Source organism: Halichoerus grypus, chromosome 3, assembly GCF_964656455.1.
Source record: "Halichoerus grypus chromosome 3, mHalGry1.hap1.1, whole genome shotgun sequence".
NCBI lineage: Eukaryota > Metazoa > Chordata > Mammalia > Carnivora > Phocidae > Halichoerus > Halichoerus grypus.
Window position 1 is genome coordinate 120022161 of NC_135714.1, and position 71903 is coordinate 120094063.

General features: G+C 39.7%; 2 protein-coding genes across 5 annotated transcripts; one reads left to right on the top strand and one right to left on the bottom strand.

Annotated features, from left to right (window-relative positions):
* Nucleotides 1–3645: 3645 nt before the first annotated feature.
* ELMOD2 (ELMO domain containing 2) lies at nucleotides 3646–38396 on the top strand. Of its 3 annotated transcripts, XR_013446473.1 has the most exons (10): nucleotides 3646–3764; nucleotides 4909–5060; nucleotides 6983–7011; nucleotides 22960–23057; nucleotides 23297–23426; nucleotides 25863–25996; nucleotides 28247–28315; nucleotides 29088–29221; nucleotides 34802–35234; nucleotides 37733–38396. XR_013446473.1 is itself a non-coding variant. In XM_036078932.2 (9 exons), the coding sequence occupies exons 2-9, from the start codon at nucleotides 4919–4921 to the stop codon at nucleotides 34945–34947; spliced, it is 882 nt and encodes a 293-aa protein (XP_035934825.1). In that variant the 5' UTR covers nucleotides 3646–3764; nucleotides 4909–4918; the 3' UTR covers nucleotides 34948–38396. The 3 variants fall into 3 exon arrangements, 2 of the variants coding, with proteins under 2 accessions (XP_035934825.1, XP_035934827.1); XM_036078932.2 differs by having other exon boundaries at nucleotides 34802–38396; XM_036078934.2 differs by lacking the exon at nucleotides 3646–3764 and adding an exon at nucleotides 3979–4429 and having other exon boundaries at nucleotides 34802–38396.
* On the bottom strand, nucleotides 30172–51416 carry UCP1 (uncoupling protein 1). Of its 2 annotated transcripts, none has more exons than XM_036078936.2 (6): nucleotides 50999–51416; nucleotides 50156–50354; nucleotides 47098–47298; nucleotides 46897–46998; nucleotides 45938–46118; nucleotides 30172–30945 (listed from the first exon to the last, which is right to left on the bottom strand). In XM_036078936.2, exons 1-6 carry the CDS (start codon nucleotides 51122–51124, stop codon nucleotides 30939–30941), a joined length of 816 nt encoding a protein of 271 aa, XP_035934829.2. In that variant the 5' UTR covers nucleotides 51125–51416; the 3' UTR covers nucleotides 30172–30938. The 2 variants fall into 2 exon arrangements, with proteins under 2 accessions (XP_035934829.2, XP_035934828.2); XM_036078935.2 differs by lacking the exon at nucleotides 30172–30945 and adding an exon at nucleotides 41738–42318.
* Nucleotides 51417–71903: the final 20487 nt, after the last annotated feature.

The window sequence follows — 71903 nt, forward strand, 5'->3', positions numbered from 1 at the left end:
GATGGTAATCATGTCTGAACTCAATTTCACCAACTGTGGCAGTGAGTTGGAGAGGTCAGATATCTTGGGGAAGGACCATGAACAAATATTACATTCATTCTCATGTACAAGAAAATTGTGCTTGACTTCTGAGAGTGGGATCAAGAAGACAGCATTAGCTGAAATGATCACAAAAAATCCCAGTCCCAGTTGGCATATTGAACCTCTTACAGTTTTTACAATGCCTGGCATAACAGACACTTGTTTAAATCATGGAAACTACCTTGTTTAAATCATAATAGTTAACATGTTATTTTCAAGAGCCTCTTTTTTTTTTTTGTCCTGGGCCACAGAGGATTAGTAACAAGCATTAGTGGAGATTAGCTCTTATGCTCCCATTGTTTCCTTAATGAAAGGTGAGATTTTCTGTGTCCTTCCAGAATCTGACACTGCCTGATATTTACTACAAAGGAAGGTTTGGGCAATTCTCAGGTCTTCCGTTTTGCGTGTCGAATTAAAGCTACACAAAGGGCAGACTTCTCTGTCTCTTAAAAACATTTGGCTGTAAGCTGGTATGATAAGGACCATCATCACATCCATTCTAATTATATATTCAGGTAAAGTCAAGAACTGGATAGTTCTTTCTTTCTTATTTCTTCATCTTCAGCTTCATGGTGATTCTGATGTAACCTACCCTCACATTTTCATATGCTCCAAACTTTAATTTTCGTACCTTAATATTGTCCTTCCATTCTCTTGCTGGTACATTTTGCATCATCATTCAATAATCCCCAAAAGGTATTTCACGACCCTCTGCCACTCAAAATTAATTTCATCAAACAATCTTGGACCTCCTACCTGGAGACAAATGAAGATTTCTTGACCCTCAAGTTAATCGTCCTTTTCTCCCACACCTTAATGGATGAATTAAAATCACCAGTCTGTGCTAAACACTCTTCACTTCCCTATTTCCTTTTAGCATCATTGGCTTTAAACTCCCCCAGGCTGGGATAATTGGAACAGATCTGATAGGTTAGCTTAGGTGAGGTGGATGTAGGAGCCGGAGTAGGTTTCCCTCCTCTCAATTATTGCTACCAAACCCTTCGTAGGTCGTCCAATTTCCTGCTTCTCTCTTCCCTCTCACCCTCCCTTCTTTTTTTAAACAATCATACAAATCATTTAACCTGATTCAATGTTTATTTCCTTTGTCCTGGTTACCATTTTCACCCCAGTCCATTAGCTTAATTCTGAATAGTTTAAACTTTCTTTTCATTGGTAAAGCTCGGTACTGGTAGCTATGAGAAACAATCTGGCGTTCTGTATATTTCCTCTTCTCCCACTAAAAGAAGCATATGGGGAACCATATACATATGAGGGGGTCCCTCTAATTACAGTGTATAGCATTTAAAATAGTTTTAGAGAAGTGCAGTACAAATCATTATACAACCAATCAGGGTTGCCACTGTCCTTAATATTTTTTTGTTCTTAATATTTTTAATGCTTCCACAGAGATAATCCATTTCACTGTTAGTGAAGGGAGTATACAATTTTCCTTCTCACTGTAAATTTGCTGCATTCCAGACCTCACACACTCCATAAGGGGGCATTGATATTTGATTCCTCTGTGGATCAAATGCTGAACACTGCAATGAGCTGTTGATTAACGGTCATGCCAAACAACCTTTCCATTAAGCAATTTCTAAAATCAACAGTGCTTGACTGTTTAGTCTGAGAATCTAAGAAAACAGGGATTCCTTAGTACTACTCAAAAATATAACCAAACACCATTACACCATAGCCTTTGTTTTCCATGTAGGTGATTTGATAGCGCCAGGTAGAAGCACACAGATTAGTTCAGAGACTTAAGTAGGGTCCCATCTTCTCCTTGAAGCCAGAATGCTAATCCCGAAGTTAACCATCATTTAGCCGGCCACATGGAAGAAGAAAACCAAAGAGAATAAGAGAGAAAGAGAGAAGGACAATCTTCCCTGAGAGACAAGAAGGGCTTAATATATCTGCCAGTTACATGCAAATGAATTAGTGGAAAATAGAAGAGGCAATCATATGCACATGACATTTTAATGTACAATGACCTTGCTTCCAATAAATGCATTTCAATCAACTTTTCAGGTTCTGACAAAACAGGTTACCATTACTTTCTCTTGGAGAAAAACATGGATAGAAGTGGCCCAACAGGCAGCATGGAGACAAGGAGAGAGTTCCTCTTTATACTCCCTACTCTCAGCATAGCAAATTTAAAACATAAAAGGATTATATAATTGTACTACAGGATTATCTCACTTTCAATTATACAAAGATCTTGTGTAATAATTGAAAGACCCTTGAAATAGAAGTTTGTTTCTACTTCTTAATTTGTCAAATTGGCTGTGTACTTTGCCTTTCTGAGTCTTTTCATGAACAATAAAAAATATTCAATGAGGGGCGCCTGGGTGGCTCAGTCATTAAGCTTCAGCCTTCGGCTCAGGTCATGATCCCAGGGTCCTGGGATCGAGTCCCACATCGGGCTCCCTGCTCAGCGGGAAGCCTGCTTCTCCCTCTCCCACTCCCCTTGCTTGTGTTCCCTCTCTCGCTGTGTCTGTCTCTGTCAAATAAATAAATAAAATCTTTAAAAAAATATATTCAATGAGATGATCTTTATGTTCCCTTCAAGATCTGAGATTCTCTGATTTTATTATTATAGTACATGTCCAGTTTTCATTACCAAGTTGAATGTTGGTTGCTTCTATGGAGCTTCACATGTCTAATGCTTTAATTAGCACCTTTTGAAAAAATGTTGAAGTGTGGAAAAGTTGTATTGCTGCTGCAATGTGTGTTAGCAAGGGGATGCAGGGATTATACAAATGCACACTTGCATAAAATATTCCTGGAGGTATAAATAAGAAACTAATACTGGTTGCTTTTGAGAAAAGGGGCTGAGGGATCAGGAGCTGTGGGCGGGTAGGGGTGAGTTATTTCTCAATGGAAGTTGTCCTTTGTACTTATATTCTACTCTCCCCTTGTTCTTTTCTCCTCCAGCCACACCGGCCTTCTTGCTCTTTCTCCCATTTATGAAGTATCCTCCTTTGCACTTGCGGTTCTAGTGCCTGGAATGCTCTTCCTCCAGATACTCTTAGGTTTAGGACAAAGTCCCAACTTCTTTACTCAACATATAGAGCTCTCCTTTTTTTGCCATGTACTAGCCATGGGCAAGTCATGAAATGTAAATCCCATTTCCTCATCCATAAAGTAGGGCTATTAATAATTACTTCGCAGAATTAAGATTAAATGTAGGTGAAAGTGCTTTTGCAACCTTGGTGCTATGAAAGTTACCGAAAGTACGCTGTTTCTCCCGTGAGTTCTCGGAGTTTAGGAGTAGTACACAGTTTCAATCAGCGCAAATGACCTGAGGTTTAAGGCGAGAAATACGCCCAGAGCGGCACTTCTGAGCGACCGACCTTTGGCGCTGGGCGTGCCTCCAGGTAGCCGTTGCCACGGAAACCGTTGGGCGTCCTTAGAACCCGAGCACGCGCGCCAGCGACTCAGCGCTACCTCCTTCTAGCGTTAGCAATTGGTGGAGCTCGGGCCAATCGGAGTGGCGGGAGGGGCGGGGCGGGGGGCGGGCAGTGTCCCCGGGAAGGCGTTCCCGCGGCCTCCCTCCCCGACTTCCGGGTCGCGGTGCTTGCAGGGAGTGCTGCGCGAGTAGCGTCGTTTCCGTTGCCGGCTGTTTGCAGTTGGGGAAACCGAGGCAACTCCAGCTTCCCCCCTAGTTCTTCCGCTCCTGTGAGGTGGCTGCTGTTTCTTTTCCTCTCGCCCCGCGCTGCTTTGGTGCGGCTGCGCTGAGGGCGCGCGGGCTGGTTGAGCCCCTCGGTGTCCTAAGGAAAACCGTGGGGTGCCCAGGCCGGCGGGGCTTTGTGCGAGCCGTACTTTCCCACCCGCGGGCAGCGCGCGACTTGGGCTCGGCCGGGCTCCGGAAGGGGGGCTCCGCGCAGCGACTCCCCGACGTCTGGGGAGCTCAGGCGCCTCGAGGCTTGCGTTCCCTGCGCTTGGCAGTTCTTGCTTCTTTTGTCCCATCGAGCGCGGACTAGATGGATTCATTTTTAAAGTCGCAGTTCTGCCGATCTCTGACGATGGGCGTTGCTTCTGCACCGACCTGCGGGGATTTCAAATTTGACAGTCCCTCAGGCCGTAGTCTAGAGATGATGTATCTATGGGAATGTTGAAGGCAGAAAGGAGATAAAGCATTTTTATTTTAAAATAACTTCTCACTTGTATTCCCCCCAGCCCCCCTCATTTAGGAGTTCAAGATTTTTCTAATGGCATAAAGATTCAGTTTTGTCGAGGGTGTAGCTTATTACTCTTCTTAGTATTTCTGCCCTTCACCTCTTGAATGGAAAATCAGTTTTTAGCCAGGGTGTGATCTACTCTGTGTTCAACTTTTATACTTCAATTTGTAAGCCATATGTCATGTTTTTATTTGCTGGAATCTCCTGACTGTGGGACAGATGTAACTGGAATTATACATAGGGGTTAAAAGAGCTCTTCATTATACAAACCGTTCAGATGTATGGCATATTTGATTTCATTGTTGCTAAGTTGGGTCTCTTTTGTTCTTAAACTGTTGAGCCCCATTCTCAAAGATGAGAACATAGGGAACTGAGAAGTTGAATCTAAGTAGGTAGTTTGATTTTTACAGTTAATTCCTAAAAAGTGGTAAATTGACCATTTGACCATCCATTATTTAACTGATCTAAATGGTATTTATTACATCTGTCATTGTTTTCTTACACGCCTAAATACTACTACAAAATAGACCCAGTGGAATAACATGGTAGATATAATTTGGGATTTGATAAGTCGAAATAACTATTTTTTTCCCATTTTTAAATCTAATTTAAGGTCATTAAATCTGTCATATATTTCCTTCTCCAGGAAAAAAAAAATGTTTATTTCTTTGTGGGAGTTCTTCTATGGGCACTTTTTTCGATTTTGGATGAAATGGCTCTTACGACAGATGACTGGAAAATGTGAATTGCAGCGAATTTTTGATACCTATGTAGGTGCACAAAGGACACACAGGATAGGTAATGTTATTTGAAAAAGAATAAATCAATTTTAACTCTGAATGAATGTTTTTTCTCAATATTGATAGTGACAGATGTACTCATTGTGTATCCTGATCCAGAAACTTAAATTTAGTTTTTTAATCTTTGAAATCCAGCTTTAAATGATTCCAGCTCTAAAACTATGATTTTATAGAAAAAAGAATCATTATAATTTAGTTCCACATCTGTGCAAAGAATGATCTTCTGTGGCTCCTGAAATTCATCAGTTGTACCTTAGATTATAGTTACAACCTATTTTTCAGAGAAAAATCTCTATACTTCTCTGTCCTTTGAAATTTTCACTTAAATGATGGGGAAGAGTATCTGAATCTAGATCAATTTTTATAGTCAGCACTTTCATCAGTCTGTTAGTCTCGTATGTAACTCATGAAAGAACAGTAATAGGTATGTAGTGATCCCTGGGAAAGATTATTACATCAGAGTCTGCACTGTCCAGTGTTGTAGCCAGTAGCCACATGTGGCTACTGAGCCCTTGAAATGTGATTAGTCTGAATTGAGATGTGCCGAAATATAAAATGTACCCTGGGTTTCCAAGACTTTATATGAAAAAGGAATATAGAAATACCTCATTAATAATTGTTTATATTCATTATATGTTGATAATATTTTTGATGTATTGGGTTAAAATATATAAATTTTATGTGTTTCTTTTATTCTAATGTGGCTACTAGAAAATTTTAAAGTACACACGTTCACATTTTGGCTTGCATTATATTTCTTTTGAACAGTAGTGTTCTTTTACCTTCTAAATTTCATCAGCTTTCTGTGCTTAATTGAAAATATTGCTTTAAATTAGAACACAGAGGAGTGAGAAATATGGTTGAGGTAATTACTCTTTGACCAGAGTAAGGAAGACCAGGGATTGGCTACAGTTCACGTTCACTGTGTTAAATGGAAAATCATGACTTAACTAAATCCTCCTTTGTGTTGAGCAAGTGTACTTCAGCTAAGTGAGATCTGGGGAGTGGGTGTTGGTATCCAAGGCAACATGGGAAGAATGAGAGATATAAGGAGGGAGTAAGCCTCGGGGCAGCTGGATGATTGAAGTTTAATTACTTCCCTAGTTTTTTTTTCACAGCTTTGTGGCTGACTTCAATTACTGCCTGCTCTTTTGATTTGCCCTTTTGGCTGCTCTAAGAACAAAGTACCTCTTGATAAGAAATCTTAGAAGTAATGGTTTATGTTTTGTACTATGGGGGAAGAACATATTAAGGCATTAATTTGTGGCAAAACCATTTTTCTTGAATTTCTCAAATTGCTGAGAATAAAGAGACTTAGTAAATGTGCCAGAAAAAAATGTTTAAATAGTCTCGTAAAAATGTTCTAGTCATTCTTGAAACAGAAGACAAGAATGGAGAAACTGCTTTTCTCTTTGTCTGGTTAGAAGATAGTTGGTCTTATAATCTAAGTCATTACGTTTTTGCCCCTTTGTTGTATGATTCAGTCACTGGCTCCTCAAATCTAAATGCTTACTCCGTAAGGCCAACGAATGAAGAAAATGTAGTAGATAGCACTTTCCTTGTATGTTCTTTAGATGAGTTTCTGGAACTTAAGCTATTGTGAGGCAGCCATGAATGAATATGCAGTGGTTAGTAGACACTTGGGGGTTTGCACAGAAACATGACCCTGGGGAAATTAGGATGGTCTCACCTCTTTGGCTCAGGGGTGTTGCATCAGGTTGAGGATCTTGGAATCATATCTAGTTCTCTATACTGTGAGGATAACATTTAAAAATGTTTGCTGTGTTATACATGTAGAAATTATATCTTCTAGAACTAATAACTTATTATTGGCTTGATATTTATATTATTTGTTTATGGAATAACTCACAAACAACATTTAAGTGGTAACATTCTTTTTTCTTTTTTTCTTTACTTCAGAAAATTCCTTGACATACTCCAAGAATAAGGTAGGATTATATCAAGGTGGTAATTCTAGAAAACTTAACCTGGAGATACTTTTTCTTTAAAAGAATGCCTCAGTTTTAGAATTAATTATTTTTAATGTTCTACTAGAAGAATCTTTGCTGTAGAGTATTAACGTGAAATGTCCCACTTTAAAAGTATTATTTTTGAAACATTTTCTGTGTGTGTGTTAGTGTGCTACTCGTGCACAAAGAAGGTATTTGAATAATTTGTCCTTAGCTGAGGTTTTGTTTTTTTATTTTGCCTCAAAACTTGATGGCCTTTGGGAAAGCAGGTTCTTAAGGGAAAAACCTCATAAACTGTGTTCTTCAGATAGATTCTTATGTGAGAGAAAAGCAATTTTGGATAGTTACTAAAAAAACAAACAAACCCTGAATCACAAGCCTTTTGATCCAAAATAAGTCATACCTCATGCTATTTGTTAGCTTTTGCTGTGTAACAAACTTATAAAATCTCAGGGGCATATATAAGAAGACATTGTTTATTTCTTGCCTATGGTCTTTGAGCCAACTGGAGAGATTCTTCTTCAAGTTGGTCCCAAGTTCAGGTCTGTTCCAGTTGTGTCATTATGGAACCCAGGTTGAAAAGGTAGTGGGTACTTGGAGAATGTTCTACAGTAGATCATTGAATGTCCAAGCACACAGACATATTTTTTAAGTTTCCTCCTGTTATGTCCATTAACATCCCATTAGCTAAAGTAAGTTCCATAGCCAGCCCAAGTCAAGGAGTAGAGAAATATACTGTGCCCACTACAAAGCCATGGTAAGCACGTGAGTATATAATTTAATTATAGGGGAGTGAAAAATTGGAACCAATGATTCAATCTGTTACATCTATAGTAGTTCACAATTTTCTCTCTCTCTGTGTATATATAGATTATTTGGTATGGCAAAGGTAGAGTATGGGTCATCCAGGTCATTGTTTAAAATCCCATAGTAGATTACAGCCAGCATTAAACAAAACAAAAGAAATAGAATAGAAAATAATCAGATAACACTGGTTATAATAAGGTTAAATATTGTTTTATGAAGTTTTAATTTTAGTTATCTGTGTGTGCATCTATTTATATTTTAGATATCCATAGGTATGTTTGTACTTGGTCATGATGTACAATGTGGGTAAAAAATAGAATCAAAAACTGTTGATTTGCTATTGTCTAGTGATACTGATAGGAGTTACTAATTCATGCAAAGTGGGCATTATTGAATGTTGCAAGCATATCAGTTATATTCTGGGGAGTGACCAATAAAATAAGTGCCTTATTGATTTAGGTAAGTCTTTTTTTATGAATGGTCAAGGTAAGAATAACTCATATACATGAGTATATATTGGGGGAGCAGGAGTCTGGAATCCTTTTGTTCAGAATCCTAGAGAGTGATTAATATTCTTGTTTTTTTTTTCTTAATAAGAATGTAGGGATCTAAAAAGTTAATAAGTTGCTGGTTCTAAAAATTTATTCACCCATATAGTTCCTTCCATTAATTGAAACTTAGGATGCAGTGTCACCAAGTAACAATATCATAAATTGTGGAAGAACCTCTAGAGAAGTTCTGAAACTAGCAGCTCAGTATCACAGCTATCTGTGTAACTGTTGTTACTGCAACTGATTGTAACAACAGTTTTGGTCACAGATTTTACTAATGGGATTTTATGTGTGGTATAATTATGCCAAACTTAAGTGGGACCATACATAAGATGTTGCTTTTTAAGAACTCCAGTGCCTTGGTCGAAATCCTTGACCAAAGATTTGAATGGTGCTATATGTTCAATATTCCACAGGGTCTTTGGGATACACAAAAGAAATAAAGAGCAGTGCTGAATGTAATTATGAATAGGCATTTAGAGAAGGTATAGATAAACTTTATTGGGAACTTTAAGGTCGAGGTAATGAGTTAAAGAAAAATACAGTGTTTATTTTTTTTTTATCTGATTTACTGACTACAAAAGCCCACTTGAAAAGTAAACATTAAAATTGTATTGTTAACAATTTTATTGGGATGCCTGGGTGGCTCAGTCGGTTAAGCATCTGCCTTCAGCTCAGGTCATGATCCCAGGGTCCTGGGATCAAGTCCCTCATCGGGCTCCCTGCTCACTGGGGAGTCTGCTTCTCCCTCTCCCTCTGCTGCTCTCCCTACTTGTGAGCTCTCTCTCTCTCTGACAAATAAATAAAATCTTTTTTTTTTTTCCAATTTATTTTTATTTTTATTTTTTTTAATTTTTTATTGTTATGTTAATCCCCATACATTACATCATTAGTTTTGGATATAGTGTTCCATGATTCATTGTTTGTGCATAACACCCAGTGCTCCATGCAGAACGTGCCCTCCTCAATACCCATCACCAGGCTAACCCATCCTCCCACCCCCCTCCCCTCCAGAACCCCCAGTTTGTTTTACAGAGTCCATCGTCTCTCATGGTTCGTCTACCCCTCCGATTTCCTCCCCTTCATTCTTCCCCTCTTGCTACATTCTTCTTTTTCTTTTTTTCTTTCTTAACATATATTGCATTATTTGTTTCAGAGGTACAGATCTGAGATTCAACAGTCTTGCACAATTCACAGCGCTTACCAGAGCACATACCCTCCCCAGTGTCCATCACCCAGTCACCCCATCCCTCCCACCCCACCCCCCACTCCAGCAACCCTCAGTTTGTTTCCTGAGATTAAGAATTCCTCATATCAGTGAGGTCATATGATACATGTCTTTCTCTGTTTGACTTATTTCGCTCAGCATAATACCCTCCAGTTCCATCCATGTCGTTGCAAATGGCAAGATCTCATCCCTTTTGATGGCTGCATAATATTCCATTGTGTATATATACCACATCTTCTTTATCCATTCATCTGTTGATGGACATCTTGGCTCTTTCCACAGTTTGGCTATTGTGGACATTGCTGCTATAAACATCGGGGTGCACGTACCCTTTCGGATCCCTACTTTTGTATCTTTGGGGTAAATACCCAGTAGTGCAATTGCTGGATCATATGGTAGCTCTATTTTCAACTCTTTGAGGAACCTCCATACTGTTTTCCAGAGTGGCTGCACCAGCTTGCATTCCCACCAACAGTGTAGGAGGGTTCCCCTTTCTCCGCGTCCCCGCCAACATCTGTCATTTCCTGACTTGTTAATTTTAGCCATTCTGACTGGTGTGAGGTGGTATCTCATTGAGGTTTTGATTTGGATTTCCCTGATGCCGAGTGATATTGAGCACTTTTTCATGTGTCCGTTGGCCATTTGGATGTCTTCTTTGGAAAAATATCTGTTCATGTCTTCTGCCCATTTCTTGATTGGATTCTTTGTTCTTTTGGTGTTGAGTTTGATGAGTTCTTTATAGATTTTGGATACTAGCCCTTTATCTGATGTGTCATTTGCAAATACCTTCTCCCATTCTGTCAGTTGTCTTTTGGTTTTGTTGACTGTTTCCTTTGCTTTGCAAAAGCTTTTTATCTTGATGAAGTCCCAATAGTTCATTTTTGCCCTTGCTTCCCTTGCCTTTGGCGATGTTTCTAGGAAGAAGTTGCTACGGCTGAGGTCGAAGAGGTTGCTGCCTGTGTTCTCCTTTAGGATTTTGATGGACTCCTGTCTTACATTGAGGTCTTTCAACCATTTGGAGTCTATTTTTGTGTGTGGTGTAAGGAAATGGTCCAGTTTCATTCTTCTGCATGTGGCTGTCCAATTTTCCCAACACCATTTGTTGAAGAGACTGTCTTTTTTCCATTGGACATTCTTTCCTGCTTTGTCAAAGATTAGTTGACCATATAGTTGAGGGTCCATTTCTGGGCTCTCTATTCTGTTCCATTGATCTATGTGCCTGTTTTTGTGCCAGTACCATACTGTCTTGATGATGACAGCTTTGTAGTAGAGCTGGAAGTCCGGAATTGTGATGCCGCCAGCTTTGCTTTTCTTTTTCAACATTCCTCTGGCTATGCGGGGTCTTTTCTGGTTCCATACAAATTTTAGGATTATTTGTTCCATTTCTTTGAAAAAAGTGGATGGTATTTTGATGGGGATTGCATTGAATGTTTAGATTGCTCTAGGTAGCATTGACATCTTCACAATATTTGTTCTTCCAATCCATGAGCATGGAACGTTTTTCCATTTCTTTGTGTCTTCCTCAATTTCTTTCATGAGTATTTTATAGTTTTCTGAGTACAGATCCTTTGCCTCTTTGGTTAGATTTATTCCTAGGTATCTTATGGTTTTGGGTGCAATTGTAAATGGGATCGACTCCTTAATTTCTCTTTCTTCTGACTTGTTGTTGGTGTATAGGAATGCCACTGACTTCTGTGCATTGATTTTATATCCTGCCACTTGACTGAATTCCTGTATGAGTTCTAGCAGTTTTGGGGTGGAGTCTTTGGGATTTTCCACATAAAGTATCATATCATCTGCAAAGAGTGAGAGTTTGACTTCTTCTTTGCCGATTTGGATGCCTTTTATTTCTTTTTGTTGTCTGATTGCTGTGGCTAGGACTTCCAATACTATGTTGAATAGCAGTGGTGATAGTGGACATCCCTGCCGCGTTCCTGACCTTAGGGGGAAAGCTCTCAGTTTTTCCCCATTGAGAATGATATTCGCTGTAGGTTTTTCATAGATGGCTTTTATGATATTGAGGTATGTACCCTCTCTGCCTATACTCTGAAGAGTTTTGATCAAGAAAGGATGCTGTACTTTGTCAAATGCTTTTTCTGCATCTATTGAGAGGATCATATGATTCTTGTTCTTTCTTTTGTTAATGTATTGTATCACGTTGATTGATTTGCGGATGTTGAACCAACCTTGCAGCCCAGGGATAAATCCCACTTGGTCGTGGTGAATAATCCTTTTAATGTACTGTTGGATCCTATTGGCTAGTATTTTGGTGAGAATTTTTGCATCCATGTTCATCAAGGATATTGGTCTGTAATTCTCCTTTTTGATGGGGTCTTTGTCTGGTTTGGGGATCAAGGTAATGCTGGCCTCATAAAATGAGTTTGGGAGTTTTCCTTCCATTTCTATTTTTTGGAACAGTTTCAGAAGAATAGGTATTAATTCTTCTTGAAATGTTTGGTAGAATTCCCCTGGGAAGCCATCTGGCCCTGGGCTTTTGTGTTTTGGGAGATTTTTGATGACTGCTTCAATTTCCTTAGTGGTTATAGGTCTGTTCAGGTTTTCTATTTCTTCCTGGTTCAGTTTTGGTAGTTGATAACATCTCTAGGAATGCATCCATTTCTTCCAGGTTATCTAATTTGCTGGCATAGAGTTGCTCATAATATGTTCTTATAATTGTTTGTATTTCTTTGGTGTTGGTTGTGATCTCTCCTCTTTCATTCATGATTTTGTTGATTTGGGTCATTTCTCTTTTCTTTTTGGTAAGTCTGGCCAGGGGTTTATCAATCTTGTTAATTCTTTCAAAGAACCAGCTCCTAGTTTCATTGATCTGTTCTTCTGTTCTTTTGGTTTCTATTTCATTGATTTCTACTCTGATCTTTATTATTTCTCTTCTCCTGCTGGGTTTAGGCTTTATTTGCTGTTCTTTCTCCAGCTCCTTTAGGTGTAGGGTTAGGTTGTGTACTTGAGACCTTTCTTGTTTCTTGAGAAAGGCTTGTATTGCTATATACTTCCCTCTTAGGACTGCCTTTGCTGCATCCCAAAGATTTTGAATAGTTGTGTTTTCATTTTCATTGGTTTCCATGAATTTTTTTAATTCTTCTTTAATTTCCTGGTTGACCCATTCATTCTTTAGTAGGATGCTCTTTAGCCTCCATGTATTTGAGTTCTTTCCGACTTTCCTCTTGTGATTGAGTTCTAGTTTCAAAGCATTGTGGTCTGAAAATATGCAGGGGATGATCCCAATCTTTTGGTACCGGTTGAGACCTGATTTATGACCTAGGATGTGATCTATTCTGGAGAATGTTCCATGGGCACTAGAGAAGAATGTGTATTCCATTGCTTTGGGATGGAATGTTCTGAATATGTCTGTGAAGTCCATTTGGTCCAGTGTGTCATTTAAAGTCTTTATTTCCTTGTTGATCTTTTGCTTAGACGATCTGTCCATTTCAGTGAGGGGGGTGTTAAAGTCCCCCACTATTATTGTATTGTTGTCGATGTGTTTCTTTGCTTTTGTTATTAATTGCCTTATATAATTGGCTGCTCCCATGTTAGGGGCATAGATATTTACAATTGTTAGATCTTCTTGTTGAATAGACCCTTTAAGTAGGATATAGTGTCCTTCCTCATCTCTTATTACAGTCTTTGGTTTAAAATCTAATTTGTCTGATATAAGGATTGCCACCCCAGCTTTCTTTTGGTGTCCATTAGCATGGTAAATGGTTTTCCACCCCCTCACTTTAAATCTGGGGGTGTCTTTGGTTCTAAAATGAGTCTCTTGCAGACAGCATATCGATGGGTCTTGTTTTTTTAATCCAATCTGATAGCCTGTGTCTTTTGATTGGGGCATTTAGCCCATTTACATTCAGGGTAACTATTGAAAGATAGGAATTTAGTGCCATTGTATTGCCTGTAAGGTGACTGTTACTGTATATTGTTTGTGTTCCTTTCTGGTCTATGTTGCTTTTAGGCTCTCTCTTTGCTTAGAGGACCCCTTTCAAGATTTCTTGTAGGGCTGGTTTTGTGTTTGCAAATTCCTTTAGTTTTTGTTTGTCCTGGAAGCTTTTTATCTCTCCTTCAATTTTCAAAGACAGCCTAGCTGGATATAGTATTCTTGGCTGCATATTTTTCTCATTTAGTGCTCTGAATATGTCCTGCCAGTCCTTTCTGGCCTGCCAGGTCTCTGTGGATAAGTCTGTTGCCAATCTAATGTTTCTACCATTGTAGGTTACATATCTCTTCTCCCTAGCTGCTTTCAGGATTTTCTCTTTGTCTCTGAGACTCGTAAGTTTTACTATTAGATGTTGGGTGTTGACCTATTTTTATTGATTTTGAGAGGGGTTCTCTGTGCTTTCTGGATTTTGATGCCTGTTTCCATCCCCAAATTAGGGAAGTTCTCTGCTATAATTTGCTCCATTATACCTTCTGCCCCTCTCTCTCTTTCTTCTTCTTCTGGGATCCCAATTATTCTAATGTTGTTTCGTCTTATGGTATCATTTATCTCTCGAATTCTGCCCTCGTGATCCAGTAGTTGTTTATCTCTCTTTTTCTCAGCTTCTTTATTTTCCATCATTTGGTCTTCTATCTCACTGATTCTCTCTTCTGCCTCATTTATCCTAGCAGTTAGCGCCCCCATATTTGATTGCACCTCATTAATAGCCTTTTTGATTTCTACTTGGTTAGATTTTAGTTCTTTTACTTCTCCAGAAAGGGTTTCTCTAATAACTTCCATGCTTTTTTCAAGCCCAGCTAGTATCTTTCAAGTGATGATTCTGAACTCTAGATCTGACATCATACTAATGTCCGTATTGAGTAGGTCCCTGGCAGTCGGTACTACCTCTTGTTCTTTTTGTTGAGGTGATTTTTTCCGTCTTGTCATTTTGTGCAGAGGGGAATAGATTAATGAGAGAACAAAATGCTAGCAGGGTAACAACGTCCCCAGAAAATATACTCTAAACAAATCAGAAAAGACCTGAAGCAGTGGGAAAAGAAAGGGAAAGAGAGAAAAAAGAAAAAGAAAAAAAAAAAGAAAAAGATAAAGATAAAAACAAACAAAAACAACAAAACAAAACAAAACAAAAACAGAATGTGATCAAATATGATCAGGCTGGTTTATAGATCAGTGCCACACACTAGATTTTGGGTGTATTTTGGTCTGTTAAAAGAAAGTGCCTCCCAAAATTTTAAAGAAAGAAAAACTTATATATGTACAAAAATAAGGGTTGATATGATGAAGGAATGGAATATGACTAAAGATGGAAATTATAAAAAAATTTATAAAAGGAATTGATAAGTTGTTTGAAAAAAGAAAGAAGAGGATTTTAAAAAAAAAAAAAAGGGAGAGAACATGATCAGGCAGGGGAGTAGGAAAAAACCATACACTAGAGATTTAGAGTATATTTTGATCTGTTAGAAGAAACTATCTCAAAATTTTAAAGAGAGAACAACTTATATATATATGCCAAAAAATACGGGTAACTACTATGAAGGGATAGAATATGACTCTAAAAATGAAAAATAAAAATGTTTTTTAAAAAAGGGATTGAGGGCGCCTGGGTGGCTCAGTCGGTTAAGCGACTGCCTTCGGCTCAGGTCATGATCCCAGGGTCCTGGGATCGAGTCCCACATCAGGCTCCCTGCTCCACGGGGAGCCTGCTTCTCCCTCTCCCCCTCCCCCTGCTTGTGTTCCCTCTCTCGCTGTGTCTCTCTCTGTCAAATAAATAAAAAAAAAAAAAAAAATCTTTATAAAAAAGGGATTGATAAGATGTTGGTTGAAAATGGGAAAAAGAAAAATTCAAAAAAAAAAAAAAAGAAAAAAAGACAGTTAAAAAAAATAATTAACTTTGAAAGACTAAAGAATCATGGTAAAAAAGCCATGGATTCTATGTGCATTATTCCCCTAGCGCTGGAGTTCTGCCGTTCTCATTGATTGGTAAATTTGGTCTTGGCTGGCTGTTCTTGCTGATCTTCTGGGGGAGGGGCCTGTTGCCGTGGTTTCCAAAGGTCTTTGCTGGAGGCAGAATCACCCCACCCTTGCCGGTCTGAGCTAAGTAATCTGCTCAGGTTTGCTCTCGGGAGCTTTTGTTCCCTGCAAGCTTTCCGTACAGCTTTGGAGGACGAGAGTGAAAATGGTGGCCTCCCAGTCTCTGCCCTGGAGGAGCCGAGAACTCGGGGCCCCGCCCCTCAGTGAGCCCCCAGAGAAAAGCAGTCAGTCACTCCCGTCTCCCCGGTCTCCGGCCGCACTCCGTGCTCACCCGGCCTGTGACCACGCGTTTCTATCTCTGGCACTCAACCCCGTGTGGAGTCTCCAAACCCAGCAGATCGCTGCGGTGCGCTCCCGCGCCTCTCCTCCCGGGGGAGGAAGGGGAGTCTCCCCGGATCTGCCGCTTGTTGGGTCCCTGCTGGAGGAGCAGTGGCCCGACTGTGCCGCGGATCACGGTTTATGGCAACCCCGAGCTGAGAGCCCGCGCCTCGGCTCGGTCTCTGCAGCCGGCTTCCCCGCTCCAATACCTGGGAGCTCTGCCGCACTCAGGCAGCCCCAGTCTTTCTGTGACCCCAAGGGTCCTGAGACCACTCTGTCCCCCGCTTAGCCACCGGAGTGACGTCCCTCAGCGGAGCCGACTTCTAAAAGTTCCGACTTTGTGCTCCACGGCTCTATCACTTGCCAGAAGCGGCCGACGGAGGCCCCTCCCCCGCCGTCTATCCTCCCGAAAATCGCCTCAGATTCACTTCTCCGCACGTCCTACCTTCCAGAAAGTGGTCGCTTTTCTGTTCAGAGAGTTGTTGCTATTCTTTTCTTCGATCTCCTGTTGAGTTTGTAGGTGTTCAGAATGGTTTGATCCCTATCCAGCTGAATTCCTGAGAGGAGACGAAATCCAGGTCTCCTACTCCTCCGCCATCTTGCTCCGCCCCCTCTAAAATCTTTAAAAACAAACGAAAAACCAACAATTTTATTATTAAAAGTATAGATTGCTAATAATGTTATGTAGGGCATACTGAAAAAAAGGATAGTCAACAAATGGGTAGTTCCTTACTGAATTAAATCACAGAAGCTTTGTTTTCTTGAAGTTTTAGATCTAAGGTAAACTTGTCAATAAACAAATGGAGGAAGCCTCATCAATTTAAACATACCATTTCTGGTATGTGTTGTATCTCACTTGTATATTTCCAGTTACTTTGTAGAGTAAAATCAAATTCTGATTTTGTGATATTTCTATTAATCTGATCTACTTTTTTATTGGTATGAGAAAAGTCTAGGTTCAAATCCTGATTTTATCACTTGCTAATAGTTTGACTTTTGTGCAGGTTACTTATTTTCTCATCATAAAAGGAGGTGTTAATAGCCACATGATTGTTTTAGGATTATAGATATTAATATGAAAGCAGTCTAAAAGAATGCCTAGTACATGATAGGTTATGCAACAAATAGTAGTTGTTAGTAATATTAATGATGATGGGATTAAACCAATATATTCTACAAGATTTTTAGAAGTTTAAAATATTCATGAACACTTCTTAGGTATTTAAATACTTAACATTACTGATAATTGCTGTGAATAATAGTGATTTTAATCTATTAAGGCCGATTCCTTAAGGCAGTGATAGTATGATCCTACTGGGTTGTGAACTATTTCATAGTGGAAATTCTTTGATTGTTAAAAATTGAGTCTCGTTTACTTGTATTTTAGGCTAAGGGCTACTTATTAATCTATATTAAGGGTTACTAAACTTTAGGATTTATAAATGAAAATGAAAACCGTATTAGAATTTGAGCAGTCGAATTCAGTATTGTGCTAACAAGTCTGGCTGCTGTGCAGTGTATGGTAATGTTGCAAAGCTCCACATCCTAACGCATATACAGGTATTTGAAACTGAGGGAAAGAACACTTTGTCAATCTAATAGTGTTTTTGACTGGCTGTGCTTTTCAATTGCAGCTGCTGTCTTAGCTTTTAAATAATAACATTCTAGCTGTTGAATAATAAATTAGTTTTATGGCATCAGTTTAGTTGTCTGTGGGTCGATGGTATGGCATAGTGATGTACATTTGCATTTTTTTTGTCTTTAATTTTGCAAAAGCTAGACTTTGTAAGTACCTAACCTTTAAGTATATAACCACATAGGCGTTGTGGTTCACAAATGAAACATTCATACTCTGTATGTATAATCTCCGCAAATTTACTTGCTTAGTGAAACCCACTGTTGACATTTACTGCCTAGGAATATGTGTTAATCATGTAATTTGTAACCTATTCTCAAGGTAGGTGTGAAAAAAAAAGACTATTTTACTTTTATGTTCACCAAGTGTTGTTTTATAATAAAATACATAAGCACATATAATTTTTTTACAAAGTATATGATAAGTGATTCATATTTGTTGTTCTCTTATTCTTTATTATCACCTGCGTTTTCTTTAGTAAAAAGTAAATGACATTGGGAAAATAGTCTTTGGGTGCATACATGGTTTGAGATTAAAAAAGAAAGTAGAATTGCTGACTTTAGAAACTCTCTAAGTACTATATATTCCGGTATTGAATATACCTTCGAAATGAACTTAGAAAATGCTGTAATGGTTTATATTTATCCTCCATCCAGGCTGCTATTTTATTTTTGATGAGGAAACAAAGACCTAACAAAAAGTTAGAGAATAAGCCAGAGATTGACAGATGGATAAAAAAGTAAGACCCAATTAACTGAATGTTGTTTCAAAAAATATACTCTAAACATAAAGATACAAACAAATAGAAAGCAAAAGGATACACCATGCAAACAATTAAGAATAAAAAAGCTGTTGTGTCTTTGTTTCAGAAAACATAAACTTGGAATATTATCAGTGACTGAATTTTTTTTATAATGATAAAAGGGTTTATTTATCAAGAAAATATAACAATATTAAAAGTATATGCACTTATTAACAAAGCTGCCAAATACTTGAAGCAAAAATTGACTCAACTAAAGAGAGAAATATATGAATCCCCCGTTGTAGTTGAAAATTTTAATACACTTCTCTCAATAATTGAAGACCAAAAAAATCAGAAGGGATGTATACCATTTGAACAATACTTTTACAATACTTTTACAAACAATACTTTGAACAATACTTTGTCTTGACCCAAATGACATTTATAGAATGCTACCCCCAACAAAAGCAATATGCACATTCTCAAGTACACGTGGAACATTCATATAGGTATGTCAATATATGGGTCTTTAAGTCTCAAATTTCAAAAGTTTGAACTTACACAGAGTATGTTCTCTGTCCCCCACAGTACTAACTTAGAAATAAGAAAAATGTGACATCTAGAAAATCCCCAAATATCTGGAAATTAAAAATTTAACTCATGGATCAGAAAAGAACTCACAAGGGAAATTTAAAAAAAAATTGATTGATGTCTAAGGCCTCAAATCAATGATTTGTGTTTACACTTTAAACCAGAAAAGAGCAAATTAAACCCTAAGTAAGTAAAAGAAAGGATATAATAAAAAGATAAATTAGCAAAATGGTAAACAGACAAAAATAGGAAATAACAAACTCAAAAGTTGATTCTTTGAAAAGATTTGATTCTTAGTGATATTAATAACCCCCTAGCAACACTGATCGAGAAAGAGAAAACCCAAATTACCAATATCAGGAATGAGAGAGGAGGTGTCAGACCACAATCATTAAAAGTATTAGGGGATACTATGAATAATTTTATGCCAATAAGTTCTGTAGCCTAGATGAAAGGGACAAAGTCCTTGAAAAATACAATTTATCAAAACAAAATGAAATTTAAAAATATAAATAGCCATATACCTAATAAATGGAATTTATAATTAAAAAATTTTGCACCAAAAACCCTTCTTTACTAGTGAACTCTTAATCAAACATTAAGAAGAAATAATACCACTATTACATAAACTCCTAGAACATCAAGTAGAAAAAACACATTTTGTGAAACCAGTATAACCCACTAAAACCAGACAAGGACAGTATAATAAATGAAAATTATAAATCATCCTTCATGAACACAGATGCAAAGATTCTTCATTAGCAAATTGATCTCAGTAATCTATAAAAAGGTTAATACATCACGATTGAGTCTTCAAAGTCAATGAATGTAACTCACCACATTAACAAAGTAAATGAGAAGAATAAGATCATTGCAATAGATACTGATGAAAAACTATTTTGACAGAACTCAGTACCCATTCATGATTAAAAACTCAGCTAGGAATAGAAGGAATTTCTTCATCCTAATAAAGGCCATCGGTGGAAAACATGCAGCTAACATGATATATAATACTGAAATATTGAATGCTCCCACATTGAATTGGGAACAAAGCAAAGATGGTTGCTCTCTGATTTTTTTTTTTCAGCATTGTGCTGGAGGTCCTAGGTAGTCCAACAAGGAAAAGAAATCTAAAATACAATGACTGAAAAGAAAGAAAACTGTTCGTTAACAGATGACACAGTTTGTGAGTGCAGAGAACCCTAAGAATTCTACAAAAGCTACTAGCATTATTTTATTTTATTTTTTTTTAAAAGATTTTATTTATTTGACAGAGAGAGACACAGCAAGAGAGGGAACACAAGCAGGGGGAGTGGCAGAGGGAGAAGCAGGCTTCCCGTGGAGCAGGGAGCCTGGTGTGGGGCTCGATCCCAGGACCCTGGGATCATGACCTGAGCCGAAGGCAGCCGCTTAACTGACTGAGCCACCCAGGCGCCCCTAGCATTATTAATATATGAATTTAGCGATGTCTCAGGACATGGCATGCTTCTGTAAGTTAGCAACAAGCTTTTAGAAAACAAGATAAAAGAACAATACCACTTATAGTAGCATTCAGAAACATAAAATATTCAATGATTAATGAAAGCCACACAGGACTTCTACACTAAAACTCCTTTTCCTAAGTAAAAAATGGAAAGATACAGGTGGTATTCATCAATAGGAAGACTCAGTATTGTTAAGATATTAATTCCCGAATTAACCTATGGATTCAATGCAATTCCAGTCAAAATCCCAGCAAGCTATTTTTGAAGAAAGTGAGAAGATCATTCTAAAGTTTATATAGAAATGTAATGTACCTAGTATAGCCCAAGTAATCTATTAAGAGAACAAAGTTGGGGCACCTGGGTGACTCAGTAGGTGAAGCATCTGCCTTCGGCTCAGGTAATGATCCCAGAATCCTGGGATCGAGTCCCACATCAGGCTCCCTGCTCAGCGGGGAGTTGGCGTATACCTCTGCCTGCTGCTCTGCCTCCCCACCCCCACCCCGCTTATGCTTTCTCTTGCATGCTCTCTCTCTCTCAAATAAATAAAATCTTAAAAATAAAAAAATAAAGAGTGATAAGAGTAGTGTCTATAGGAAAAGTATTTGCTGAGAGACTAGACATTATTTCTTTTTTCTTTTTTTTTTAAGATTTTATTTATTTATTTGACATAGACACAGCAAGAGAGGGAACACAAGCAGGGGGAGTGGGAGAGGGAGAAGCAGGCTTCCCGCCGAGCAGGGAGCCCGATGTGGGGCTTGATCCCAGGACCCTGGGATCATGACCTGAGCCGAAGGCAGACGCTTAATGACTGAGCCACCCAGGCGCCCCTAGACATTATTTCTAATGTGAACTCTGTCTCTAAGTTTATTTGGCCTTGAGCTAGTTCATTCAATCAGTTATTCATTCATTCATAATATAAGAGTATGTAAGAGAGACAAAGCCTGGTGTCGAGTCTGTAAAAGTAAGCATACAGTATCCTAAGTGCTCTCTCACTGAGTATGAGCATAAAAGGGAGTAGCCAACTCCGTGGCTGAGGAAGGCTTCACAAAAGGAGGTGATATTTGACTAGGTTTTTCATGTTTCAGGAAGCAAAAGGTTTGTCTATGGTAAAGGTACCCCTTTCATTAGCGCTGGGTTTTAAGGTTCAAGACCTTTCCTGTAGCCATATTACCTCAGGATTGGACCAATTAGACCTTGTTGACCATATGTGTATCCTTACCAACTGTTAGTCCTTGATCATTTTCCTTCTCACTTTTTCATTTACTTTGAGGAGTCTTCTTTTTGTTTCCTTCCTTTTCTTCCTTCTTTTAAATAATCGTATGCATTGCTGTATGCGTCTTTTACTGAAACAGTTGCCTTTCTTAAGGTTTTTATCTGTTAAATATCTCCGTTTAACAGTTATTTGTCAATTATCTTCTTTTTTAAAATTTTATTATGTTATGTTAGTCACCATACAATACATCATTGGTTTTTGATGTGGTGATCCACGATCCATTGTTTTCGTATAACACCCAGTGCTCCATGCAGTACTTGCCCTCCTTAATACCCATCACCGGGCTAACCAATCCCCCCCCCCTCCCCTCTAAAACCCTGTTTCTCAGAGTCCATAGTCTCTCATGGTTCATCTCTCAATTATCTTTTACACGCAGGATATGAAAAGATGAACTAGATACAATCTCTGTGCTCAAAGAATTTTCCACTTAATATATAAAAGTAACTAATTTAGAAAGTAGAAAGCATCATAAAATGGTTATAGATAAATTACTATGGGGATTCCAAGAGAGGAGAGGTTAATTCCACTTGAATAGAATCAGGGAAAGCTTCTTGGACCTGGTATGTGAGCTAGCTTAAAAATGGGCAGCATTGATATGTTTAGTGATTGGGAAGGAACATTCCAGAAGAAAGGCCCAAGAGATGCAGAGGCATAACTTCAGGTATGATGAGAATATTTTGCCTGGGGCTATAAGAGATACCAGAGAGGATTTTGTTGGTAGTCTACAGAGGGATCAGAGTTAAAGAAACTTTTTAAGGGTAAAAAAAAGTCCTGAACTTGCTTGTTTGTTGAAAGAAGGATCCAGTGGACATTTATAGGGCATATAATGTAAGAAATCTGTTTTATATGAATAGAAAAAAGACTAAGGATATCGGTTACCAGTGACTGTCTCTGGTGGTGGCAAATAATTACAAGAATATTTGAGTTCTCTTCTTTTTGCTCTTCTGCATTTAAAAGGTTTTTTGACTTCTGCACTAAAATTTTTGTACACATATATGTAATTTAAAAATTTTATAAAAAGTATCTGCTTCACACGCCCACTATGGTGGGAGCTCATATGTTAAGAACTTATCAGTTGAGACCCTGCTGATTCTCAGTTGAGGAAGTCTTCTTCACATCATGCTGCTTCTCTTTTATGTATTTATGTACGCATGCATGTATGTAGGTATGTATGTATGATTTTAGCCCTGGTGAAACAAATTTGGTTTCATTTTGCATTTTAATATATGCATTGTATGTTGACTAAATACCCAAAACTTAGTGTTCTGTTTCAGCTCTAAGAGATTTTCCTCATTCTGTTTTCTTTCACATAAATAGGTTTTACAGAAAGCGACTCTTGTTGTCCAGAGTGAAGTGGACAAATGTGTGGAAGATATAATGAAGGAAAAGAATATTAACCCTGAGAAGGATGCCAGGTATGTTGTTTTCATGGTCTACTTTTATTGTGAGGTGTGGAGATCACACACAGTTAATTGTAAAACATTGGAGCTGAAGGGGTTTTAGAGCTCATCCAGTTCAGCCCTCTCACTTCTCTAAGATGAGGAATTGAGGAAATGCTTTCTCGATAGACAGAAAAAACGCAAGCTATGAAAGGCATTACTTTATTGTGATAAGAAGGTATGATTTTTAGAAATAATAACTTTCTCGTTTTCAGTTTTAAAATCTGTATGAAGGCGTGCTTACTGCAGATATCTGGTTATAAACAGCTCTATTTGGATGTAGAAAGTGTGAGGAAAAGGCCATATGATTCTGATAACCTCCAACATGAAAAGCTGCTTCTCAAGGTAAATTTTTGTTTTCTGTATTTGAGCTAGTAAAGTCTGTGTGCAAATTCTAGAGGCTTGTACAGTCATCCAGTTTCTTTGCCCCTTATTGTTGGTGAAAGATGTACCTATTTTTGTAATTTTCTGATAAGCCTCATTGAAATATATTCACATAAATTTTATTTTAATGCCTTTAATTCTGAAATAAATTATAAACTTATTAATAGAGGGATCTTTTCAACTAATGAGTCCACAAGCTTCAGACATTCCCCCTACTTCTTATATGAATCGCTCGTATAAGTTAGGCATTTTTTTCAGCTTACTTTCAAATTGTAAACCTGACTGTCCCCTTTTCATATTATTATGTCAAATATTTTGGGATTTACAGAATGTGAATTGCCAAATAATGCCACCATACATTGAAAATTAAGAAAGTAATGAAATTTACTTTGAATTTTCCTAATTCTTATTTATAAAGTATAAATACATAAGGCCAGTGAGAGGCCAAAAGTAGAGATTATTAAACCCGGAGTAAGCTTTCCAGATCATCTAGTCTGCCACCTTCATTTTAGTTTTAGGGATGAGGATTCTAAGGCCCAGAGGAGATGAAGTAATTTGCTTTTGGGCCAATTTCATTTTTAAATGGTTAAAGTCAAAGAACATAGCACATTGTACTTGGAGTTAGGAGTTTGTTATATCTAAAAATGCTGTGGAAAGAGACATCGATAATATCTAAGTAGCAGATAATACCTATGTAACAGATAATATTTAAGTAAACAGACAAGTTTTAAAAAAAAAACACCTTTTTTTCTGAGAAAGTATATACGCTTCACCTACTTTTAAAATTAAAAATAAAACTTGATTTTGTAAAATGAGGATAATGAAAAAACGTACCTCAAAGGGCTGTTGGTGTAGACTGAACCTTTGTATTTAAAAGGTTTTAGAATGGTGCCTGGCACTCACTGGGGGTTGGCCACCATTTATATCTTCATTGTTATCATTATTCCCATAACTCCTGACCCTTTCTACACATTACCTTCCCTTTAGAAGGGGTAAGATACACATCCTAGCATTTTAGTCAAGGGAATTTTTATCTTGTTGATTCATTATGAGACTCAGTTTTAAAGGCAGAGAGCCAGTTGCCGACGGTGAATCACTCAGCCACTGCATATACTCTGCAGTCTCCGTGGGTAAAGGGCTAAGTAGGTACATGTTTCTTTAAGTGTAGTTTAAGGACCACCTTCACTACAGTTAACCAGTGTCTTAATACTTAGAATTTAAGGTTCCACTTTGGCCCCATGAAATCAGAATCTCCATGGGTAGAACCCAGAAATTTGATATTTATGCATATTAAATTTGACTATTACTGGTTTTATTGTGTCTCTCCCCACATCACTGAGGCTTTATCACTGGCAAAATCAAACCCCTTGCTGAACCCATGGAGAGACACTGATGTGTTAGTAAAAAGAGAAGGGACCAGATAAAAACCCAATCTAATGGTTGGATTAGCTTCAGGGCCAGAGTCCTGACCCTGTCTTAAAGTAAGGTCACAAGTCTTCACATTTTATTTTAGGTGACAGGATACTCCTTTCATTAGGAGTCCTTTACTCAACAATGCCTGAAATGGTAGTGAAATGGAAAAAAACATGCAAGTATTTCTGTTCTGCAAATATTTACAAACTTTTTAAACAACTTTTGTAAGTCTGCTTTGTTTGATGACTTGTGGTGTTGAATTTAGAAAATGATTAAATTTTTTAAACTTTGTTTTGCGTTGGTTAGTTTGTTGCTAATATTTGATTGCTGTTCTTAAGTGCCCAGTCTTAAGGAACATATTTACTTAAAACCAAGCCATATTATTTTTTTCTTTTAAAATTATGAAAATTTGTAAAATATGATCGTATGGATTGAAATGCTGTCAGTCTTATTTCTCCATGATTCCCTCCGTTTCCCTTCTTCTGTTTAGGGACCGATCACCCACCATTAGAGTGGAGCCTATTTAAGTATGTAGTGTTTGAGCGAAGGACCAAGTACCTAACACTGTTTTGTTTTGTTTTTTTTTCTTAAGGAGGCAGTTTACCAGTCCTGGTATATATATATATATGTATATGTATATATATATATATATATGTGTGTGTGTGTGTGTGTGTGTGTGTATGTATATATATATATTACTTTAGTAAATAAAGATATCTCATTGTTTTAGATTTCTGTGTACTTGTCACTTTTTTCAAATCTATTCTTAATATCAGTCTTTTAAATTGGAATAAGTATGCTAAATTTTTTAGGGTAATTGATAAGTTCTCTAAATATAGTCTTTGTTGAACCCCTATGATTTGTCTACTAAAGCTGTTTAATTGAAAGCATTCAACTTACTTGTATGTCAGCTATGAGAAGAAAAATGTCTTAGTAAATTAAGAACGTCGCTATTATTTGTAATATGGAAGTATGTTTGTACAGCTTTGGAATCTTCTAATGCCCACGAAAAAGTTGAAGGCTAGAATCTCCAAGCAGTGGGCTGACATTGGTTTCCAGGGTGATGATCCCAAAACTGACTTCAGAGGCATGGGCATACTTGGATTAATCAATCTTGTGTAAGTCAAATAAATTTTTTCTTCTTCTCTAAATGAAATGACGTGTAACCTCCAATATTGTTAAATTCTAATAAGAATTGATCTAGTCGTTTCACACTATCTCTAAATTTTAATAGCTACAGTGCTTAAAGTATTTACTAATGTGCTGGCAACAATATGAAGACATTGGAAACATATTTTGTGTGTGTATGTGATTACTTACTGATATCTTTCTTCTTCCTTTCTCTTTCTGATACCTCTTAAAGAATCATGTATACTCTTTTCTTATTTGTTTTATCTTCTTGCCTCTTCTCTCTTGGCTCTCTAATTACATTTTGGGAAATATAACTTGATACTAATAACGTCTCTTCACACTTACTCTTCAACATCTGTGATAAGTGATCTAAAGCCCTTTTCAGAGCCTATATGAATCTCTTTTTTTTTTTTCTCCTTTAATACTTATGCTTGGGCACATATGTGAAATCCCAAAATATGTAAATAAAATCAGAATTGATGGCCAAAACTATTCTAGAAAGTAAACTAGAAGATTAGTATGGATGTGGATATGCAAATTAAAAGATTTCAGTGTTAGTGTCTGTCCTTGAATTGTGATTTATAGACCATAAAATGGCCTAGAATGGGAAACCTAACCATTAGCAAAGTTTGGATAATTGTTACTGTGAAAAAATTAGTCCTAAAACTGTGCTAAATTATTAATATTGAGAATAACTAGGTCTGTCTGGATAAAGCTATTTTGGGGGAAAATAGAAGATACAGTAGGGTTTCAATATCTCTAATTTTTTCCAGTCATAAAAGTACTTAATTTTCTGTAATACCTAAATTTTATAAGTATAAAGATTATAAAGATTCCCTGTAAGTATACCTGCCAAAGATACAACACAATACAAAAATAATTACAGGGGCACCTGGGTGGCTGAGTCGGTTAAGGGTCTGACTTCGGCTCAGGTCATGATCCCAGGGTCCTGGGATCAAGCCTAGCATTGGTCTCCTTGCTCAGAGGGGAGCCTGCTTCATCCTCTCCCCCTCCCCTCACTCATGTATTCTCTCTCTCAAATAAATAAATATAGTCTTAAAAAATTAAAAATAATAATTACAAAAAATGAGATTGCCTGTTTTCTACTTTGATAAACAAACTTCCAGTTGGTATTGAAATAGAATAAATGCAGTTTGTTTCCACTTGGAAAAATTACAAAATATTTTAAAATTCATTGTTTTTCAGAACACATAGTATCTTTGTTCTTAGCCTTTAAAGACCATCTTTCTTCCTGGTACTTGCAAACTACACAGATATTTGAACCTCATGGATACCCCTTCGTTCATGAGTGATCCTTCAGTCATGGACTTCTAAATTAACAACCCTTGTTTTAATGGGTTGAAAATTAGCCAGTAAAGAAAAATCGAAGTCTATGGTATTAATCTATAGAAGGAAAATGGGAAAACTTGGTTAGAAATTTCTATGCTTTATGAAAATTTCAATGATTGTGACTTCTAAAATTTAAATGAGCCATGGAAATCCACTTTTTATTCTACTTCTTATCCTTATACAAACACCCAGTCATACATCATATACGTATATGTGCCTGAGTACCAGTGCATCATGAGGTGACCCAGGAGGTTGAACAGAAGATTTAGTCCCTCTCTTGAAGAACTCAAAGAAGTTGCACTAGTATAAGCCAATAGGATGTGTGAGCCTACAAATAGGTAGCTTTATATATTTCTCCATTGTACCTGTGAATACTTCTGTTTTATGGCCGGCATTTTAGTTATACCACTGACCAAGGAGAGCTTTTTTAATGCAAAAGAAAGGTTATTGCCTTTCTTCTGTTTGCACAGAAAATGGCATTAAACAATATAGACTTCGGTTACGATAGAAGGAGTTAGCTGAGGCGAAAGGATGAATGTCCCAATAGGTACACACAGACTATTTTATAGAAAATTTAAAATAACGACAAAAAGAACTCTAGATTTTTTTTTTTAAAGCTAGGTAGAAAGTCTCTTGTTTTTAAAATACTTTAAAGCATTGCCAAGGACCCATGTCCTGTACTAACTAGATAGGCCTGAACCCTCAGAATTAAATTTTGATTGACCAGCATTTCTGAGTCACTGAAGTGATTTGAGGTGGAGATTGGGATGATTGTGGCAGTACTGAGACTATCATCTTGACAGTCAGTAGCCTTTTAAATTTCTTCTGGATATCTTCAATTTGAATAACATATGTTAATTTTACTATTTTTCTTCAACTTTTTAAAGGTATTTCAGTGAAAATTATACCAGTGAAGCTCACCAGATTCTTTCCCGTTCAAATCATCCAAAATTAGGGTAAGCCGGATGCATCAAAGAAACTGTAAATTCTTGAATTTTAAAATGTTGATTAGATTATCTGAATTTGAAAGTATTTCGAGGTGTTTTTTAAAAGGAGATTATTTTTATTAATAAGACCTTTATAAAAGATACTGCATGATACATTATTTTTAAGGTGAAATGTGATCATACACCAATTTTGTATTATTTCAATATTTTTTTGTCACAAGATATAGTTTGTCTATAAAATGGAGGTAAGGGACTTTATGAAAGTTTGTTGAGGAATAGATTTGAAAATAGGAATAGGAAATAGCTTTGACATAGAAATAGAAAAATGAGAAATAGCTCTGAAAATTGTAAAGTGAAATGCAGTTGAGGTCCTATTAAGGACGTTATCATCGTTATTTTATTTTTATATTCCAATGATACCTACCTTTGAAAAAACATTATAACAACATTACATCATAAAAATAAATACCCTGATAATGGAGGAGAAAATGTCAGATTACCCAGTGTGTTTTAGAAACCAATGAGAGTGTACTCTTTTTATTTTATTTTTTAAGGATTTTGGTTTTTGGTATTTGTATGGCCAAAGCTTCATTATTACTTCTTAGATGATATCCAGAAAATCAACATCCTCTAAAAGAACAAAAATCTTTTATCTATTCATAAAACCAATACTGTATTAGAAATGCATCAGAGTAATTTTTCACTAATTTCTTGCATAATTTTACATTTATTTTATGAGCTATTTGGCTAGCTGATATAACTGGTAATGTTTCTGACATAGGTATTCTTATGCAATAGTTGGAATCAACCTTACGGAGATGGCTTACAGCTTGCTGAAGAATGAAGCTTTGAAGTTTCATCTCTACAACTTTGTTCCTGGTATACCAACAATGGAACACTTTCATCAGTTTTATTGTGAGTATTAAAATGAGTTAAAGCTAGACATTTCTAGATATAATATTTCTACTAAATATGTAACTTATGCTTGTCATTTTATTTATTTATTTAGGATCTTTGAAAAACAGGGCAATAATGGGGGTGCCTGGGTGGCTCAGGCAGTTAAGCATCTGACTCTTGGTTTTGGCTCAGGTCATGATCTCAGGGTCATGAGATGAAGCCCTGTATCAGGCTCCATGCTGGGTCTCTCCCTCTCCCTCTGCCCCTCCCTGCTCATGCACTCTGTCCCTCAAATAAATAAATCAATCTTTAAAAAGAAAGAAAAAAGAAAAACAGGGAAATAATGGAAGATGAGTCCCCAAGAGTATTTTATCATCAGTTTCTATATTTGCTGAATAAAAAAATTTAGGAAGACCGTTTTTTCACATATATGTAAATTCAGGATTTATGCAGTTTTCCTGTAGACATCCATTTTCCAGTCAACTGTAAAATGAATTTTCCCTCTTGAATACTGGTTAGCGAATGCTGTTGAGTCAAGGACAGACCATTCACACATTATTTTGTTAATCTTATAAGGAAATTTAATTTAAAGGAACATTCTCCCCCATCCCCCATTTCAAGGCCAGGTTGTCTTGTGTTAGATTGGGGGTACTTCATAACTAACTGTTCCTAATGCAGTCGTTATTACCACTGTTCCATTAAGTTTTCTTGTGATGATATTTGCACCCTGAAGTTTTAATTAAATGAATTTATCTTGTGAAGCTATTGCTCAGAAGCAAAGACTTTAAACCTAGCTTAGTTTCACATTCTACTTTTCTTGATCTTTTTGTGTCTTTAGAATCCCATTTGCATGTTGGCATGATATAGGAAACTAATTAGGTAATAAATGGCCAAATCATAACTTCGTCATCTCCATTGTTGAAGGCATCATCCAAGTCTCTCCTTCCCGCAGCCTCCCCTGCCTTCACTTAATCCCTTGTTCCAGGTTTGTCAATTGCTAAATTTCTCTTGCCTTTCCCATCCCCACTGTAACTGCGTGCAGCATGAGGCCTTTGTTACTAGGTTACTGCAATAGCTTTTTCTTTTTTTTTTTAATTTTATTTTATTATGTTATGTTAGTCACCATACAGTACATCATTAGTTTTTGATGTAGTGTTCCATGATTCATTGTTTGTGTATAACACCCAGTGCTCCATGCAATCCGTGCCCTCCTTAATACGCAGTAGCTTTTTCAGTAGTCTTTCTGTGATGACCTTTTTCCAGTTCTTCTCCACATTGCAGAGAGAATGATTTAAAATGAAAATCGAATCATTTTGCTCCACTGCCTACAGTTCTTTAAAAGGTTCCATTACAAGGCCTTTCATGATCCGTACCTTGGAAACCTCTCCAGGTTCATTCTCCTGCCAAAACCAGCTCCCCACAGTCTGAAATGTGGGCACGCTGGCCTTTTCGTTGTGCAAAGCTATTATGCTCTCTTTTGACTCTGGACATTTCATTCCACCTGGAATACCCATTCGCTTCTTCCTTTCGTCCAGGTGGTGCCTGCTCATCTTTCAAATCTCAGTTTAGACATGACCTTCTCTGGGAAGTCTTACCAGAGACTTTGTTCCTTCAGTTATCCATTTTTTTCTGCATTATTCTTCTTTCCTTCTCTTTTGGAGCATCCCTGTCAGACTAGAGACCTGCTTCTGTTCCTCCCATTTATGCATTCATGCACTGGGTGTCAGTTGCTGTTCTAGGCACTGGGGATAGAGCAGAAATGAGGCAAAAGTCTTGGCATTTATAGAGCTTCCATTTTCAAGACCGAAACAAAACATTCCCTTCATGCAGCGTCCACCTCCAGATACCAATCCATTTATCTGCTCCCCTTCATCATAAAACTTTTCAAATAAGTGCTGTTTTCACTCCCTCTCTGCACTCCCCCTGTTTGTGTTCCCTCTCTCGCTGTGGCTCTCTCTGTCAAATAAATAAATAAAATCTTAAAAAAAATTTTTTTTTTGTATGGAATTTCTGTCAAGTCTAGTGTTTTAGAACTCCTAGAGTCAAAAGGAAAACAGATATGCTTTGTGGAAACAACTCTTTTCCATCCTTTCCTGCAAGGATTTCAGAGTTTATGCCATGTAAGGCCCTGCCAGCTTCCTATAATTTTGATGTCATCTCCTGGAGTTTCTTGATGTCTCATCAACTTAGCCATTACAGTCGCAGGACTTTAGGCAGGTCCTTCTCTGAGAGCAATTTACCTTATAGACCAACAATCCAACTCTGAAGCAAGAAATTTCTAGTACTTTTTACTTGAGCAGTTTGTTCCAGACCTAAATAATCATTTGCATAGGCGGTAATGAAAAGCAGTTTTGGGATGCCTGGGTGGCTCTGTTGGTTAAGCTCTGGTCTTGATCTCATGGTCATGAGTTCAAGCCCTGCACTGGGCTCCATGCCCAGTGTGGAACCCACTTAAAAAAAAAAAAGGTGATCTAAGGACTTATATGAATGGTAAATAGCTAAAACATAATAGCCAAAAATACTAAAACAAAAATACAATAAAGTTTAGATAGATGTCTTATTTTTCATACTACCCAGATTATTAATCTCTAAATTTTTTATTATACATCCCTATCAGTGTGATGGGATTTGGGGTGGGGGAGAGCACAGATTCAATTTATACATGAATATGTAATTTCTATAGATGTACTATTGTTCCAGTGTATACACAAGCTAAATTTTGAATGAAATAAAGATTAAAAGTACTACTTAAAAATAATTACAAGATGACCATTCTCAGTTTGTCTTTTGGGAATGAGAAGCAAGTGGCATCCCTCTGCCCAGCGAGGCCTTATTCTTCACTTTTCGCACATATCCTGGTTAACAAATATGTTTTATCATATCAAGAGATTAATCTGAGATCTTTCTTAAATTGGCCTTCTTATGAAGGGATATTTCAGTGTTGAAATGTCATGGTTCTTTTTTTTTTTTTTTGAACTTTTTTTTTTTGTAAGATTTTATTTATTTATTTGACAGAGAAAGAGAGAGAGCACAGCAGGGGGAGAGGGAGAGGGAGAGGCAGGCTCCCCACTGAGCAGGGAGCCCGATGCGGGGCTCGAATCCAGGACCCCGGGATCATGACGTGAGCCGAAGGCAGACGCTTAACTGAATGAACCACCCAGGCGCCCCGAAATGTCATGATTCTTAACTGTTAATGTTTACTTTATTTATGACTAATGTTCTAAAATAGAATTTACTTTACTTTTTTTCGTATTAAGTGATTATGATAGTCTAGCCACACTTTTATGTAGTCACTGTCTTCCCCTGCTCCATTTTTCTGAAATAAGTCACTTCTGGGGCGCTTAGGTGGCTCAGTCGGTTAAGCGTCTGCCTTTGGCTCAGGTCACAATCCCAGGGTCCTGGGATCGAATCCCATATAGGGCTCCCTGCTCAGTGGGGAGCCTGCTTCTCCCTCTCCCTCTGCTGCTCCCCCTGCTTGTGCTCTCTTGTGCTCTTTCTCTCTGTCAAATTAAAAAAAAAAAAAATCTTAAGGGCGCCTGGGTGGCTCAGTCAGTTAAGCGTCTGCCTTCGGCTCAGGTCATGATCTCAGGATCCTGGGGTCGAGCCCTGCATCGGGCTCCTTGCTCAGTGGAGAGCCTGCTTCTCTCTCTCCCTCTGCTGCTCCCCCTGCTTGTGTGCTCTCTCTCTCTCTCTCCCTCTGTCAAGTAAATAAATAAAGTTTAAAAATCTAAAAAAAAATCTTAAATAAGTCACTTCTATTTCTTCTTAAAAATTCTTTCAGGAGAGGAAATGAGATTCTGGTGGAAACAAAAGTCTAATTTATAACATAATAGAGACCACTTGCAAACTATGTGATTTGAGCAAGTTTTTTAAGCTCTGTGGGCACCTGGCTAGCTCAGAGCATGCAACTCTTGATCTCAGGGTCATGAGTTCCAGTCCCACGCTGAACATAGAGATTACTTGAAAAAAAAGTAAACGCTCTCTGCACACTCCATTTCCTCTTCGGTAAAATGGGTATAAGGTAGTACTGCATCATAGGATTGCTGTGAGAGTAAATATGCACATGAGCACATGGTGAGCACTGTAATAGCATTTGTTAAATAATTAAATATATTTGGTTGAATCCAAATACAGTGTAGGAGTGGTTTTAAATTCACGTTTTTTGGTTGTAAATATATCTATATACATATTTATTTTTATTAAGTACTGTTAACATTTTGAGGATTAATTTGGCCACTATCATGAGGATGTTAAAAAACAAAAATGTTAAGCCTACTATTTAGAGTTCATGTTTTTTTTTAACATTTTATTTATTTGAGAGAGAGAGAGAGAGCATGAGCCAACGCCGGGGGGAGGCTGTGGAGGAGCAGAGGGAGAGGGACAAGCAGATTCCAAGCTGAGCACAGAGCCCGATGTGGGGCTTGATCTCACAACCCTGAGATCATGACCTGGGCCAAAATTAAAAGTTAGATGCCTAACTAACTAAGCCACCCAGGGACCCCTCGTATATTCTTTTTAAAAAGAGAAGGTGCTGATAGTTCATTGAGGAAGGCAGAAATAATTCTTAGATTTATAAATCAAGTAGCAAACAACTTTCATGTATTTTATCCTTGTCAAATGTTTTCTCATTACTTTCATATTTGTGTTTCAGGGGTCTCTGGGGATAACTTATTTTCCTATTCCCAAGGTATCTTTTGACAGTACTGTGTCTCTTTACATTTGAGGGATTTTATTGATATTTGAGACAAACAGTAAATATACTAAATATTTTATTGAAATTCCTGCTTATTTTGAACATACAAAAATATTTCTTTTAAGGTTTTCACGTTTCTAGTAGTTTATTAATATAATTTCTGATTACTATATCTTTTTAAAAATTTTTTAATTTAAATTCAATTTAGTTAACATATAGTGTAAAATTGGTTTCAGGGGTAGAATTTAGTGACTCATCAGTTGCATCTAATACCCAGTGCTCATTACATCAAGTGCCCTCCTTAATCCCCATCACTCAATTATCCAATCCCCTGACCCCCATCCCCTCCAGCAACCTTCAGTTTGTTTCCCATAGTTAAGAGTCTCTTATGGTTTGCTCCCATCTCTGTTTTCAATTTACTTTATTTTTCCTTCCCTTCTCTGTTGTTCATCTGTTTTGTTTCTTAAATTCCACATTTGAGTGAAATCATACGGTATTTGTCTTTCTCTGACTGACTTATTTCGCTTAGCATAATACCCTCTAGTTCCATCTATGTCGTTGCAAATGGCAAGATTTCATTCTTTTTGATGGGCAAGTAATAGTCCACTGTGTATATATAACACATCTTCTTTATCCATTCATCTGTTGACGGACATCTGGACTCTTTCTATAGTTTGGTTATTGTGGACATTACCTGTAAACATTGGGGTGCAGGTGCCCCTTCACATCACTATTTTTGTATCCTTTGGATAAATACTTAGTAGTGCAATTGCTGGGTCGTAGGGTCTGATTATTGTATCTTAATGTGGAATTTAAAGGATGATTCTGCACTTTAAAATGAGATGCTTTGGTTGTGATTTCCCTGCTGAGCACTGTATTTTTTCTTTATTTTTCTTTAACTGCAGGTTACCTTGTCTATGAATTTGACAAGTTTTGGTTTGAAGAAAAGCCAGAAAGCATTATGTATTTCAACATGTATAGAGAGAAGTTTCATGAAAAGATTAAAGGACTCTTACTGGATTGTAATGTATCACTTACTTTAAAAATATGAATCATCCGTAGTATCTTCTATTTCTACCACATTTTGCACACACAACAGAATTTATATGTTGTAATAGAAATTATCTGATCAATTACACTCGTTATATATAATTTCCTACAAAAATATTTCAGAAGTTCTATTTAAGAAAGCTAGTGGACAATCAGTGTATGTTTACAGTCGTTTATACACTGTTCTCCAAAGGTACCTTATCCTTCCAAAGATCCCTTCTGTAGAGGCCTGCAAACTATAGTCTGGACCTTGGGACTTAGCCCATTTGGTGTAAAAGTATAAATCAGGTATTTGTATTAAATTGGTTGATTAAAATGTGTAAAAATCAGTTTTCATTTTTATGTGTTGTAACTATCAAGTCAGTCTCTTTTCAGAGCTCCTTTCAGGTTTTTTGTGTTTTAGTTTGGAAATGATTGTTTTTTATTTCCTTCGTCTTATTATCCCTAGGTTAATTAACAGGAAGAGTAGTTCTTCATGGCTTTCGTTGCATCTCAGTCACATTCCTGATGTTGCTTCATTAGTAGCAAAAGGCATAGATACATCAGACAGGATAAACAATCATGGCCTCTTCCTTTTTGGTTTCTCTGATTATTTAGTGTAATAGCTAATGAGAGAATGACAGTATTGGTGACTAGCTTTTTTGTTTTTAAATACCACACTTGGAAATATCACAGTGGTATTTTAAAGCTTAAGGCATTTTTTCATCTTCAGTATTTGCTTTTCAGTCCATGGTAGGAAGGAAATGTGGTTAGTGCTCCATGTGAAAGCCTTTTATGAGGCTTTTCTGCTGGTGAGTGTTTATGAAAAGAGATGTATTTGCTAAGAAAGTCTTGACTGTATTCAAAGGACAGTGGCTATTTCCATAAAGCTGTCTTTGAACTGAAACAAGAGGAAAACCTAAAGCTTTTTAAAAATACCCGTTAAACATTGTTGGTGTATTTTACTTACTGTTAACTGTTGCTTCTTTTTGCTTTGCCCCAAGAGTGTTTCTAGAGAATGGTGTATGGACTTTATGGGTATTCTTTGAGTTAATGGTCTGTGGGATTCTAAAGTAGCCCGAGGATGATGACTGTGCATTTTGTATAGCTTTATTCTCCTCAAATCTCAGGAGGGCATCAAGTGCTGTCAAGGATTACAGAGTGATGAGATTCTAACGGGAATAATTTCTTCCTTATGTGTTTTAGAAATTTGTACTCCTAGCAAAACTAAAAGAGTTTAAAGATATGTCTAATTACTAAGTTCTTCTTAAATGCTACAGAAACCAGCCTGTTAGAGACATAATTTAAACATGAGAGTTAGCGCATCTTTTAACGTGGTATATATCAAATGTTTAAGAACTAACTCCTGTGGTATGGCAAGACCTGAGACTTGCACTATTTGTTCATGTCTCTCTGCAAACTTGCCAAAGAGAAGAGTGATAAAAGATATCCGAGTGGAAAATAACAGATGCAGTGCTGGATAGCACGTACATTGAGAACACAGCATTAAAACTATTATTTTCTCAACAGGGTAAAACTTTTAAAAATTGGGTTCATTTTATTATAATCATGGTGGTTTAGCGTCTCAGTATCACAGGAATTTAAAAATTGGTTTTGGTTTCCTGTAGGAGACTTCGCAAACTTTGGATTATCTTTTTTTTTTTTTTAATTTTTTTTAATGTTTTCAATGTTTTATTATCCAGCTCTAGAGTTCTAGGAGATGTAGCAAAATCCTGGTAAGGATCAGGTGCTAACCATTAAAGTTCATTTTATATATTAAGTGTTTACTCTTACATGGAAAGCAATTCTGTTAGTTTAATTTCCATGCTAAAAATACTTACCTTTATATTTTAATCTTTCAACAGCTGAGGTCTTGAACTGATTTAAACCTTTGTCAGTATGCTTAATAAAGAATGATCCAATTATGAAAGGGGAAACTTTTTAAATAAGTTTTCTCCTTCTAGGGAGGAAAAAAACTTTAATGTTTTAAGAATGTCATTAGAAAGTTTGGTCAATAATATGGTTTTTAAATGAACTCTGTTTATACAATACAGATATTGTCCTGTTTTTGCTTAAAATAATCAGTAACCATTTCAGAAATTCTGTAGTGAATTGGTCTAAAAGCTACCAATAAAATCTAACTATTTGATAGTCTGGAAGCCAAGCTAAATGTCCCCGCTTGTAAATTAGAATGTAACATAGTGACATACATGAAAAGAAAAACATAATTGTGTCTACCTTCCTACTTTTCCTTGCTTTCAACCTATGTATGTTAGAATTTTACGTAGTCTTAAAATCCATATTTAGAATCTTACCTGTTTCTGTAATAATGAATGAAATACCAAAGTAGTGATAGAATTGAAGTAGCAGGAAAATTATGTTTGCTTTAGCATCAGAAAAGTGGATCGATGTTGAAATGAATTTTTGTGTGTGCCAGATTGAAGAGTGTGTGCCAGTGACAGGAATAGTGTAAACATATGATTACACTGGTTGTAGTTCAAATATGTTCTGAAAGACAATCTTTAAGGAAATAGGAGAAATCAGGGGATATCAGTGTATCAGTGAACCTAGACCAGCCTCTCTTTGTATATATATATGGTGGTAGAGTTAGATATAAAATCAGTGACTTACTGGCACCAGTTTAGAAAACAAGATCTTTTTCTTGAAAATGCCCATCCTGGTTTTTTTTTCTGTTTTAACAACTACTTGGATTTGTATGTATTTTTCTATGTGAAAAATATATGTAGTCTTCGTTTTATTCCAGTATTAATAATTGTTTATGTACTGTTTCTCCCCTTTGCATTCAGTGAAATTGAACTTGATCAAAGATTTGCTCAAAGGAGCAGCATTACATGAGTGAAAAGTGGAATGCTCATTGCCAGAGCAGGAAAGATTACACACTGTCATGGCATGGAAGAGAAGAGGTTTGGCCTAGAGGGCAATAATGTTTATTATCCTCCTTGAATTAATGATTGGGGGCCAGCAGCTGTTTTCTCAGGATAAATGGTCCACCCAGCTTCTCTATGAACAACTCTAGGGAGGCTTACTTTCCATTTTCACATTTATGAACCTCTCCACACAAGCAGATTGTTAACGAAGATTAATGGACTTATTAAACATCTGAGCGAAATCATGAGTGAGCTTGTTTCGTTTTGTTTTGTTTTTTTCTGGCTTCAACTTTTGACAAGAAAAAATTTAAAAGTAGTTCAGCTAAGACCCAACTATTACAGGACAGTTCTTTTTTTTTTTTTTAAATTATAGGGCAATTCTGTGTTTCTGTTAATGTATTCAAAAAACGAGCAGTGGCTTTCCCTGGGGGAAAAAGTGCTGGTTGGCAACTTAAAGAAATAGATTTTTGTCTACTTTGGATAAAACAATTAACTTCTTATGTAAAAGCAATAGTTGAAATGTGATGTCATTTTGTTCGGAATGTTGTGAACAAATAAAAAATGTGTCAAAATTGTTATATAAGCCTTTCTCCTAATCCTTCCATCTCTTCCCTTCCTCCCCATCCCTTATTTAAGTCATTTATGTTCATGAAATAGTGTCTTTCTTATTTAATCCTTTAATCATGTTCCTATAGATGAATCAGAATATACAGAAAATTTTTATTTTTATGACTTTAACTCATCCATTAATTACCTATTTAAGATGTTACTGGGTAACAACAATTGGTTATGAGACCAGAAAAGAAGCTGCCACTCCCACCCCCCATTCGTACAAAGGATAGGAATAATTCATACTGCACTGCAGTATGTTTTACTTAACTTTGCAATGAATCTTAGACACATTTTTATATTAATACATAGCTTCCTTATTCGATTTATATACAGCTGCAGAGCATTCCTCTGTGTGTGTGTGTGTGTGTATGTATCTTATTTTGAACTAAACAAAAATACTACATATGTCACTGGTTGGATACAGCAAAAGCAGTACTAAGTTAGTACTAATTATAGCTTTAAATGTATGTATTGAAAAAAGAACGGCTGAAAGCTAAAGACAGAGCAATCATCTCAGGGAGTTTGGCAAAGAACAAAATAAACCTAAAGAAAATAAAGGAAATACTAAAGGCAAGAGCCCAGATGCACGGAATAGAAATGCATACCATAGAATCAACAAAAGTAAAAAGCTGTTGCTTTAAAAGACTAGTAATACTGATAAACCTTGGTGAGATAAATTAAGAATAAGGAAGAAAGCAAATAATGATATTAAGAATTAAATATGAAACATCACTACAGATCCTGCAAATACTGAAAAGAAAATATATTAAGGATAACCTCAAAAATTTGAAAATTTAGATGAAATATAAACATTTCTAGAAAAATATGCTTACCAAAACAAAACTGTACAAGAAGAAATAGGGAAGCAAAAAGTCCTAGCATTGTTATGTGGATTCAGCAATTTAAAATCTTTCCATTAAAAAACCTACAGTCCTGTGTGGCTTGCACTGGCGAATTAACACATTTAAGAATAAAATAATGACAGTTTTCACAATCTCTTCTACATAAAGGGTGGACACCCTGTAATTCATGAAACTATCATAATTCTGATGACTCAAGTCCAACCAGAACAGAATGAAAAAGAATAATTATATGCCAGTGTCATTTTAGATGCTGTAATGCTAAATAAAATAGAAGCATACTGAAATCCAGAAATAAATATATTAAATCAATAATGAACTACATATAAATATGCTGTTTTAATGTGTGATCAGTTGTAACTCAGTTGGATTAATTCTCAGAATAATATTAATGAAATTTATCACATTAGCATTTGAAAATCACATAATCTTAAAAGTTGCAGAAAAAGCATTTGATAAAAATCAACATCCATTCATGTTAAAAACTTAGCAAATAAGAAATAGAAAGGGGTTACCTTAATTTTACAAAATTTATCTATAAAATAAACAATAGCAAATATATTTAATGGTAAAACATCGGGATGAGAATTGAGAAAGGATGTCACCACTTGTATCCATCCGTTTTTGCCACAATAACAACGTGTAACAACCAATCACACAAAATCTTAGTGGCATACAAAAAAAAGCATTCCCTCCTCACACATGGGTAGGCTAACCAGGCAGCTTTGCTAATCTCCACTGGATTCAGCTGGCCTTAAATACAAGTCATGGGTTCGGTTCTGTCAGTTCCATGTGATCTACTCATCTGGGACCAATGGGCTACCTGAGGCATGCTCTTTAATGGTGCAGCAGAAACACAAGAACAAGCCCAATGGCTCACAGGTATTTCGAGCCTTTGCTCACTCACATTCCCTTGGTCGTATAGCAAGTCACATGGTCAAGTCCAACATCAATGGAACAGGGAAATGTACTCTAAGGAAGGGCTAAGGAGTGAACATTTGATGAATAATCCAAATTGTCACAGCACATCTATTCAAAATTGTGCTAGAGTCCTACCTAGTACAATAAAACAAGTGGATGGAAGGAAGGTAAAGTTATTATTCATAAATGATATAAATGTGTACACAGAAAATCCCAAGAGAACTGATCTGATATCAAGGGTAGAGGAGGAATTTTTGATCATTGATCAAGGGTGAGGGATTCTTAGCCCGATTCTTGTTAAATTGCGCCCTTGTAGACATGCCTAAGAAGGATTTAGTAGAAAAGGGCAGCTCAGAGAAGCCTGACTATAAGGTTTGATCAAGGGGGAGCATCTTGTCACTACCGCCTACTGCCTGACAGCAAAGAAACAAACTTCTATGTTTTCTTCCGTATTCTTGACAGAAACAGGCTACTCTAAGGTTGTGGTCTGTTGTAGTTTGGATTCCCCCAGAATCAGACCTTAAGATAAGGATTTGTCATTCATTTGGGAGGTGATCCCAGGAAACACTGGTAAGGGAGTGAGGGAATTGAAGTCATCCCATAAAGGGTTTTGTATTAAGCAAAATAATACTGTGTAACAGGATTTTGAGTCCCTGGGTGAGGGTGAGGGGACTAAAGTATTTATATAAAAACTCCCATCAGTTACTGGGCAAGGGCCGCTCCCAGGGGTGTGGTGTTCTCGCTGTTCGTCTATCGTGCCATGCGCAGGCGCACACAGACGGCTCTGACGGCCGGAAGACCCTATGGAGATGCTGACATGACAACAGGAAGTCAGGCGCGCATGCGCCGGAGTGGTGCGATCCAAGTGATCGGTGAGGGGTATTGCAGACACCTGCTACAAGACCATTTTACAGGTAACAGCAGGGGAAATAAGCACCGGGGAAACCTCATAAAGTCAAGGGGAAAAAAACACAACAGTAGATAGAATGTGGAGCTGATGAGAACAAATAGAATGCTGCCTGACAGCCTGTGGGCTTCCGGGCCCTTCCGCCATTCTTTGTTTTTGGCTTAATACAAGCCTGGGCTTTGTCTTATACCTCTTTTTTTACTCTCTTGTTTATTCTTTCCCTATTTCTTCTGCACTCGGTTTGTAACACGAGAAAAAGGTTACTGCAGGTGTTAATGATGAATTTAGCTTGGCTGGAAAGGTGCCATGAAGATTGGCTTCTATCTCCCTAGGAATCTCAGACTGTTCTTCCGTCTAACCGAAGGTACCTTCTGGCTCAAAAATCCTGGAATTCTGGGATAGATATCACGATTCTAATCATGATTATAGTGTCTTAGAAGTTGTTATAAGTGCCATAAAATATAGACTCCCAAAATTAAAGATCTGTACCAATTACATTTAAAGTAAGTTTATGCCTATTGATTCTAAAGACCTTCACTTGCTATTGGGCAGTTTTGTAATCTAGGTGAACTGCAAGTTTTACATTCAGAGATGGATCCAAAATGGCAAACTTTCAAAGGTATTAGCAGTACTTTATTGGATATATTAACTGACAACTGGGTTAATACATTAAATAGAAATAGCATTTTCCTTGGTAACTGTTCATGTTTAAGTGTTTATAAACATAAAATGCACCACTCAGTTTTCCTCTCCTGTCAACTTGAACTATAATTAAAGCATGTTAAATTTCTTCATGTTCAATCATAAGACTCCCACCTTCTCAAAAGAGCCAATCAAATACAGTCACTTATTTGCACATTGCATGTGCCAGGGTGCGTACTGAGCATTTTGCTTTCTCCTTCCAAAAACACAGAGAATAAAAGTCACAAGAAATAAATATTAACTTTTCTTTAAAAAGTCCAAAACTCTCTATCAGAATTCTTTTATCTGCTTAGGGTGAAATAAAGGGAATAGGTGTTTTGTTTTCGTTTTTGAGTTATCCGGTCAGCAAGATTCCCACTGGTATGTCACCACTTTTTCCTGAAGGTGATTATGTGGCACAGTTCACGGTCTGCCCTGACTTCATCAGTTCTCGTTTCAGCTGTTCGAAGCACACAAACATAATGACGTTCCAGGATCCGAGTCGCAAGAAGGAAGGTACAAATCTAGAAAAGGGCATGTCACCATTCTCTTGAGTTTGTTAGAATTCTTTTTTTTTTTTTTGTCAGAGAGAATGAGAGAGAGAGAGCACACAAGAAGAGGTTGTGGCAGGCAGAGGGGGAAGCAGGCTCCCCACTGAGCAAGGAGCCCGATGCAGGACTCGATCCCAGCACCCTGGGATCATGACCTGAACCGAAGGCAGACGCCTGACCGACTGAGCCACCCAGGCGTCCCTAGTTTGTTAGAATTCTTAAAGCTATTATCACACAGGGGCACCTGGGTGGCTCAGTTGGTTAAACCGCTGCCTTCAGCTCAGGTCATGATTCCAGAGTCCTGGGATCGAGCCCCGCGTCGGGCTCCCTGCTCATGCAGGAAGCCTGCTTCTCCCTCTGCCTGCTACTCTCCCTGCTTGTGCTCTTTCTCTCTTGCTATCTCTCTGTGTCAAATAAATAAAATCTTTATTTTTTTATTTTTTTTTTAAGATTTTATTTATTTATTTATTTGAGAGAGACAAACAGCATGAGAGGGGAGAGGGTCAGAGGGAGAAGCAGGCTCCCCGCTGAGCCGGGAGCCCGATGTGGGACTCGATCCCAGGACTCCGGAATCATGACCTGAGCCGAAGGCAGTTGCTTAACCAACTGAGCCACCCAGGTGCCCTAAATAAAATCTTTAAAAAATATATTTTAAAAAAAGCTATTATCACACAAACAGCTTCTGCTTCTCATCGCACACTCTTCTCACGTAAATTTAGGCACTTAAAAGTACCTATTCCTCACCTTGCCAGCGATGCCTAAGATAATGTTTCATCTAGCTGTCTAATACTGCTTCAGAACAACAAAACCCAGATGATCACATCTATCCAAATACATAAACGGCCTTCATTCCCACCGCAACCAAAGCATGTGTCCTTTCTGAAAGGGCATTTCCCAATAACTCGCCTTTTTTGAGGAGCGGGGAAATTTTTGCTTTCTTTCCCTCTGCTTTCTGAATGGGAGGTAGGAAACTGTTGAAAGAGGAGGAGGAGAGGGGACCTGGGTGGCTCAGTTGGTTGGGCGACTGCCTTCAGCTCAGGTCATGATCCTGGAGTCCCAGGATCGAGTCCCGCATCGGGCTCCCTGCTCGGCGGGGAGTCTGCTTCTCCCTCTGACCTCCCCTCTCTCATGCTCTCTCTCTCTCAAATAAATAAATAAAATCTTTTAAAAAGAAAAGAAAAGAAAGAGGAGGAAGAGAAAGCAAAGAAAAAGCGATGAGTAAGTGGACCATTTTCCAAAGTGAAGAAATTAGCGCTGTCCAGATCTTGGCAATTCTCAGCCTTAGAGTGTCAAGGAGCTAAGGGCATTTTTTTCTTTTTGGTTTTTGGGTTTTGGATGGTTTGTTTTTGTTTTGTTTTGTTTTGTTTGTTATGCTGTCAAACTGTGCAGACCAAATGATTGATTTTGAATGCCTGTTTGCAACAATGAGACATTCGGGAGAAAAAGATGTCATCAGTTAAATCTGCCTTGGATAGAGTTTTTAAAAGAGATCTGGCCTATAAAAATCATGCCCCGAAGGTTTTTGGGGGGGTGTTTTGTTTTGTTGTTGTTGTTGTTGTTTTTAAGGTCTCAACATATTTCTCCTGACTCCTGGGTGTGTGTGTGTGTGTGTGTGTGTGTGTGTATTTTAATTGTGGTACAATGTTCATAAGTTTACCATTTTAACCATTCTAAGTGTATAATTCAGTAGCATAAAGTACATTCACATTGTGAGCAACCATCACCACTACCCATCTCCAGAACCTTTTGTCATCCCTAACTGGAAACTGTACCTATTAAACAATAATTCCCAGGCACCTGGGTGGCTCAGTCAGTTAAGCATCTGCCTTTGGCTCAGTCATGATCTCGGGGTCCTGGGATCAAGCCCGGTATCGGGCTTCCTGCTCAGCATGGGGAGTCTGCTTCTCCCTCTCTGTCTGCCCTTCCCCCCACCCCCCACTCATGCTCTCGCACTCTCTCTAATAAATGAATAAAATCTAAAAAAAAATCAAACCAATAATTCCCTACCCCCCCACCTCCCCTCCGCCTCTGGTAATCACCATTCCACCTCTGTCTCTATGAATCTGACTCCTCTAGATACCTCACATAGGTGAAATCATACAATATTTGTCCTGTGTCTGGCCCATTTGATTCAGCATAATGTTTTCAGTGTTCATCCTTGTTGCAGCATATATCCCCAAAAGGTTTCAAGTTTGAAAAAAATAAAAATATTGTTAAATGGTTAATGGTTAATAACTGAGATATCCATTCTAAATTAATTTTATAATATATTTCATTTGTATTAATGTATCATTAGTGCTGATTATGGTGAATTGAAAACCTTGTGTATATGTGTATGGTGCATTTATGCTTATTTTATAGTCTGAGGCATTGCCTTACAATTGTAAATGGTTATAGAAGTTGCTATATTATCACTAGTTTAACCCTTATAGAGTGTATCCATACATTAGTTCATACTGTATTTTCTTAGGAAGGTAGTATCCAATGTAATACTGCTTAATGGGAAATGTGATCTACTACACAATACTAGTTTCAAGGTGAGTGTAATAATTATCCAAACCATATCATTTTCTGCTTGACTTTTCTAGGTCAGTGGCAATGATTTTTCTCTAGTTTTACTTTAATACAGTCAAAAAATCTGAGTCCATCAAGTTAAAATAGTGAAAATTTCAGCAATCACACTACTGGATATTTACCCAAAGAATACAAGAACACTAATTCAAAAGGATATACGCACCCCTATGTTTATAGCAGCATTATTTACAATAGCCAAGATACGGAAACAGCCAAGTGTCCACTGATTGATGAAGACACACACACACACACACACACACACACACACAAACACACAGGAATATTATTTAGCCATAAAAAAGAATGAAATCTTGCCATTTGCAATGACGCAGATGGAGCAAGAGAGTATAATGCTAAATGAAGTCAGTCAGAGAAGACAAAAACTGTATAATTTGACTCATATGTGGAATTTAAAAAACAAGCAAGGGAAATAATAAGAGAGAGAGACAAATCAAGAAACAGACTCTTAACTATAGAGAATAAACTGATGGTTACCAGAGGGGAGGGGGGCAAGGGAATGGGTTAAATGGTTGATGCGGATTAAGGAGTACACTTGTTGTGATGAGCACTGGGTGATGTATGGAAGTGTTGACTCACTATATTGTACACCTGAAACTAACATAGCACTAACGAATTAAAATAAAAACTTAAAATTAAAAAAATTAATAGTGAAAATCACATCTTGTTTTCTTATAGCCCTTTATTATGCTTTCCCTCCACGTTATAGTTCTCTAGCCCCGATCAGGCAAAATCCTGTCCACATTCCCAATAGATTGGGACCAAGGGAAAGGTCACTGAATTTAAGTGAGCCTCTGATCAAGGCTGAGAAAATTTTAATATCAGTTTTCCATTTTCTGGCCCAGTGGAATTAGCGAATTGGAGATAGTTATGGCAAAGAAAAATAGACACTAAGCATACGGCATAGACTAAGGCTGGTCAACTATTTAGACAAGAAAGCATCCCAAAGCACACAGATGGCCTGAACACAGCATTATAGACAGAGAAGACCATATCCTACCCTTTGAAAAAAGCCAACGGTCCTTCCTTAGTGAGCATTGTCATGGCACAGTTGGGCACACTCGTGTACTGTCCTGGTGGAGAATTAACAAATCGGGTTTTTACCACATCCACTGGCGAGGATAGGACTGTTGTGCAAAATCCAGCGATAAGAGCTGACACGAAGTGGCAGGGTAAGTCGTCTAAAATGGATCAATGAAACAAGTCAGCAGCAGACTTTTGGAAGAAGCTTCTAGTTTTTAGTTATCTATCAGATCCTTGGAAACCTAATGATATCAGGAGACCAACGTGGATGTCTTTATATAAATAAATAAAATATAATAAGGAAGGTTTTACTTACCCTTACCAAAAAAGATGACAAAGAGTACATGGCACAGTGATGTGATTAAAAAAATAACCTGTCAGTCTGATCTGTGCCCTTAGGGTATGGCATAATGCCTGAGACATAGGCATCTAATACTTTTTTATTGAATTAAGGTCATTGTCCAGGGAGAATTTCAATATCTCTAGAACCTGTTAGACTATCTTAGGAACCTATCCAACGGTGCTACTTTTTGGATGAAATCACTGATGAGCTCCTTACATAACCAGTACATTTGGATATAGTGTGGGATGGACTCACCTCCCGAGTTATGCTATATAAAGAATAAGAGGCTAACCAAAGTCCCATATATTATAATTAAATGAGAATAATGCTGATGTAAGAATATAATTACACTTTCTCTTTGTTGCACAAAAAAATTGGTTGCAGCAAAACTTCTAAAAGTTAGCGTTTTGGGGTTTTGGTTTGTTTTTTGTTTTGGTTTGTTTTGTTTGCTTAAAAGTTCTATCTAGTGTTCAAAATTACTTAATTTTTTTAACTGATACAATTAAGGGATTCAGTACAATGTGGATAGAGAACCTCCAGGATGAAATTGTAAATGTGCAGACTCACGGGTTACATATCTAGGAGGAAGTTACCTGCTAGGAGTTTCTTTTTCACAAGGGCCTCCTTCATTAGGTCGTATGTAACTAGCTCTGTACAATTGATGATGACATTTCTTGTCAGATTGGGAGTAGTCCCTAAAAAAAAGAAAATGTATAATAGCTCCATTATATGATAAGGTGCTAACAGGATATATGTGTTTTAATAATTATCAGATTCACCTTGAAGTCAGTTACCTTTCCAAAGGCCTGTCAGGCCTTCCGTTGTCGCTATGATTCTGTAAGCGTTGTAAGTCCCAGTGTAGCGAGGTTTGAGACCATGCAGGTGGCTCTGTGCTTGAAGTCTGACCTTCACGACCTCTGTGGGTTGCCCGATGAATACTGCCACTCCTCCAGTCGTCAGACCAGCTGCGATCTTGCTTCCTAAACCAGCTGTTGCTATCCGGAGAGAAAAGATATTTATCAAGCAAAAACGAAAAACAAAAACAAAAAACAAGACCCAGAGTGCAACTCTATATGTCTTTTTTAATTTTAGTGGTTAGATTTACTGTCTCTTTACATCTTTTCTATTTCCCTAATGCTTGTGCATGTGATGATCATGTACTGAGTATGTACTAAATCACTTTAGGGCTAGAAACTTCAAAGTTGACTAGAATTAAAAAATAAATAAATGAAGACTTTCAAGGACAAAGAAAACACAATGCCTACTTAAACAGTGCTTAGTTCTTTCCTATAGCTAGCTCTCTTTTTCAGTTTTTTTCCAACTGGGAGCAGGTACCAGTCACCAATGATGCTCAGCCTTCCTCTTATGGATGGTAATGTTAATTATTGGACTTAGGGGTCTTAGGAAAATCCCAAGTGGACAAACTGCCCCCAGATGGGATGTTGAGTGGTATTAGGCTACAACAGATTACAAAGGGAACAAAAATAGAAGTGAAGAAAGTGATTTTTGATTTGAAAATTTGAAAAATGAGCTTAGATTACTCAAGACAGATATTATTTAATAAACTATACATAGTCTTGGAGGCTTCCTCCCCCAGGCTCATTTCTATCATTGACGTATGGACCAAGAACATTTACTCATCAAGGACTTTCTCAGTCTGTCTGTTTCCCAACCTGTAAAATGGAGATAACAATATCTATTTCATAGAGTTATTGTGTGAGTTAAAATAATATCAATATAGCACATAACATACTGTCCTGCATATAGAAAGTACATAAGTTCTTTTCATAACCATATGATTGTCCTCTTTTCTCCTCATGCTTGTCCAGGAGCTGAGCGTACAATAGATAACCATCTTTTAATTGGCAAGATCGTATGATTACAATTCCCTTCACTTTGGGCCCACATTTATAATCTTATTTTGATGCACTCATCCTGTCCTCCAGTCCGTTTCTCATTTCCCCGTCAAGCCCTTTGAGGGAGAGGCTACATTTTCTGTCTTCACTTCTCATGGCTCTCCTCATAGTTCCTCCTCAATCCTCCACAATCCAGCTTCCATCTCCAGTACTCCCCTTTGATGTTTTGGCGAAGGAGACCCATGGGCTCCTGCTGTTAGGCACGTCCATCATGTTTTGTCCCTTCCACACTAGATCTCTCTGCTCTGTTTGACCCAACTGATGGTTCCTCCTGTCACTCCCTGGAGTCTATCCCAGACATTTCTCCTAAGCTCACGTGTTGACTGGATGTTACTTGTTGACACATCTTCAAATGAATGTCTTACCTTCCCCCTAAGACAGTTTCCATATTCCTTCCCTCTGTGAATGGTACCTTTAGCCAGAACCTCAGAGGCCATCCTCCATCCCAGCCTTTCCCTTACGCCAGCTGCCTACCAAGTTCAGTCAGCTACACTTCCTAAATCTTTCTGATCTCTCTTCCCTGCTGCCATTGTTGTAGCCTACCCTGATCGTTTCTTACTTTCTAACTTACCCCCTTCTTACCCTTTTTCTATATATCCTCTAGATACTGCTGCCAAAGTGATCTTTCAAAAATATAAATTGTTTAGGCCACTTTCCTGCTTAACATTTTTCAGTGACTTCCCATCACTGTAAGGACAAAATCTAAACTTCTTAGCATAGTCTGCAAGGTCCTTTGTGATCTGGCTCCTTCCTGCCTTGGCTTCACCTCTCCCTCCTAGTCCTCCCTCTCTGCCCTGTGTGTTCTTGCCACTCCTCTCTGAGCCTTTGTACATGACCTTCACTCTACTTGGAAGGCCTTTCCTCACCACTTCACCTTACTACGCCTATTGGTCTTTCAAGATTTGATTCAGACATCAGTTCTTCAGGAAAATCTTGCCCGACCATGACCCCAAGGCTAGGTAAAATATTCCTCTTCCATGTGCCCAACATCCTGTCATTACTTCTAACAGAGCATGTGTCACAGTACATACTCACCTATTGACCTATTCACAGCTCATAGCTCTTGCCTAGACAGATATCTATAATCTATGCATCCAACAGTTTCTGGCACATGGCAGCTCAATAAAGCTAATGAAATGCACGGAATAGGCATAACATAGAGTACTGCCAAAATATGTCCTATTAATTTAGTATCTAAAGTACTCAACAATTGGGTAGAACAGTCAACTGTGAAGGAAACTACCAGAATGGACAGCTTTATGTCTTTTGTGATTCTTCTCTTGCTACATCTACAAATAGGACAATGCAGTATGGATCTCAAAGCATCTAGACTTTACTTTGAAACTGTATAGAATAAACTCATTATATGTTTGTATAACTAATATTTATAACTTGTCCCATAAAGTTATGTAACCCTAAGGTCACTTTTTTTTTTTTAAAGAAAAACAGACTGCCACATGCAGCACCTCATTTGGATGTGTCTGGAGTCTTGGAAGCCTGACTACCCTACATTTTCCTACAAATGGACTTGAGAGCTTGTTTGGGAGTTCTAGCAGGGGAGTGCAGCTACTCCTATACCATTGACCAAAGAATGGTCCTCCTCTATCGGGGAAGGTCATCCTCTTTGACCATTTGCAGAACTTTGAGTTAAACATTTTTCTGCAGCCCATCCATCTTCTCCAGATGGATATCCAAATTAGGCCCAAAACTTCCATGACTGACCAGGTGATTTTTATAAGTATAAATCTGCTTCTGAAAAATTGATTTTGCACATTTCCTTTTCTTTCTATGAACAGTGAGTACCAAGCTAATATTGGCTGTCTGCTTGCCAATTTGTTATGAAGACCACTACCCTGCACGTAACATTGCTTGAACAGAGCTGGGCCCAGGGCATGTCTCTGGCTGTCTGCCCCTCCCAGGAATGCTCATTGCTTACTTTCTTTCCCTGTGCTGAAGAACTCCAGGACGGTGTCGTAGAGGCCGATCCTAAGAGAGGCAAAGCTTATTTGTCTCTGGAGACCAGCAGGCAGCCCACTATAGAGTTTCATTGGCCCTTCAGTTTTTGCCAGAGTGGTGACTGTACCCAGGACACCTTTATACCTAATGGCTCTGGAGGTCTGGCATTCACCTTGGATCTGGAAATGAGAAAGGTGCAGGTCAGAGGGACATAAAAATTGAGTAAGGAGTTCCTACCTGGTGAGGAAAAAACGAAGACTGGCAACAGGCTGTCTGTTCTCTGTGGAGAAACCTCAAGCCAAGATTTTTCCCACTGTTTTCCTATTTTCAGTTCGTTTTCCCTTCTCAGCAACATCTCCTCTATATCTCTGTATCTCTCTAGCTATATATATGAAGAGAGATTAGCTACAATGCGAATTTTGAACATTCCCACCCTCCCTGTATAAATCCTCCAGAACCCCTAAGCAGCAGATGGGAAGGTGCCCCCACCAAATTAAGGAAGTCAAAGAACCTGACTTGTAAACTTGGGAGACGCTGATAGTCTTAGCTCTTAGAACATTTAGTGCACCCTAACTTTGGGGGCTTTCGCAGTAGTCACGGTCAACGTATCTTCCGTGGCTGCTAGTGGTTCTTCCGTGAATCTCGGAGAAGTTCCAGTTTCCCACCCCCCTGCATCCAGTTCTGTGACCAGCCCACACCGTTAAGGTGGCCACCCGCCCTACCCGAGGAGTTGGTTAAACCAAAGCCGTTATCAAAAGGGCGCACAGAATAGGTGTCCCCTCTCCGCCCTGAGACACCTCCCCATCCTCATCTCGCTCGCCACCTGGAGCCGAACTTTGGCCGTGTCCAGCGGGAAGGTGATCACATCCGCCACACAGGCCGCCACGCCAGCTGAGAAGATCTTGACCGGCATCGTCGGGGCCACGTCCGAGGCTGTCGGGCCCGCCATCTCCGCTCAAAGAGCGAAGCGACGAGCGGGCGCCCACAGGGCGGAATTTCTCCCTGCCTTTCCGCTCCTATCCCGCCGGGACAGTAAAGCGGCTCCCTGACTTCGCGGGAGGCGGTGCGCCGGCCGTGGCTACAGGCGGAGCGCAGCAGAGGGGCCGAGTCGGGCCGCGCCTCCCGCCTTCGCGCCCTAGTGCCAGGAGGACCCAGGGGCGCAGGCTGGCGGCGCCCGTGCGCCCTGCCCGCGCCGGGTGACTTATATAGCCGGCCGCTCCCGGGCTCACCAGCTCTCGGCGGAGCCGGGCGTGGGAGCTGGCGGGGGCGTGCCCTGGGGCGCCCGCTCCCTCCCACCCGCAGGCTCGCTGCGCTCCTGGGGAGCCGCTCCCCGCGCACCTGGCCGTCTGCGCCCGCGTGTCCCAGGGAGGGCGCACCGCGGCAGCCCCCCACCCCCACCCGGCGCCTGGCTGCGTGTCCTCGGCTGGCGCGGGGTGGGGGGAGGGGGGTTTCCTGAACAAGCGCGATCTCGGGGATCCTGGTAAAAGGTCCTGCCGAGCTGGAGCTCTCCCAAGCGAGAATGTGGCGCCCCTTTTATTCCTCTGACTCTCCGGGAACCTTGCAGGCATCTTCTCAGCTTCCTTTCCTCTCCTATTAACTTCTCATCCTCCTTTCTTCTTTCCAACCGCCAAATCCAGACCAGAAAATTCCCGGACAGAAACCAAGAACACTCAGAACTTTTAAAAGAAATAAGGTGTTTCTTTTAAACACTTTTGTAAGAGGATGTCAGATGAGATCATTGACATACTAGAAAGCAAAGAGTAAATTGCTAAAGTGCTCTATAAAGTGAGATGTAACTTGCTCTCATTCTTTTCTTAGGAGAGTGCAGTGGAAAGGACATTGGCAGGTCCCTTGGCTGCAGGTGCAGCTCTGCTGCTTCCCTTCCCTGGGTAAGTCATCTTTACTGCCACTTTTTGCTTCCTTCTGAGTAAAATGTGTGTCTAGAGACATCCCCAGGTGTGAAATATGCTGCTAATTTACCTAGAGGGATACATTAAATATTGCAAAGTGTGTTTATTGTGGAAGGAGGAGCTTTTCCTACTTCTGTCCTTGTGCAGAGATTTATTGTGAGCGTTCATTTATTCTCTTGGTTCAAGAGCAGGGGAAAATGAGGTACAACCCCCCTAGAGAATAATCCCCAAATACTCTGTGAGAACAGGTTGTGTGTACTGTGCAACTGTTCAAGAAGCCATTCCTAGGCGACTTCCAAGGGAGGCATGCTTGAGGGATGTCGAGGAAGTCAAAATCGTAAAGGTAGGATGGGCTCTGGAGAAACAGAGAGGAGAAGACAGTGGGTTTCCTCCTCTGCAAACACCTGTTGAAATAAAGAGCAATTGAGGCAAGTGAGTGGCACGTATGAAGGCAGAGGTTTGGGGAAAGCAGGGCGAATATATGGGAATGTGTTCTGTTGGCCTGCCTGAGACACCGGATGATGGGGCAGGAGAGAGCCAGGGTAGGAAGTTGGTAGAAGATGAGACTGTAGAAGCCCAACGAGGCCAGCTTGAGGGATGACCTTGAAAGTCTGTTCCGAGTGTGGATTTGTGTTATCACCTCACGCATGGACAGTACTTTACAGATTGTAAAGTGCTCTCACATAAATGTCATATTTAATATAGTACACAGTACAGCCTTATGAATGATTGGATACAGAGTCAAAGATTTTTCAGAGATAACTGAGTTTAAGAACATGGGTAGTAGGCTTGGTGACAGCTGATTGTCGTGAGACGGTAAGGAGAGGTGATTTTAGGCGCACAAAGTTGAAATCAGCTTTTAGAGTCTTGGAATTATTTGAAGAGAAGGATGTTTATCATAGGTAAAAAGCTACCATAGGAAACTACATATAACATGCTAAAAGAGCAAGAAATCAGAGCTGGGAGGTATTTGGGAGTCAGCAATACGGATGTGATGAAAGAGGGTACACTTTATTTTTATTTATTTTTTTAAGAGGGTACACTTTAAATGGGACTGAGAACAATAGGACTAGGAAAAGGGTCATGGGCCAAGATGTAGGGGTACCCAGAGTTATGGTCTGGGAAGAATGGCCTTGTCAAAGGTAAAATTATAGTGTATCCAGTCATGGAACCATGGTATTTGAGAATATAATATAAGGAAGGGTGGGGTCTTGACTAGCATCAAGTTTAGAAGAAATGTCAAAAGAGGACAAAAATGAAAAAAAGCCTGTAGGTTTGGCTCTAAGACTATTGGTCATCTTAGGGAGTGCACTGTGGTGGAGTCAGTAGGTTGAGGCTGATGGCTAAGCAGAGATTGAGAATGTTGGGTGTAGTGTGAGTAGCTGTAAAGGGGGCGGGGGCATTTTTCCTGACTAACTCTAGAGAACAGCTGCCATAACTGGTTAGTCCCCAACCCACAACCTAATCCTAACCTGAATCGTTCACAGTGTTCCATCTATAATGGTTTTAAAGCCTAATCACAAATTCCTCCCATTAAAAGGTGAGGGTCCATGTCTCTTCCCCTTGCATCTGGGCAGGCTTGTGAATGCTTTGACCAACAGAATAAGACAGAACTGATGCTCTGTAGTTTCTGAGGCTAGATCATAAAAGTCCTTTCAGCTTCTTAGTCACTTGGAACACTTGGAGCCCTGGGCCACCACGTAAGAAATACAACTCCTCCAAGGCTCTCACACTGGAGAGGCCCCATGTAGACACTTCCAGCCCTCCCCACCAAGGCGCCAGACATGAGAATGCAGCTATCTTGGATTCTGCAGATAAACTCACCCGCCCACTAGATACCACCGAGTCATCTCTGTCCATGTCAGTAGGACAGAAGACTCATTCAGCTGAGTACTACCCAAATATTTGACCCATGAAATTGTGAGATATAATGGAATGGTGGCTATTTTAAGTGGGAACACCGTCTTTACTTTTTTGAAAAGTTGGGGGTGGCTCTTCACCCTTTCCTCCAGCATTACCTTCCTGATGAAGGGTTGGAGGTGGTGGGTGGGTATAGAATTTTTAGATTTGGACTACAAATTTTGGATTCATACTATACGGTACATTTTTGAAGGAGAAGCAGGGTAAACTGAAAGTTGCTTTGCTTCCATGGGGCACATGTTTGCACGTTTCAAAGGCAGGATATGGTAAACCAGAGGAGTGGGTGAAACGAAAGCCATTAGAAGGGAAGAAAATATGAGGAAAAGACCCATTAGAATAGGAAAGGTGAGAACAGGTAGAAAGAGGGGACCTGTGGTGGGATAAAGAGGCTGACTTATTTGAGACCATAAGGAAGAAGGACAGCCTGAGCCTCTGGGATATTAATAAGCATGGTCAGCTCAAGACCTCTGCAGGAGACAGTATCGGTTCAGTTCAATGGTGACTGAGCACCCGAGATGTGCCAGACACAATGCCAATACTAAGGGTCAAAGAAGAAGCAGAAGTCAAAGGCTTCACATGAGGAGACCCTCATGAGAGGGCCACAGGAGCTCAAGACTGAAAATGATTCTGGATTCCAAGGAGCAGGCTACCTCACCGTTTCTGAGAGGCCCGGGGAAGTAGGAGAAAGTTTGCCTCAGGTTGGAGAGAACAGTAGGGTGGAGGGTGGCGTCCCCAAAGGGTCACACTGCTCTTCTGGCACAAAGAAGAAGAGGTGAAGAATAGGTCAATGTGAGCAAGGGTAACAGATCTTCTAGGACGTAGCTAAGGAGTGGCAGCAAGTTCCTAATACACTAAATTCCTGTTTCCTCTTTGAAAATGCAGAGCAACATTTACAACTGTACTTGCTCAAACGGTGGTCAGTCAGGAATCACTGAACAAAATGTCTCCATATTAAATAAAAAAGGATAATGTTGTGCATTTGAAATGTTCTACACTTTCCCATAATTCTCTCACTAACCACCAGTAGGAAATACCGTGTTGTAGTTGTATAGATAACTGTGCAAATGACAGAAGAGACAATTTATAAAAGAAGAAATACAAATTATAAAAATAGAGGGGATATATTTCATATCATTAATAAAGTAATGTACCTTTTTTACCTAATTAACACCTTGTCTCTACCAAAATTATAATTATAATAACATTTATATATACATTTTAATATCATAAACTTAATTTATAAATATACATAAATGACTATTTTAATTACAAATTGTGAATGTGAAAAATATAATAATTATAATATCAATACTATATTAATGATGGCATTATAAATTCGCATAATTTTTTTGGAAAACAGTTTGGCAGTATGCACTGAGCAAAGATAACGTCCATATCCTTTGATCTAATAATTCTACTTCTGGATATCTGCCCTAAAATAATTAGCCAAAAGGTGAAAAAGCCATATATAGGATGATGCTTATTACAGCTTGATATTTATAATAGCAAATTACTGGGAGTACCTACATCAGTTGGGATCCAGATGTGCATATCTGGGTTTGTCTGAAGACTTGTGCATATTAATGATGCACGCATACATACCCGTATGCCTTGATATCTAAATGGAAAGAGATTGCCCTTAGGAATTGGGAAAGTAGGGAGAGGACCGGAAGGGGTTTTCTTGGTCCAGCCCAGCCCAAAGACAGAGACTATCAAGCTGTGTGTTAAGGGAGAAAATACTCCGTTTTCATTCCAAGGTGGCATAGCACCGTAAGCAAGAGAAAGAGGCCCACGTTCAAATTCTATCCAGGATACTTACTAGCTGAGTGAGCATGGACAAAGTACCTCTCTGAACTCAAATCCTTCACTTTTACAATGAATCTTCCTGAGTCATTAGGTTATTCTTAATGGATCATGCTTTGTGTTTAGCACCAGGTGTACATAACTGTCATAAGCCTATGAAAGATGGACCCACTTCATGCACTTACCAAATACTTATGGAGCATGTAACAAGTGCTAGACGCTGTTCTAAGCACTTCACAAAATTTAACACACTTAAGTCCTCGCATGATAGCCCTTTGAAAAAAAGTACTGCTATTATCCCACTTCACGGGTGAGGAAACTCAGAGGCTCAGAGCAGTTGAGAAACTTCGATCCTGTAACCACTGAATGGTACACTTAGGGCCTGTCTCACCCCCAAACCCTCTGTCACTATATGATACCCAAACCGCCTTCCCAACATGTTTATGACACGATACTTTCCTATGCTTTGAAGGAGTAGAATGGCTAGGTATACTCAGATATTTTCTTAATAAGTCATAGAAAAAGTTTCCAAAAAGTCACATGAAGTATATATTCTTTACTTGGTTTGTATACATTACAAGGGGATTTACAAAGAAAAGAATAAACATTGCAACACTTCTACTTTTAAAAATCACTTTCTTTTTTTTTTTATTTTTTATTTTTTTTAAAGATTTTATTTATTTATTTGAGAGAGAGAGAATGGGAGAGAGAGAGCACAAGAGGGGGGAGGGTCAGAGGGAGAAGCAGACTCCCTGCTGAGCAGGGAGCCCGATGTGGGACTCGATCCCGGGACTCCAGGATCATGACCTGAGCTGAAGGCAGTCGCTTAACCAACTGAGCCACCCAGGCGCCCTCACTTTCTTTTTTTTTTTTAAAGATTTTATTTATTTGAGAGAGAGAGTGAGAGAGAGAGCATGAGAGGGGGGAGGGGCAGAGGGAGAAGCAGAGTCCCCACTGAGCAGGGAGCCGGACAAGGGGCTTGATCCCAGGACCCCGAGATCATGACCTGAGCCGAAGACAGATGCTTAACCGGCTGCCACCCAGGCACCACCCAGGGGCCCCTAAAATCACTTTATTTCGTCTTCAGCAGAAGCTGGTGGAAGAGGTAGGGAAGGTGATATACGAGATTTAGAAAAATGTGATTTACAGGAATTGAGGCCCAGTGGAGGGACCAGAGAATGAAGAGGAAGAGGTGACCTCAAGAACAGGACACTCCTGTCCTCAGATACTTGAAGGCATATACAGTGGGCAGGTGGGATTTGTTCTATACACAATTAAGGGAAAGCATTAACACTGAGGCATGGAAAGTGCAGATGAACAGATTTTAGGTAAGTGTAAAAAATACTCTACAAGTCGATGTGATCAGAGGTAGAAGGTGCTGCTATTTTGGGTAAGAGTTCTCATCACTCCAGGTATTGGGTTTTAAGTAGTTTGGCATAAGATCAATTCAGAGCATCAAACTTATTGTCAAAAGGACCTGGATTTGAATCTGCAATTTGCTATCTATGTGACCTCAGGCAATTTATTTAATCTCTTTACACTTGTTTTCCTGTGTGTAAAATGGGGATGGTAATCATAATTACACTTATAGTGATATTATGAGGATATAATTAAGTAATACTAGTAAGATCTTAGCACAATAACTACTAGTGGCACCTAGAAAAGGCATAATAAATGTTCACTACAATTACATTTTATTAATACAATTTGCATGAGCATTTTGCAGGTTGTTGTAGGAACCAAAGCATCAAACTGAAGGTTTTACTGAAAGATGTGAAAAGTCCCTTCACACTCTGAGATCTTGAGTTCCTGATTCTGTGAGCCACCCTGGGATGCAGCTCTTACGAAGGAGAAGCAGGACTGGGACACAGATCTCTTGACTGAGGACAGCCAGAGGCGGCAGGAAGGTGAAATGGGGTCAAGCCAGCTGAGTCAGCCTTGAGGCTCTCGGTGTGTTGGGGCTCCTGGGCTTTCTTCGGATGAGGCCCCGGTTACTGGGTTAGAGGTCACCGCCCTGTTCCAGGACCCTCTCCCTCCCCCATCCCTCCTCCCAATCTCCCAGACAAATGGAAATTTCAGAGTGGTGCATTCTGCCTGGCAGAGAGGACTTGGCGAAAGGTCACGGATTGCAGCCCTAGTGTGAATGTGACAGGGACACCGGGGGAAGGAGCAAAGACTAACTGAGGTTACCTTGGAAGCGTTCTTTGTGAGGTCTCTGGTTGTTGCTTGGGTTTGCGTGTTTCCAGCACTGCACGGAAGTCAGAGACGTGCCAAGAGGCCTTCTTGGCCTGACTGTGAATAGGCCCACTGCAGCTCCTGTGTGGCGAGATGTCTGGGAAAGACACAGCCCTGACACCAAAGAAAAGACGGATTTTATGTCATCCACGGCATGACGGAGCAGGGCAAAGTAAAGAAATGACACCCTTGAACTATTTTCACTTTGTTGTTTGAGTCTGGTGCGTGAAATGCCAGGGGGGTGGGCAATGGAGAACCTCCCCAGCGTCGCCCACACCTGAGGTGCCCAGGGCGCTGGGTCTGGAGGGAAGAAGACGAGGGAAAACATCTGGAGTAGATGCACTCTGGATCATGTGCAAATATGTTTGTGTGCTTAAACTTCCATAAACATTCTCTCTTCTACACTTTACTTGTATGGTTAAAATGATTGTTTGGGAACACAGAGGTGACTGATTTTAAAATGTCCGAATTTCACAGATAAGAAAATAAAGCTTCCTCTGCATTATTTTCCTATGATCTGTAGAATGACCTTTTGATCATTCTCCCGGACGGCCTCTTTGCAGAGCTGAATTCCATAATGAAATAACTTTCTTGGAGTTTCATTCACTTAGAAGCTCTCCTTTAGCATTTGCTCTACTCCATGTTTCTGGGCCTTTCCCTTTTGAGGTGTTCCCTCTTCGTTTAGATCCTTTGCTAAACTCTCTTGTTGAGTAGTTCTTGGTAGGGTCTGAAGGGGGTTGGCATTTGAGGTATCTATTCATTGGGCAGAGCTGTTCTCCCATTCTGCTTGTTTATGCAATGAATGTGATTCCATTTATTGAGCATCCATTGCATGCACCGTGCTAAGGTTGGAGCAGACAGACACATTAATACATGATTACTATATAATATGCTAAGTACAGTGTTAGAGATGTACCCAGGTGATTGGAGAGCAGAGAGGAAGGGTAGCTGACCCAGATCGTGGCCATTTGGGAGGCTTCCTGAAGAAGGCGCAGATGGGATCCCAGTCTTGAAGAGTGAGTAGGGTAACACCTACCCTACTATCATGCCGGGCAGATGAGACAGCACAGCCAGGACATGAAGGAACAGCATAGTAAGCTTGGAGACATAAAAGCTTCTTGATATTTCTGGACCATAAAAGGCAAGGTGGGGCAAAGCAGAAGACGAGACTTGAGCCTAAGGAGGCAGGGCAAATCGGGGAGGCTTTGATCCTATCATCTTCTAATTAATGAGGAGGTTTTAAACGTGAAATTAGCAAAGTTAATTTTATGTTTGAGATAGATTTATGTGGCTTCGGGGGAAGTCTTGAGGACTGTGAGGAAGAATCTGTCCCATGCCTGTCCCCTCCCTTCTGAGGCTTTGCTGCCAGTCTCTGAAGATGGAAACACCGTCCTGATCTCTGCCTTCACCTTTACATGGTGTCCTTGTGTGTGTGTGTCGGTGTCCAAATTTCTGCTTTTTATAAGGACACTAGTCCTACTGGATTAGGGCCCCCCTAATAACCTCATCTATTTTCTCATCTAATAAGGATTGTATCTATTTAAGGTGTGCAACATGATGGGGTGCCTGGGTGGCTCAGTTGGTTAAGCGTCTACCTTCGGCTCAGGTCATGATCTTGGGATCCTAGGATCAAGCCCCACTTCAGGCTCCCTGCTCAGTGGGGAGTCTGCTTCTCCTTCTCCCTCTGCCCCTCCCCCCACCCTGCTTGTGCTCTCTCATGTGCATGCACTCTCTCTCTAATAAATAAATAAAATCTTTTTTAAAAAGGTGTATTAACATGGTAATTGATGTATAAGTATACCTCAGAGATGTTTCGGGTTGGGTCCCAGACGACTGCAATAAAGCAAATGTCACAATAAAGCTAGCCAAATTAAATTTTTGGTTTTCTGGTGCATATAAAAGTTATGTTTATACTGTAGTCTATTAAGTATGTGATAGTATTATCTAAAAAATTAATGTACATGCCTTAATTTTAAAATATTTTATCGCTAAAAAATGTTAATCACTATCTGAGCTTTCAGCAAGTTGTAATCAGTGATGGCAGATCACCGTAACAAATACAATAATAATCAAAAAGTTTGAAATATTGCAAGAATTACCAAAGTGTGATGCAGACACAAAGTTGAGCAAATACCATTGGAAAACTGATGACACAGAGTTGCCACAAACCTTCAGTTTGTAAAAAATGTGGTATCTGCGAAGCGCCATGGAGCAAAAAAGCACAATAACACAAGGTTCGCCTGGACATATACATAGTGAAATGATTGCTACAGTCTAGCTACATGTCCATCTCCTCACATAGTTCCCATTTTACTCTTTCACTGTGGGGAGAGCAACTGACGTCTACTGTTGGCAAATTTCCGATATTCGATACAGTATTATTGACTACATCATGCTACACATTAGATATCTAGACTTGTTCCTTCTACAGAATTACAGATTTGTACCCTTTGACCAATATCTGCCCATTTCCCCCACCTCCTTGTCTCTGGTGACCACTGTTCAAATCTCAGCTTCTGTGTATTTGACTTTTTAAATTTCCACATATAAGTGAGGTCACACAGTTTTTCCTTTCTGTGTCTGGCTTATTTCACTTAGCATCAGATCCTCCAGGTTCATCTCTGTTGCTTACTGACCTCACCTTAATTTAACTAATTACATCTGCAGCAACCCTATTCCTAAATAAAGTCACATTCTGAGGTCCTGGGGGTTGCATCTTTACCATATGAATTTGGTGGGGAGAGGGACATAATTCAACCTGTAACAGGTGCCAATGACAAGCTGCAGGCTTATTTTGGCAAACCTGAGTCTTAGAAGTCACCTTTGGGTTAAAAAGGAATAAATAGAAAAACAAAGAGGAAACATGATGGCAAAGAAAACTTCTCTCTTCAGAAGCCAGAAGAAAATGTAGGACAAATATTGTAGCCTATTCAAAAAGATGTAAAGAAGACGTGAATTTTGGGAAAAAAAAAAAAAGAGCAGAAAGTGCAAAGAGAAGTCATGCCGAGATGAAAATTGAAAGAGATGAGAGGCAGACAAGTCTAGAAGAAAAGGGATCTGTGGGAGGTAAGAAAGAAAGGCAGTGAAATAAAAATTTCAGTAGCCACATGGAAATCTGCTTTGGTAGAAGGAATCACAGAATTTCCATAGGGCTACTTAATGTTTCAAAATATTATTTTATAGGTTTTTTCCTCCCTATATTTCCCCCTTTGCCTTCATCTCATTCAAGTAGGTAGCTGACTTTACGCTTAATGTTCTAGAAGGTAGATATAAAGTAGGGTGGAATGGACAGGTTGCCATGAAAACCCTTTCTTCCCAGCTTTGTCTTCAAGAACCCAGTCCCAGAAAGGGAGAGGGTATTTGGTTAGAGGCAGAATGGCTTCCAAGAACAGTGAACCCAGAGCAGACTGCCTCCCCCTACCCGCCCTCCCCCACTCCAAGCCCCAGGAAAGAAAAGCAGCTTCAGAGCACCTGGGCGTGAAAGCTGCAGAGACGGGCTGCTTGAAGAGTCTTCTCCCACTCTTGACACTGTAAGATCCCCAGCATGACCCCAGGATGCAGAAGGCCCGTGATAACTAAGAATAAATTTTCTGCCAGACCTTCAGGAAGGAACAGGAATCAGAAATGAAGTTGCCTCCTGTGAATTTGCCAATGTCTTAAAGATACTCACTAATGGAATTTAATCAGCGATGAGAGAACAAACCAGAAAACTTCCCGAATGTAGACAACATTGGACAGGAAAATAAAGCTGGTTAGAGATATGATAAACATGAAAAAGAGAATAGTGATTCAATTATAAGATATGCAAAGCTCAGAAATATCCAGATTCTCTGGTAAAAGTTACTTGAACAAGTAGGCCAGCTCATGGAGAGATGGATCAAGATGAAGAGCCCAAGAGGAGCGCCTGGGTGGCTCAGTCATTAAGCATCTGCCTTCGGCTCAGGTCATGATCCCAGGGTCCTGGGATCGAGCCCCACATCGGGTTCCCTGCTCAGTGAGGAGGCTGCTTCTCCCTCTCCCACTCCCTCTTGCTTGTGTTCCCTCTCTCACTGTGTCTCTCTCTGTCAAATAACTAAATAAAATCTTAAAAAAAAAATTGAAAAAAAAAAAAAAGATGAAGAGCCCAAGAAAGAAGCTGGAGGAGGCTCCCTGCAGCCTTGGCTTACCTGGGCTGGTCGCAGCGCCTGGAACGACCCGGGTCAGGTGCAGGCTTCCTGGCCCCGTGCCTGGTCTGGCATCCTGCAGCGGCGCTCGCTGCCTGCCTCCATCACCTGTGGGCAGGTAAGTGAGCCATCCCCTGCACCAGAGCTCCTGAGCGGGGGGCGTTGGCCACATTAGGGACCCCCCAGGCAGCTCAGCTCAGGGAGGAGTCCACAGATTTGGCGCCTTACCGCTCCACAGCTTTCAAGCGTGGCAACATCAACTTGTACAGAGACAAGTAAGAGAATCAGTGGAAGAAGAACAGAAATCTAGTCATTATTAACCAAGAAATGCCATTGGGGGTTAGAAATTCCTGCCGGACATAGAAAATAAAGCAATATAGTACAATAGGCATATGGATTTCAGCAGCACTTCTGAAGTTTAACAAAAGGGACTTGTGACTGTTTCCGGAGCCTCAGACTTTTCAGCACCGGAGCCGTCCAACAAACCATCCCCTCGTTGATAAATGCCTGGTGTTCTTGAGATTACATTTGGGGAAACATAATGAAATCTTCTGATAGGATGTGAAAAAATGCCCACGTGTTATGGAACATTTTGCATTTCAGCAGCATTTATCATCCTTACACTTTTGGTGATTTATCCATCAGATCTTGTTTCAAGATTTTGTATTTTTATTCATTGAGTTATTAAATAGCTGTCTGTTTGGATTACTGCCTTTACTTGTGGGTTTATTAGCAAATTGTTTGATTTATTATGTACATTTATCTAAAAACCACCAACTATCCATATATTCATTATACAGACTTCATTTTCTTACAGCAACTTTAATTTATTTTGCAATTCCCTGTATTTCTTTTGGAAGACCCGGCTACCGATCAAAGCCTGATTCACACAAGCTCTAGTTTTGTCCATATCTTTTTTATGGTGTGATGATTTCCATATATACGGCTTTTGTAACCTACTGGGCAGAAGCTGTTACTCTGGTACAAAGGACTAGGATAGTTTCCAGTATTGACAAGCCTGTCCATAGTTTTATTTTGGATGTGATTCTATTCTGTAATCTGCCCTTGTTTATTACCTATTTCTTGGAAACTGGGCACTCTATTCACTATTTCAAATAATATTTTTTTCTAGTTAAATGAACTCCAGCTTATATTGAGATGAACATCACTTGTGTATATATTATCAATAGTTTTCTCATTTTTACAGTTTACTAGTTTAGGTTTCATAAGGTAAATTAAACAGACATTATATGTGGATCCACTTACTAGCTCTAAATGCAGTTTGTCTTATTTAAAGTCCATGATCTTGAATAAATGGAAAACCAGATAAAAAATGATCATTAATAGGTTGCCATGTTAAAACAAACCAAAGAGTTTGTTATATCTAACTATGTGGAGGACAAGCTTAAATATTTTGCATTCAAAAGAGAGAAAAAAATTGTAGAATATCCAGAAAAGGATAATTCAAACCATATAAAAGTGCTTACTTAGATGAATGAATTGACATTCATGGTTTAGTGGTAATTGGGGTTTTCATACTCAAAGTTTAAGAAGTAAGTTTGGGCTACCTGGGTGGCTCAGTCCGTTAAGTGTCCAACTCTTGATTTCGGCTCAGGTCATGATCTCAGGGTTGTGAGATCGAGCCCTGCATCAGGCTCCACGCTGGAGCCTGCTTAAGATTCTCTCTCTCCCTCTCGTGCTGCCCCTCCTGGTGCCCTCTCTTAAAAAAAAAAGCACAGCATATGTTTTTAATGAACTCATTTCTAGATAAATAACTTGACTGGGGCCAGTAGGCAACTGAACTAAATGTGCTTTTCCCCTTAGATCAATTGTTTGTTCCAGATATGCCTTTAATAATTGGCAGTGACTATTTCAGAGATTCTTGGCTTTGATCCTCTTCAGTGGATTGGATTCTCTTGGTTTCTAAGTTGTTTTGGAATCCCGATCTGTTGCTTATAGATTTTGTCATATGTGCTCTTAATTTTAATCAGCTAAAAGATTTAGTTCTTTAAATTTCAACCAGTTCTTTAAGTACCAACCAAAACTTTTACTAATGTAAATCATAATTTTTCATAATTTGGGAGCTGCTGACCTGGAAATGAACACTTAGAGTTGCTATTATATAGACGTTCACTAACTATAGACTTTTCTATTAACACGGCCATAATGAAAAGAAAAAGAAAACCCTCGGCTCAGGAAAGTAGGAGAAATCATTCCTTTCTAGTACATTTTCTTAAACTCCAAATGTCTAACTTTCACATTTCCTCAAAGAAATTCTCTGCCCTGTAAATTATATGTTCTGAATGTTACAGGAGTAAAATACCGTGATTTTTGAGAATTTAAGCTTGTCGTCTCTAGTGAAAATTCAACTCATTAAAAAAAGAAGAAATCAAGCAATGCATTTTGTACCCTGTAGCATTGTCACTGACCATGAGTATAGCAGTCCAGGGGAGCTGAAAAAAAGTGTGGGAGAAGACATTTGTGATATTTCATCTCTTCTGGGCTACAAGTACTCTCTACCTTCCACCATACTCCTGGGATGGGGATTTAGGATAACGCCTTACCCAACCTGCCCTGTCCCTGCCTGGCTGGGGCCCCTCTAGATCTTGGTCATTCTTTGGGGCTGGATCCTAAAACTACATAAATAAATATGATGACTGGAGTCACCTGCTGTTTTCACTCCCTTGTATGATTGAAAAATGTATCTAACCCATCCCTCTTTTTAGACATTTATGATTAGAGTATAAATTCTTTTAGAACAGAATTTTGTCCTATCTGTTTACTTTGTATTTCCTTCATCCTTTAGCATAGTGCTTTATGTAAGTAAGGGCTCAATATATATTTCATTTATTAAACAAATACTTTTCAACATTTGTATGTTTCAAGAACTATTCTGGGCCCTGAAGATAAAGCAGTATACTTGCTTCCTTGGAATTGCATTGGGTAGGGGAGAGAAGAATAGAAATAATAAGCAAATAAAGACAATGATAATATCACAGGGGATAATAAGTGCTGTGAAGAAAGATGATAATAAGGGGACACAGAGTGGGGACTGTTGTTTATGATACAGTCCTTAAGAAAGGTATTATTAATAAAGGAGCATTTGAACAGAGACCAGAATGAAAATCAGCCATGCTAATATCTGAGAGAAGTGTGTTCTATGCAGAGGGAAAAACAAGTGCAAAGGCCCTGTGGCAAGACTTTGATGACATGTTCAAGCAATAGCAAAGACATCAGTGTGCCTGGAGCAGAGTGGACAAGGTGGATGTTTTAGAGCAGCCAGGAATGGGTCAGAACGGCTGCCAGGACTGGATCATTTGGGCCATGATGAAGAGCCTGGAATGATTAGTGTGATGGGAAGCTACTGAACATTCGAGACTAGAAGTGATGTAGCTTAAATTTTAGAAAGAATAACTGTAGGGGAACAATACTTATAGCCAAAAGACCAGTTAGGAGGCTTTTACAGCATGCAAGTAAGTTGTGATAGTGGTCTGGGCGAGGGTAGCAGCGGCAGAAGTGGTTAGAATAGATCCCATCTGATAGGATTCTGTGACATTTTTGTTATGGCATGTGGGCGAAAGAGAGGAATCCATAATGAATCCAAGATAATATGGCCTGAACTATCGGAAGAACGGAGGTAGCGTGGAAGGAGCAGATCTGAGGAAATGGGTGAAATGATGAATTCAGCTTTGGACCTGTTGAGTTTAATCCATTAGATACCCAAGTCACTACAATCGAGCAACTGAGTATATGATTCTGGGGTCACGGGTGAATCACCAACATGTAGGTGGTATTTAACACACAGGATTGAATGAGACCACCTAGAGTGAGTGCAGATGGAGAAGAGAAGAGGACCCAAATCCAAGTCCTGGGGCACACCAACATGTGGACATCAAGATGATGAAGAACCAGCACAGGAGACTGAGCAGGAGGGACCAGCGAGGTAGGAGGAGGAAACCGAAAGCAGTGGCGCTGTTGCCGAGCACAGGACATAGTTCGATGAGTTTGTTTCAAACGTTCATGACGTTTCAAGTAGGTACCTGTAATTTGGGACTGCTCACAAGCGGAGATGTGATCTAAGGAAACAACAGGGACCCAGTGTCCGTTACGGAGCACTGCCCAGTGCTGCAGGCAGCCTGCCTGTGAGAACACCTTCTCCTGGGGGTAAGGGTTGCCCAGAGTAGAGTGAAGGGTCCTGCAGCCGGCAAGCACCACCTTCACCCCTGGGCCAGGCAAATCCCTAGGACTCTAAGGCATGAGGCGGCATCCCAGCAGTGACATGAGAGGCGTTGTGTTATAGTAGGAGGCTCTGGGGCTTTGGAGTCAGAAAGCCTTGACGTTGAATCTTAGCTTTACTCATTCACTTACGATACGGGACTGAGCAAGTGCCTTACTCTCCCCTTCTGTCAAGTGGGAATGATAAATACTTGCCTTGCAAGATTGTTACAAGAATTAGGAGTGATATATTGTATGTAAGGCTACCGATCACACAGCAGATACACACTACATGGAAGCTATTATTATTGCTACAGGTGAAAGGTACGAGCTATTAACAAATACAAATCTCTCTGCTAAAATTGTGGAGGGAAGGAAGGACAAAGAGGCAGATGAAGACAAGCCAGATACGAATGACCAGTGGACATGTTAGCAGTGGAACACGAGGGCAAACTGAAGCCCAGGGAGACCCAAGTGCTGGGGGGCTTTGGGGAGTCACTGGCTCCTCACTCCTGTCTTCCTGGAAACCTGCAGAAGGTCCAGGTTTCCTGGCAGTTCTGTGACTGCCTCCTGGCCTCGTGGGACCAGCGCGCTGCTCACGGAACCACGGGAGCTTTATGAGTGCTGGCTGGGTGAGTGTGTCTCCCTGCGGCCGGTGGCTGGCCAGCTGTTTCTGGATCTCATCAGGGAGGATGGCCATGATACTCAGGCTTCAAAGGGTGTGGCAACATGGCTGCGTTTTAAAAATCCTTCTGGAGGGCACCTGGGTGGCTCAGCCGGTTGGGCGTCCGATTCTTGATTTTGGTTGAGGTCAGGATCTTCGTGTCCTGGATCTGGCCCTGCATCGGGCGATGCTCTGAGTGCAGAGTCTGCTTGAGATTCGTTCTCTCTCTTCCTCTGCACCCCCCACCCCGCTCATGTGCTCACTCTCTCTAAATAAATAAAATACTTTAAAAAGTAAAAAAAAAAAAATCCTTCTGGGATTTCCACTTGAACTTCCTGGTTTTCATCTCCCTGTTCAGTGAGAACGCCTGAAGTTCTGCTCAGCTTCTTAACCTCTTGCCCATATGCCGCTTAGCGATGAGCAGCACCCGATGTAGACTTGACTTCTCTTTGCTACCATTCTCTCCAGCATCTGGGCTCCCTGTGTCCTTGCTGCCTTGTTGTTCCTACACTCCTATTTTTGTCTCTCCAGCCTCAAGAGACTACCAAATGCTTTATTCAGTACCTTTCCTCTTTGTCACCATGTTCTGCTTGGCTTCTCAGCCTCTCAGCCCTCCACTGATAAGTAATGGACAAATTCCTTAAGGGGAAAGGCTGAGCAGAGTGTTGGGATCAGCTCCATGCATAGTCCTTCTTTCTAGGACTTTGGTCCCTGAAGTCCTAGCTGCCTTGATAGCTTTCTTATGCCTTCAAACAGTCTTGTTTGTTGGTTTTTAGGTTTTTTGGTTTTGGGTATTTTACCCAGCTTTTCCAGTTGTTGTTGCAGTAGAGTTGGTCTGACACAAGCCCGCCCATCTTACTTGGAAGCAGAAGTCCTCAGTAACGTCCTTTAAGAAGAGTAAAGAAGGGTGGGCGGCTGCTTTATCTTTAAGACGTTAGAAAGTCATTATTAAACTATAAAAATTAAAATAGACTGATACCTTGAAACATAAATTAGTTGATCTGAATTCAAACAAGTGATTTGTACTGGAAACCCTTAACGACATCAAATGACCTGAATCAGGTAAAGCATGTCCTTTTACACACATTCTCTGAATTTTTTCTTTGCATATATGAAGCATTCTAAATCAAAATCTATATGAAAGCAATTAGACCGTCCTACAACTTCTCTGCTCATAACTTGATACCTTAATGTCATTTGTACAAATTGGGCAGTTTTGGCTGCCAGTTAAAAACAATGGGGATTCTTTTTACGGTAAATAGCAAGAAGCAGCCAAGAGGTTTAAATTTCCATTATAAAATGAATTCTGACGTTCCTTGGGGGCGAGGCGGTCTGTCGTCCCTCTGAGAGGATAATTGACACCCACCCCCAGCTGTCTAGCGTGTGCTAAGTAAGGAAAAGCACTCGGGACACAAACATCCTCAGGAGAGGCTGCCTGGGGGTCTCCTGTCAGGGCGGTGGAGGAAAGCACCGTGAGATACCGGCACTTCTCAAAGGGAAAACCTGACGATCCATATCTGGGCCTAACATATGCTTTGACAAATTGCAAAGTGTCCAAAGCTCTTTGAGTTTCTTTGAACATTGGGAAATAAAACAAGTTTGAAACTGAAGATTGCCAGATTCACTTTTATTCCCTGCCCCTGCTTACGTATCATGTTATGGTCTAATGGTTCCTTTATAAGTTGATTTCATAGTGATGAGTAAATAACTGTGGTTCCTTTCTGAAGAAAGATTGTTAACCCAAGAGGCCCACTGTAAGCATTTTTGGGTGCTGCCTTAAGCCCACCCCCTCTTCTCATCACCCCCTCCGTATCTCACCGTAAGGGGCCTTGTGCATGTGGTGTGATGCTCTGTCTTATACATGGAGGCTCCATAAACAATCCTCCCAACGGACGACTCCCAGGCACCCTTCTGTTCTAGGATGCCACATCTAGGACACACGGATCTGCTCTCAGGACGATGGGAGCAGGGGCTCAGGGCTGTGTGGGCAGGGAATAACGGGGCCTGGTTCTGGAATGTGCTCTAGACGGTGAGGGTAATGCAGCTTCACAGACCAGTCTCCAGGGTCCTTCTGGAGTGGTATTTAGGGAGCCATACAGCCTCAGGGAGTGGACAAAGCAGGGCCCACTAAAGCATGGGGCGCCAGACAGGACACCAAGTGCCCGTGTCTGAGGACAGAACTGGACCCAAATGGCTCTCTGATTCATGGCATTTCAGGCTGTATTATATTCAATAATATGCGCTTTTAAGTACAGGGAGAGGAAGGACGAATATCAAGGGTAGAGTCTGCCCACAAGTTTAGCTTCTCTGAGTGGTTTTACTGAATCTTTCCCTTTCTTCCTCTTAGGAACCAGAGGGGTCACTAAAATCTCCAGGTTAATTTTTTTCTCACAAGAGTTTGAATGGCAGCTGAGTTTGGTGGTGGCGGTGGGGGTGGGGGGATTAAGAAGGGGGTGGATCTGGAAAGAGCAGAGGTGTGTGGGGGAAGGGAAGGATGTTTATTCCCATAAGAGGTGGCTCCACTGACCTGCCCTCTGCTTGCCAACTCCCTGGCCTCATTGTTACTCCTTTTGCTCCCACCAAGCTCTCAGGTAATAGACTCTACACTGTGGGGAACAGTATCCCTTCCGGTTTCCAAAGGCTCCATCTACGCATAGGGAGAGAGCCGTGGAAAACATGGGCGAGTGTCAGCACGCGATTGCCCTACCTGGGGCTACCTGGCTCTCAGCGCTGCCGCACCCCTGCTCCTCATGGTCAGGAGTGCCCATCAGAAATAGAATGGGGACATTCTAAGGGGGCCCAGCCTCCTTGACTCTTGATGTTTTTGAAACTTGGCATGGCTGTTTTACTCAGCGAGCTCATATGTCCTCTCACGTATGTTCTCTTCCCACCTCCCTCTCTCCCTCCCCGCCCTCACTGCCCCCACATTTGGGAAAGAACACTCCCAGCTTATCTGCTGGTGTTGCTCTTCATAAGCTCTCATGCTGAAGGCCGACCCAATATCGATCCCTCTGGCAAGGTTGAGGCTTTATTATTTTATTTTATTTTAAAGATTTTATTTTTAAGTAATCTCTACACCCAATGAGGGGCTTCAATTTACAACCCCGAAATTAAGAGTCCCAAGCTCTACTGACTGAGCCAGCTGGGTGCCCGAGGCTTTATTATTTTAAAAGTAGCACCTTTGAATCCTTAAAGGCCTGTCTCACTTAATTTGGATCATCTTGACCTTTGTTTAAGTTTCTTCAGACTTTTCTTGTTTTTAAAGGAGCTTTTATAAGAGCAACTGAGGTGACCTCCTTTGCAGAGAAAATAAAAAGTGTGCAACGGAACAAAGTGACCTTGGAGACATGGAAGATCTTCCAAATGTTGAAGAGTCATCCGAACTAGCTCAGCTTTGGTACATGACTTTAGTACACGCCTTTGTACAGAAAACTGGCTTCCACCCACTACGTCCTGAGCTTATGACTGTCAGGGGAGGCCACCAGGGGGTCACCTGTGCCCCAGGCCAGCTCCTGATGGGAGGTGCCAGAGCACCCCGGCTATGGAGGATGAACTCCGTGTCCCATGAAAAGGGTTGGCGTGGGCAGGGCTGTAAAGGGAAATTTTGCCAGCTTAAGGCCATGAACCCAAGAGGAAATTACATTTTAAGCAAAAATAAAATGCTGTGGAAATATTTAATGTTAGGTAATGCTGCTTCAGGGAGGGCATCAAATCCCTTCTATTAAATCTTTTCCTCCTTTGGTCCTTTGGCTTCCTGTTCTTCGTAACAGAATACGGTGCATTGTCTGTGGAGTGCTGAGTGAAGCGATGCTTCTGTCAGCTCTTCTCAATAATATCATTTCTGTTACACTTGCATTCAAGGCTCTGCCCTCTTTCTCTGCCCTGATTGTCTGCAGCATTAACGGAAATGCATCCATTTAGTTTTGACTGGAGAAGTGAAACTTTAACCAGAATGTATTAAATGTGGGTCTCAAATTTAGTCACAGGAAAGGGTTTTTAGCCCAACATTACCCCCTAGTGGGACACAAAAGAATAGATATTAACTAGGGTATGTGGGATGCAAATGAACAGGTGTAACTAGAGACTTTGCAGCTGGTCTGCTCTGTGGCAAATACAGGGTCTCTTAAGAATACCATTTATTTATTTACTTACCTATTTTTTAAAGATTTTATTTATTTATTTATTTATTTCAGAGAGAGAGTACGTGTGCAAGCATGAGCGGGGCAGGGTAGAGGGAGAGGGAGAAGCAGACTCCCCGCCGAGCAGGGAGCCCAACGAGGGGCTTGATCCCGGGATCCCAAGATCATGACCAGAGCTGAAGGCAGATGCCCAACCGACTGAGCCACCCAGGCACCCCAAGAATACCACTTAAAAATACACTTCCCAGGGGCACCTGGGTGGCTCAGTCAGTTAAGCGTCTGCCTTCGGCTCAGGTCATTATCCCGGGGTCCTGGGATCGAGTCCCACATCGGGCTCCCTGCTCAGTGGGGAGCCTGCTTCTCCCTCTCCCTCTGCTGCTGCCCCTACTTATGCTCTCTCTCTCTGTCAAATAAATAAATAAAATCTTTAAAAAAATACACTTCAGGGGCGCCTGGGTGGCTCAGTCGGTTAAGCGTCTGCCTTCGGCTCAGGTCATGGTCCCAGGGTCCTGGGATTGAGCCCTGCATCGGGCTCCCTGCTCGGCGGGAAGTCTGCTTCTCCCTCTCCCACTCCCCCTGCTTGTGTTCCCTCTCTCCCTGTCTCTCTCTCTGTCAAATAAATAAAATCTTAAAAATAAAAATAAAAATAAATCTTCCTGCTACCAAAAAAAAAAAAAAA

Coding starts and splice junctions, on each gene's coding strand:
- ELMOD2 (XM_036078932.2), top strand. CDS start 4,919: ATGTTTATTTCTTTGTGGGAGTTCTTCTATGGGCACTTTTTTCGATTT. Junction 25,997..28,246: donor CTTGGATTAATCAATCTTGT/GTAAGTCAAATA, acceptor AACTTTTTAAAG/GTATTTCAGTGAAAATTATA. Junction 28,316..29,087: donor TCAAATCATCCAAAATTAGG/GTAAGCCGGATG, acceptor TTTCTGACATAG/GTATTCTTATGCAATAGTTG.
- UCP1 (XM_036078935.2), bottom strand. CDS start 51,124: ATGGCGGGCCCGACAGCCTCGGACGTGGCCCCGACGATGCCGGTCAAG. Junction 46,999..47,097: donor CCTGACAGGCCTTTGGAAAG/GTAACTGACTTC, acceptor TCTTTTTTTTAG/GGACTACTCCCAATCTGACA. Junction 46,119..46,896: donor GAAAAAGAAACTCCTAGCAG/GTAACTTCCTCC, acceptor GATCCATTTTAG/ACGACTTACCCTGCCACTTC.